This window comes from Cygnus olor, chromosome 1 (genome assembly GCF_009769625.2).
Source record: "Cygnus olor isolate bCygOlo1 chromosome 1, bCygOlo1.pri.v2, whole genome shotgun sequence".
In the NCBI taxonomy this organism is placed as follows: domain Eukaryota; kingdom Metazoa; phylum Chordata; class Aves; order Anseriformes; family Anatidae; genus Cygnus; species Cygnus olor.
The window spans coordinates 51,989,077-52,061,165 of record NC_049169.1 but is presented as its reverse complement, the minus strand read 5'-3'; the positions used below and the strand labels follow the sequence as shown (position 1 = coordinate 52,061,165).

Below are 72,089 nucleotides of genomic sequence, written 5' to 3'. Positions count from 1 at the left end.
TTTAGAAGCTATATTGGCATGTGAACTCAGAGTTCTGCCAATCCCTGTTCCTGAGGAAGATTTGCCTTTCTGAAACTGCTGCAAATCTGAGATTCCCAAAGAAAAGGAATTGCTCATATGATGACTTATCTCTTAATACAGAACTCATGTATATCAGTAGAATGTCTATTTTTCATAATTGTGAAAATTTGTATAAGAATCAATTTAGGCAGAACAATAAGATTTAAATGTGTATGTTAACACTAATAATCTGAATCATTAATAAAAATGTGCAAGTCTCAAGATTTCAGCAACTGAGAAATAGAGTAAGTTCAAATGACAGGGTCTACAGAGTATAATTTCATTTTACACAGACAGACCTTTAACTCAAACTCCTGCAAAGTAGGAGAGTTAATTGGAAAGAGATGGAAAAGGTTCTTCATAAGTATGTTTCCCCTTCCTCTACTCTTTTTTTTTAACTGGAAACTTAGATTTGTCAAACCTAAAATCCCAAACACTGATATTTTCTACTTTAAGGAACTGAAACCTGGACGTTTTTGTCCATAATCTTTCAAAACTTGTGTGTGTGTTGGCTAAAGAGCTAGCATTCTTGCCAGACTTCTGGGTGTTAGTCAAAAGAGTTTGAGGAAACTGTGCTTTTTTTCATTTAATTGAAAACTAATTTTGTTTTTAAAAAAGGGTTGTTAGAAAAAACAACTCTAAGCACCAATGAGACAAATGTCATGTGATTTAGGTTGTTTATCCAAAGGAGCAATCATTTATGAATTTCTCAGTCATCAAACGTTTTTTTGAAAGTATTTAATGAGAGTGGTGGCCAGGACAGTAAGTTTTCATTTTCTTTGATTCCATTCTGAATTATTAAAAGTCTTGGAACCTTTCTCCGCAGCTGAAACGAAACACTTCAGGGAAAAATCTAGCTTCAAAAGGAGGGGGGGGGGAGGAAAAGCATATCCTTATAATGACATTTTTGATTGCATACAAACTTCAATTTGATGTTTTTTGTTTTCAAGTAAATACTATCTCTTTACAAAGAGATTCCTGAGTTTTTAAGGTTATGTAGTTACCTATAGTCAGTACAAGAATTTGACTTAAACCTGTATTTTGCTGCTAAAAAGTAATGATTTATTTTTGCATTTTAAATGTTTGTTTTGGAGAGAAAACAGGTTATTTTTAAAAGTACAAATATTAAATCCTATAATCAAAAAAAACTTTCCAGTTTTGACCTTTAGAAACATTTCAATGTTATGTGGTCAGATTCTTCTGATCAATGAACAGTAGTGCAAGAAATGCATTTCTGCCTTGTGGCACATTTAGTAATGGTAACTAAAGTGGAGTCCAACTGGGAGTTGTCCTGCATGAAGTGCTAAAGGTATGATTTAACATAATGAGTTGTTAATGCGATGCATTCACCCTTTCTGCATCACAGCATGAGGGCTGGGTAAGCCATCACAATGTTTGCCATACCCAGCCAACCTAACTTCAATTCCTGCCGTATTTGGGATCACCTGTGCACCAACCTCACCAGGCCAATAAAGATTAAAGATCAAAACACTTAAATAATTCATGTGTTCTCATCAGAGATTTTGACACTGCAAACCAGGCTGCAATAAACAGAATACAGAGGGCAACAGGAATTTTCTGTGGAAGTCATTGAATGCTCCAGATGTCATTGTGTAATTATAAACTTAAAAAAAAAGTAAGCATCAGTTTTATGTCCTGTAAAATAAATGGGGATCTTTCCTTTGAGCTTTGTCCCCCATACTGTGCTGCACAATGTATAGTTATGCCAGCTTCAGGTTTAAAAGGTATTCCCTTTTCAAATAGTGAAATGGTATGAAACTGAAAATCAAAAGGAAAAATAGTATTGTCAGTATATGTAGATTAAAAGTTTTATAAGACTTCAGAAATGGCGAATGAAAATGCAGTCTCAAAATTAAAAAGCAAACAAACAAAACTAGAAAACATGAATATGAGGTGAGTCTTTTTTGTCTCAGTCAAGCCAGCTTCTTTTAAAAGTGTGAAATAGAACAGAGTTAGTTCTTGTTCTCCATCTTCTTGTTTTTTCCCTTCAAACTGTTAAAAAGAAAAGAGCCAAAATATTGCCTTTAATGTTATTTTCAATATTCCATCATGATTTTTATCAGGTCTCTCCCTTCATAACAAGTCCTTTTTTCTCTTTCCATGTTGGGGCCGGTCTTAATGCAGAGCAAAACAGATCCTCATTTCTTTTTTTTTAACACAGTAAAAATGGTGAGAAGAAACATGCCAGACTGAGACTAATATGTTCCCACCCTCTTTTTTCTTTTTTTAAAATGAGATGTTAATAAAATCCTAAACTATTTCCAAGTTTTCTTTGCAGAAAAGTTAGCTATCTTAGGTATTAAGCGTAATAGGAAATTCACAAGCTGTGTTATAAACAGCTGCACAGTTTTCAGCTGTTTTCAAAAGTACTAGTCAAAGATTCTACAAAGAAAAAGTATGATCAAGAACAAGGAAAAAAACTTTGAAGGAAGCCTTCGAGCATGGGGAAAAATACAATAAAAATTTTTTAATAGGTGTGGGGGAAGCACTTGCAAGCAGTTGAGAAGAATTGGAAAATAAGAAATCACAGGGTGAAAAAGTTTAAAAGGTGAAAATAATGAAATGTAAATAAATGAAACATAAATCAGAACCAGACTAGCTAGAATAAATTAAGCAGAGTTTACAAGGGAAAGAGGAAATAAAGGGGCAGATTTATTTCAGAACTAAAGGCCTTTCAAAGGAGTCTGAAATGTAAAAGAAAGTTGACCTAAGTGAAATGATGTGTAGTTAAAACTGGAAGCATAATTAAAAATAAAGTGATTGGAAATATGAAAAAAAAAAAACTAAAGGCTTAAATAAAGAGAACTAAGGAACAAAAATTAATTCTGGTGACTGAAATATAAAACCTCAAGTAATAAAATTAGAATTTGATTCAGGATGAAAAAAAAATATAACATGAAAAGCTGCAAAAGCCTTGTGTTCATTTCTAAAAGCAGCTCCAGTGGAAGACTTCTGACTTTCATTATAAATATAAAAATTGAAATGGAAAACAGTCTTTTTCATAGGCAAAAAACCAAGCTGTCATTTTTTTCATTTGTAATAGTGTTTTTGTTTTTCGTTTAAGGTTTTCCAACATAAAAGTTGAAGAAAGCCATGCTGAAAAGATTTCTTTTCTTATTGTTCCTGGCATTTCAATGGAAAATACATACCCTGAGACACCCCAAGATATTACTCTTTCAGGCCTAATTTGTTTAGAAAGTATCCTCTTCCCTAATAGCTTGTAATATGAGGCCCTTTAATTTTAAAGTCCTTAATTTCCAGCTATTCAGGACAGCCTCCTGTATCTTCCCAGGTGCACCTACCCCTCAAGGGTGTCAGAACCACCAGCACAGTTTGTTCATATAGGAGCTGATGTTTCCTTTGTATGTCTTTGTATACCAAAAGACAAAATTATGATCATTAAGTGTAAGGAGAAGTGAGGAAAAATTAAGGTTTTGGCAGCTTTTCTGAAGTCCTATGAAAGCTGCTATTTAAACAGTCAGTTCCCTAACCGACCAAATAGGCAAAATCAAGTTTATCTTTATTACATGTGATTCCTTAGGCTATCAGAGGTAGGAGCACATTCATTTTTTGTCACTCAGTTAATTCATGGAAAGCTCTGACGATTGCACATTTTTCTGTAGGTTCCTTTGAGGAAAGATTATAAATAATTCAAAATCAAAGACTTGGAGATACGAATCTGGGCTTAAATGCCTTTTTCTTTTCACTTAAACTGTTTAGTAACTTCAAAATGAAATAGGTGAAAAACAAGGAACTGTGCAGCATGTCTGCTGAAACGAGACTGCCAGAGTGTATTTCAGCTATTTTTACTTATTCTGTTCTTAAAGCTTTCAATTGACCAATAACTGTTTTTATTTATAGTATTTCCCTGAATGTACTGTCTATACCATCTCAACAATGAATAGATTCAATTCTTATTTCAGTGCCATTTTCAGGTTATATCATACAGATCAGAACTAAGGAAAAGCAACAGTTCCAAAATTAAAATACCGTGCAACGTTCATTTCCTAAAATATCTTTAAGAATAGAGTATGAAGTTATTCTGATCCACATTTACAGTAAGTATATGTGTCAGAAAGAGACTTTTCAATACAGAAAATCTTATTAACAAGTATTGTATTTCCTACTATTGGAATAATATGCCATTCTCTTTTTAAATATAATAGACTATTTTATTTCAAAGAGTAGTAACTTTGGTTAAAGTTATAGAAGCAACCCCAAAGGTTTTTTAGACCCTTTTAAAACTTTCTGATGACAATAACAGTGAACATGTGTTTCCTTTGAAAACTCTGAAATGTATGGAACAAGCAGTTACTTGAGTAGATATCCTTAAATAGGAAAAATTACCTAGTCCAACGTGGAACAGATGATAACTATTCTCCATACTATGGAAACATTTTCTAACTTCATATAAACAAAATGGAAAGGACGTTGTCCTTTATGATTGTATCCTTAAGTGTATAGTGTCTTATTCCAGGCTTGCACTGAGAAAGAGAATATTAGGGAGGTGAACACTGCCTGATGATTTAGCTAACGTTTTCATACTGACAGACGACAACTTTTCTATTTTCTATAATTCAGTTGACAAAAAGACTCATAATGGAGAAAAGTATTATTTTTTCATTTTGTTGGAAAAGGGAAATTGAAAGGATATTTTACACTGGGTCTGTAAATCCATCATGAGTCATAGGACTGACAGAATCACAGAATGGCTGAGGTTGGAAGGGAATTCCAGAAACCACCTTGTCCAACCCCTCTGCTCAAGCAGGGTCACCTAGAGCATGTTACACAGGACCGCATCCAGGCAGATTTTGAGTATCTCCTAAGAAGACTCCACAACCTCTCTGGGCAGCCTGTTCTAGCACGCTATCACCTGAACTGTAAAGTTCTTCATATAGTGATGAAACCTCCCATGGTTCAATTACCCCTTCACCCATTACCCAGTGTCCTATCACTGGACACCCATAAAGGACCATAGGGTTATCACACCTATAAAAGTATTGGCATGGCAGATATAGTCTTAGAACGAGGGAAAGGAAGCAAAGATAGACAACTATCAATGCAGAATTTTTCAGCTGTATTACTCAACATAACTGGGGGTTACTAGATGAAATCCTACAGACTATAATCCATAAGAGAGTGGAGTGTGCAAGTGTAGGTCTCATGATTTCCTACTGCCTTTCTCTGCATGGCATTTGTGAAATCATTATTTGAAGGTGATGTCCACATCTGGTGTTTCTTCAAGAGAAAAGTAAAAATGATTTTATTACATTCTGTAGGTAAGTGGGTGAATAAATTTCGGAAGTAGAAGTGTCTTTAATCTAATAGGAAGAAATTTCACAGTATATGGTAGGTGGAGGCTAATGTAAGAAATTCAGACAAATATTGAGGAATACTTTTTTTATACAGTAGCTAAACATTGAAATAGTTTTCCTGGTGATGCAATGGATTCTGTATCATCTGCATTCTTTAAATAAAGCTAGACCATTTTCTACAAAATGCTGTTGCTCAGGCGATAGAGGCTGGATACATTGCTTATCAGCTTAAAGTATACAGTCTCTGCAAGCAGGTCAAGCTACAACGATTCCTTGTAGACTTGAAATCTGTTCTAATTCTCAAGAGAGTTATTAAGTGGGATGGATAGGTTGAAAAAGCAAATGCCAAGAAGACTAAGAACTAGGCACAAATTTACAGTGAGGTGTTTGCAAAGGTGAAAAAAAACAAATACAAATTTGTTTTATAAGCACAGATGTCTACAGCCAAACAAAGTGTGGATTCTGTGCATGAATAGTGATTTTCTTATGCATATTATTCTGGCCATTGTATTGTAAGGGAAAGATACACTGGAAAGACTTTGAAGAAAATCAACAAATCCAAAGGATAGTGATTTTTTGTGTTTTTTTATTATTATTATTTAATTACAATATTTGAATTTGATTATGTACATTACGTATCTGGATAGTAATTGTGAAGTAAAGGAACGTTTTAGTAAATGGTTACAAATTACAAGGGAAATGAATGCAACATAGTTTAGGGTACTCATCAACCCATTCTGTATAATTACCTCCCATACCAACCTGCTGTAAAAACAGGTTAACTAGAACTTCAGCATGTCCAGTGTTGTGTCTGGTAGATTCCCAATATCTTCAATTTTCATAATTCATTTGAAATTAGTGGAGAAACGGATCCAAAAAAGGGTGAAGTCACATCCTTATCACCAACCATATTGCACATACAGTCCCATATCACTTGTTATGAGTGTAGATAGTCATGTACCTAGATTTAGGCTGAAAGTTTCCCTGATTTTTGGAGATATTTACAGGACATTTTGAGTAGCTATGGAAGAAATCAATCATAAGTGTGTGCAGCTCTGAATAACTAGCACAATTTTTCCCTGACCTTTTAGTCAATAAGAAGTTGACTTTTACACAGTTGCTAACAGCATCAGTAGAAACCAGCAAAAAAGATGCCTGCCATTAAACCTGAAGCAAATTTAAATTAAACAAATAGCTCTAACAGACTGTTGTGGCTGGCACCATACAAATGGTTTCCCACTTTCCAGACTACATCTTCCATCAGAGTAAGCATATGCTCTTTTTATATTAATAAAAATGCTCTGCTTCAGAAAGTAAGACTGATTAATGATTAGCCATTGTTCCATATGCTACCATGTGGATCCTACTGTGCTTCAATTTAAATGCAGGCTTTACTGACAACAACTTTGTTCTACTTCCCACAAAGCTTGCTTTTGCACAGTAGGAATAGCAAGGAAAACTGCCAGAGGAAAGCCAAACTTTGTCACGTAGCACCTGTGCACACAAGAGCTGCACATCACAGGTCTGGGCACAGAGCAAACCAAGTTGATCAGTGCAGTTCACCATTTCTTTTAAGGACAGTGTGTCTCACGGAAGATCAGTGTCCTGAAGTTTTACTGGATCTTTCTCAACTTCCTGCTATGTAGTTGTTAGTCTTTAAAGAATGAGTATAATCAGCCATCAACAAATAAGTGAGAGTTTTTCACAGTTCATATTAGAGCTGTTCAGATTTCAGAGTCGTCTGTATTGTGTGTTAGTTGATATTGTCTATTCTCAACCTACTTGGTCTAGCCAACTGAAATCTCACGTTTCTGGATGGCGTTTATAAGCAGTTTATTTGTTGTCTCCATGCTGGAGTGGAGGTTGGTTCTTCTCTCTCCAGAATTGAGGACGATAGCTCAAATGTTCATAAAGCCTTTGTTAAATGGATTTGGATGGTCTCGTAAGATAGGCAAAGCTGAATACTGATCAGGATGTCTTGTATAAAAATACGGAGAAGTGAATTGGCTTACTTCAAATTATTTGTTATTTGTCTCCTGTTATACATGAGGATAAAAAGTCCTTTCCAAATATGAAAACAGAACATTTTTATATCAAATCATTCATCTTCCTCCACAAAAACAAAAAGCTATTCTGCTTTCCTAGAAAAGGTGCAAACAGACCTTGCAGTCAATTTAGGAAAAATTGAGTTTTGCTCATAGCAGTGTATGACCAGCTGCTAAGTATACATTCTCTGCTGCAGCAGAGAGAACAAAATCTCTTTCCATTTTATGCTCTGCTATTGAAATAAATGGCTGCAAAGTTCTCAAGCTTCTTTTTCACCTTTAGAAATATGTCTCCTTTCATATGTTAAAATGAAATTCATTTTCTGTATATAGAGAAAAGATATTGAAGATACATTGATAACTGGCTTTTTCTGCATTTTGAGAGGTTCCTCTAGGCCCTTGTTACTTGACAGAATGACTACAGCGCTGAATGTAATTTTTTTCCTCTTTAACTTATCGGGTTAGCAGTACTGTAAATTTTCAGCAACTACATGACTATGCTGTTGTCTCTTTGTGTCCATGAGTACAATGTTTCCACAGCTCAGAAGTCTGATTTAAAGAAACTTAAAATGCATAGACAGCAGAAAAGACAATCTGCAATATCTTCTGTGGTTCATGGTGAATTTGAGCCACAACTTTCTGACTCCCCTTATTTTGCGTGGGTGGTCATTTGACAAGTTATCTGCAGGGATATTACTAATACACTGAAACTTTTATTTGAAGTCCAAGCCTATCAGGTAGAATGAAATCATTTCCAAGAACAAACACATTTTATGATGACAGGGAAAACTTACTTTCAAATGAAATTAGCCTCATGAAATCCACAGCTCTGGCAAATGTCTTGGATTGGCTGACCTACCCATCACTGGACAGTTTTTGCAGCGGGTTGAGAGAAAAACTATCAACAAAAACACCTCGTTCCCATGAGCATCAAAACATCACAGTTGCCAAAAATAACCTTGTGTTTATGACTTTAGAACCTGCCAGAGTCTAAATATGACTATTAGCCACAATACTGTGAGAAAACAACTGCTTTGATTTGGTGAAGAGCTGAATACACACAATTCCCCATGATGTGATAGTCCGATTAAGAAAATCAAGCCTGATACAGCCTGTGATTACCTGAGAAGAGCTACTCTAACAGAGGTTCCAACATCTGCACATGCAGTAACTGTGGGGATGCTATTTCACTGAATAAAAAGTATTATGCTGGCCATCAGTCTACATGTGGTAGAATTTTTCTAAGAAAGAGAATATATCTTCCCATTACAAATAGAATCAGACCTTAGTATGAGGTTACAAAATATGATGTTCTCACCCCTGTCTTCTGGAATGGTTTTACCAGAAATGGCTGGGGGGAAAAAAGTTGTGTATTGTGTGTTATATATATATAGATATATATATATATATATATATTCTCCTGAAAATTTCAGTACCAAATGAGCATTTTTCTTCCACAAAAATTCTAAACTACCAACTTTAGCTTGTCTTTCTTTTTTTTCTTTTTTTTCAGAATGTTTACAAAATCCCAAATCCTTCTTGAAATCATCAACATTTATTTTTGTTCTGTAGTCTTCTGGAACTTCCCCTGCATTCCCCTCACTCCTGCGCTTATGTAACGTTGACTGAATCAGACCTAGAGTAAGACTGCCAAATTATGGTGTAAACTGCTTGAGAAGAACTTCAGCTAATGCCCCCGGTGGATGTTTTTCAAGTTCCCTTTCTGTATGGGGCACCATTATGCATTGTACTGTCCAATCCACTTTACACTTGATTACCTCAAGCCTGTTTTCCACAAAACTGAAATATTATGCATCAGTCTGTATTGAATGGGTGGGATGCACGCTTACACTTCAGAAAGAAATGGGTATACATGCTGCCCAGAATATAGTGCTCCCATACTACCATAATGGAGAAAATGAATCAGTCATAGACAACTCAAGCATTTCTGTCATTGAGAGAGGTAGTTTTCATAGGGATTGACTGACCTGTCAGTGTACTACCTATCTGTTCTGTCTTCATCGATCTATTGCCGAAGAGGTGTGTTTCATAGATTGAAAACAGTGTTCTTAGCAGCAAATCTTTAGACCAGAAGCACTTTAACAGTATTTGGTGAGGGAGGAAAACTAAAACATTTTGTCCTTTAATAAACTAATTTACAAGAAATGAAAAGGTACTTTTGTTAACAAATCTATTAATCTCAGCTTTTATTTTACTATACGGTTTTGAATTTATGAGCAAGCTTTTGATTGAAATCTTAAAATTTATGTTAATTTCCTTCTGCCTATGAAGGGGAATAATATATTCTGCAGAGCAAATCATTATTACTGTTGTTGCAATGACAGGATTCTATCCTGACTACCACAGCCTAATTAACAAAATGTTAAAAGAAATATATACACAATTGCAGAAAAACAAAGCTAGTTTCCTTCAGAGACAGAGATCATATATTCAGCTATTCACGTGGCCTACCACGTATCTAGCTTAAGATATAAGTACCCTGAGTATTACCTGAGATCCCAGGCTTCAAAAAGTCTGTGTTATCCTAAATTAGACAGTGGTGAATGTTGGCCAGGGAAAGTGAAAGTCAAAGTTATCTCTGTTGCCCGTGGACCCCTACAAATCTAACAGTGGCTGTAAGAGATGTAGCACTTTATCTCTGCTGATAATGACAACATAACTTTCCTCCACTCAAGTGCAGCTGGACTCCCTTACCCATTACTGAGAAGAATTTAAAGCTAAAAATAGAAAACGTTTATTAAATAGAATAAGAATGCTCATTATCCTATCCTGTTTTCGATGTGTCAGTAAAAAAATCACAGTAATGTTAAAATATGGGTTGCTATATATTTATATTTTAAGGATAAAATAACAGATATCAAGAGAGATGAATCAAAACATTTCACACAAGAAATCTGTGTCAAAGTTAGATTACAATTGGCCTAATTCTGTACTTGACATTTAAGAAATTCTTTTTCATATTGTAAAGGGAAATCTCCTGCCAGTTATTTATACCAATTGATTGTATATGCTTGTGTTGTGGTTTAACCCTGGCAGGCAGTACGTACCACACAACCACTCACTTGTTCTCACCAGGTGGAATGGGGGAGAGAATCAGAAAGATAAAAGTGTGAGAACTCACAGGTTGAGACAAGGACAATTTACTAGGTAAAGCAAAAGCCATGTATGCAGGCAAAGTAAAACAAAGAATTCATTCCCTGCTTTCCATCATCAGGCAGGTGTTCAGCCACTTTCAGGAAAGCACGTATAATGGTTTCTTGGGAAGACAAACGCCACCACTCTAAAACATCCTCTCTGTCCTCCTTCTTTAGCTGAGCTTTTATTGCTGAGCATGATGCCGTAAGGTTTGGGACATCCCTTTGGTCAGCCTGGGCCAGCTGTCCTGGCTGCGTCCTCTCCCAGCTCCTGGTACACCTTCAGCTTCCTTGCAGGCAGGGCAGCAAGAGAAGGTGAAAAGTCCTTGGCTCTGTGCAAGCACTGCTCTGTAACAACTAGAACATGAGTGTGTTATCACTACTGTTTTCATCAAAAATCCGAAACACAGCTTGTGTGAACCTCTACAAAGAAAATTAACTCCATCCCAGCTAAAACCATGACAGCTTGTTGAAAATGTGAAATAGAATTCAAGCTTTCAATTCATGCCTGCCATGGCATTTTTTTGGTGCTCAGCTGTTTGGAGGTTCATTCACCTTATGTCATAGCTCCATAGATATATCCTCTGTACAGCATCTGTTGCCACACAGTCTCATTCTCTCACAGGACAGTCAGAAGCTATACATAAGCGTGTTCCATCAGGAAGCATTAACCATACATTTGAATGTTCTACTTTTGTTCTACTTTTAAAGCAAAAAGCCCCAATTATTTTTTCCACCATAAGAGCAAATGCAGTGAGGAAAAAAAAAAAAAGATATAAAGCAATATATGTATTTTTTAATATTTTAAAAATATTTTTAAAAAAAGATATTTAAAATCTTCAATTAAACTTGGTAGTCTTGCTATTTGTTCAATAAAGCTGTGAAACAAGTACAGAATAAACCTAGAAGAAATACACAGGCCAAGGGCTGCAGTGCTAGCCAGCTCCACACTAGCCATGCGAAATTGGTACAATTTCACTATCTCATGTCTCCTAATCCCTGTAAACCATGTTTTAAAGTAAGGACATATTTCTTTCCTTGGCTTCAGAGGAAAAGTTTCTGCTCCTTACTCTCCTTTCCAATGAGTGTGGCCTGATCTTTTTGTCTAGGTCTGTCACAGATTTCATCTGTGATAATCTAGTCTCTATCTTCCCTGCAAAATGGAGATCACACATCCTGTTTCAAAAGAGCTGTGTCCAAATACAGATTTAAAGAAAATATAGGGAAAAAACTAACAAATGTGCTTCACAGAATGATCTAAACCATTCTTGATTTCTCCCAGGCTTAAGCTGTAGAAGTCTCTGGTCATAAAGACAGCATCCAAGGAAGCCATGTGTAGGTCGTGCAACCCTCTTTGTGCTGCACTGTATTTTCCAGCAGCACTCACAACTCTCATTCTGACAGGGCCTGTATCAACAGAGGAGTGGCCAGCAGGTCGAGGGAGGTGATTGTGCCCCTCCACTTGGCCCTTGTGAGGCCCCACTTGGAGTTCTGCATCCAGGTCTGGGGCCTCCAACACAAGAAGGATGTGGTGGATCTGTTAAAGTGGGTACAGAGGAGGGCCACAAAGATGATCAGAGGGCTGGAGCACCTCTCCAATGAATAAAGGCTGAGAGAGAGAGCTGGGGCTGTTCAGTCTGAAGAAGAGAAGGCTCCGGGGTGACCTTATTGCAACTTTTTAATACTTAAAGGGGTCTTATTAAAAAGATGGAGAGCAACTTTTTGCTCAGTCAGATAATAATAGGACAAGGGGGAATGGTTTTAAACTAAAAGAGGGGAGATTTAGATTAGTTGCTTGGAGGAAATTCTTCCCTCAGAGGGTGGTGAGGCCCTGGAACAGGTTGCCCAGAGGAGCTGTGGATGTCCTTCACTGGAGGTGTTCAAGACCAAGTTGGATGAAGCCCTGGGCAACCTGATCTACTGGGAGGCATCTCTGCTTATGGCAGGGGTATTGGAACTAGATGATTTTTAAGGTCCCTTCCAACCCCAGGCATTCTATGGTTCAAGACTGACAGTGTCCTACCTTCCGTAGGCTGGTACTCTACCCTTTCCAGGGGCAGTGTATTTGATGGAAAGGAGGAGCACCTCGTAGAAAATGGACGATGTTTTATGCGTTGGGAGAATCCTCACTCGTGTTTTCTTGGAGGCTTTTAAATTATTATCAAGCACGAAGGACACATAACAAAAATGAAAATCTCACAGATTTGATAACAAATCTAGGCTCTTTAGAGTCAGTTCCCAAACCTATTTTTATTCCTATCCTGTGTAAAAAGGTAGAGATGAAAAGTGAGGAAGGTGAGGAAATACCACTTATGCAACCACTTACAAATCACACTCTTCTTCCCTCCCATATAACATGTAGTTTAGGCCAACATTTTTTGTTTATTTATTTGATTTTACAAATTGAATATTTTTTCTTAATTGCACCTACCAGTGAGTAGGTACAAGAAAGGAAGAAAGAAAGCACTTGCCAACGCAGATGAATTCTTTCTAATACTGTTGATGATGCAGCTACATTAGTTCAAGACTAGGCTGTCAGCCTAAATTAGGGGCCAGAGCAGTGAAAATAAAAAAGATACTGGCACATGCTGCACAGTTTGGCACAAATATGTGGCATGTGAGCCAGGATGCATAGTACATGAAAGATTCAGAAATTAAAATCTTCATCCTTAATGGTTGCATAGGGACAACGTTTTCCAGGGTTAGGCCGCACGACACCCACTAAGTAAACAGAAGTTTAAAGCTTAAATCTCCTGTCCCACTTTCAGTACTTTCGTCGTGGAAGTGTACATAGGTGTAGATCTAAGAACATTGTATTTTCCCCTTAAGACTTTCAGTTACAAAAAGGGGTTAATTTGCTTGGTTTATTAAGTAACACTTGACTCACCTTCTTAACATCATGCAAGCAACAAAATGATGAATTTATAGATGAATTATTTTCTCAGTAGGAAGGGTTTCCTCCTGTGTTTTTTCTGTTAAAAAAAAGGAAAACATAGAAGAATATAACCAAGTGTCTTATCTGGAATCTCATTTTGTTGCTGTTGCATTTTTCTCAATTTTTCTACAATTGTAAATCATCGGGGCTTAGGGAGATGCATGTTGGGGGGGACAGAGTGTTGCTACCCTGTGAGAGTTACTTCTGACATAAAAAGAAGTGTTCAAAACTTCTGAGATGTGATTAGGTTTCTTTGGCTTTTGTTCCGTTTGCATGTAAGAGTATATCTAAGTCTCACTAAAGCTGAGCAGAGTACTCATTTCTCCTTGCTATTTTGAGGGAACAATATATATCTCGCACTCTACTTATAGCACTGTTTGCTAGGCCAGATTGTGAATGGTAAGCTACAATCCTTTATTAGAATAGGCTGTTTGAGTGTAGGGACTGGTCTTCCCTTTGTGCACGTGTGTGACATGGAGTATTTCTGGTTTTATACTGCTTTTCATAATGGAGTTCATAACATAGCTAGGGTCCTGGGACATGCCAGAAGTATGAATGCATACTTACAAAATGACCCACATTCCTGATACTCACAAAGGTTAATAACATTGGATTTTTTGTTTCCCTCTTTAATAATTAAACTAGCGCAAATATATTCGTATTTGATCCCCATTTTTCCTCTGCATTTTAATTTTCAGTTTTACCCCATTGTACACCTTTCATTTGTTGATGTTGTCCAGAATGCAAATATTTTTTGAGCACCAGTCAAGATATTGCATTATTTTGCATAATATAGCTATAGTGGGCCTATCCCATTTCATCTGAAAGTTTACATACATAATTTTTAATGTTGCTAGTGTAGGATTTCTCATTGCCTGAAGTGATCACTATATCTCAATCTCAGTGACTTTCTGGCTACTTCTGTACTTTCCAAAGAAAGCATATTACTGAGGAGCTGATTCCATCCATGATGTTAAAAGAGAAACCTTCTACTCAGTAACTGGTCCTGATGTTTCAAGTCAGGGTATGCTTAAGCCTATGTACAATATACTTAGCATTTTTTTCAAATCTTCCATGTGAAGAAACTGAGCTGTCTACCATAGCTACAAACCCTTCTGTATTTATTATTGATGTTGTGTCTTCAAGTAATATCTTCTGCACATAATATAGTATAAAAATAATTATGCATAGAGCCAGCAAGGACACTGAAATGTTACATTTTCATTATGCATCTTTCTTCATCTTCAGACACACAGTCTGAAAATCTGTTACACCACATGCTTAGTTTCTGAAGTATTTTGCCTGGACAACACTCAAAACTTTATATATGTCTGCAAATGCACTAGAAGTAAAATCTAAGATCTAACTTAGATACATTTGTATTGTCCCTGAAGAAATCATAGAATCACAGAATCACAGAATAAAGTTGGAAGGGACCCACAAGGATCAGTGAGTCCAACTCCCGGCTCCACACAGGACCACCTAAAAACCAGACCATGGGTCTGAGAGCATTGTCCAAATGCTTCTTGAGTTCCAGCAGGCTCAGTGCAGTGACCACTGCCCCGTGGAGCCTGTCCCAGTGCCGAACCACCCTCTTGGTGAAGAACCTTTGCCTAACACCCAGCCTGACCCTCCCCTGTCCCAGCTCCATGCCATTTCCTCAGATCCTGTCGCTGTCCCCAGAGAGCAGAGCTCAGCGCCTGCCCCTCCGCTCCCCTCATGAGGAAGCTGCAGGCCGCCATGAGGCCTCAGTCTTCTCTGCTCTGGGCTGAAGAAGTCTCAAAGGCACAGGAGCAGGCTGTCCCCCTGTGCCGTAAGAAAAGCCGGTGGCAAAGAAGACCAGTGTGACTGAACAGGGAACTTTTGCTGAGTCTCTGGGAGAAAAGGAGAGTTTATGTCCAGTGGAAGAAGGGACAGGCAACTCTGGAAGAGTAGAGGAAAGTTGGTAGCATGAGCAGGGAAAATATCAGAAAGGCTCAAGCTGGACATGAGCTCAACCTGGCCAACATAAAAAATGTTTTCACAAATATATTAACAAAAAGAGGAGGGCCAAGGAGAATCTCCATCCTTTACTGGATGTGGTGGGGAACGTGACTACTAAGGATAAGAAAAAGGCTGAGATTCTCAATACCTTCTTTACATCTGTCTTTAATAGTAAGACCACTTATCCTTGGGGTACTCAGCCTCCTGACCTGGAAGCCTGGGATGGAGAGCAGAAGAAACTCCACGGTTCAGTTGGAAATAGTTAGAGACCTGCTGCACCACCTGGACAAGTCCATGGGACCACATGGGATCCACCTGAGGGTGCTGTGGGAGCTGGTGGATGTGATTGCTGGGCCACTTTCCATCATCTGTCAGCAGTCATGGTCACCCGTAGAGGTCCCGGATGACTGGAGACTTGCTAATGTGACACCCCTCTCCGAGAAGGGTCGTAAGGAGGACCCAGGGAACTACAGGCCTGTCAGCCTGACCTGGGTGCCAGGAAAGGTGATGGAACAGGTCATCTTGAATGCAATCACACAGCATTTGCGGTACAACCAGGGGACCAGGCCCGGCCAGCATGGGTTCATGAAAGGCAAGTCCTGCCTGACCAACCTCATCTCCTTCTATGTCCGGGTGACCCACCTGGTGGATGAGGGAAAGCCTGTTGATGTAGTCTACCTAGACTTCAGGAAGACCTTTGATACAGTCTCCCATAGTAGTCTCCTGGAGAAGCTGGCAGCCCATGGCTTGGACAGGTACTCACTTTGCTGTGTCAAAAGCTGGCTGAACAGCTAGGCCCAGAGAGTGGTGGTAAATGGAGTGAAATCCAGCTGGCGACCGGTCACCAGTGGTGTTCCCCAGGGGTCGGTGTTGGGGCCCATCCTCTTTAATATCTTTATTGATGATTTGGATGAGGGAATTGAGTGCACCCTCAATAAGCTTGCAGATGACACCAAGCTGGGGGGAAGTGTCGATCTGCCAGAGGGTAGGAAGGCCCTGCAGAGGGACCTGGACAGGTTTGGTCAATGGGCAGAGGCCAATGGGATGAAGTTCAACATGGCTAAGTGCCAGGTCCTGCACTTTGACTATGACAACCCCATGCAACACTACAGGCCTGGGGGAGAGTGGCTCGAAAGCTGTGCAGAGGAAAAGGATCTGGGGGTGCTGACTGATGCTCGCCTGAAATGAACCAGCAATGTGCCCAGGTGGCCAAGAAGGCCAACAGCATCCTCACTTGTATCAGGAATAGTGCAGCCAGCAGGACCAGGGAAGTGATTGTCCCCTTGTATTTTGCTTTGGTGAGGCCGCACCTCAAGTACTATGATCAGTTTTGGGCCCATCACTACAAGAAGGACATTGAGGCCCTGGAGTGTGTCCAGAGGAGGGCTACAAAGCAGGTGAAGGACCTGGAACACAGGTCTTATGAGGAGTGGCTGAGGGACCTGGGGTTGTTTAGTCTGGAGAAGGGGAGGCTCAGGGGAGGCCTTATTGCTCTCTCTACCTGAAAGGAAGTTGTAGGGAGCAGGGGGTCAACCTCTTTTCACACATAACGAGCAATAAGACAAGAGGGAATGGCCTAAAGTTGCACCAGGGGAGGTTCAGGTTGGAAATTAGGAGACATTTCTTCTCAGAAAGTGATGCTAAGCATTGGAACGGTTTTCCTGGGGAGGTGGTGGAGTCATCATCCCTGGGGCTGTTTGAGGAAAGTTTGGACACGGTGTTTAGCAACATGGTTTCATGGGTTACATTGGTGGTTGGGGGATGGTTGGACCAGATGATCTTGGAGGTCTTTTCCAATCCTAATGATTCAGTATTTCTGTAATTCTAGGAAGCTAAGTGAATTCAGATCCTCTTTAAATGTCTTGCCCTCTAGACCCTCTGCCATCTTTTCAGCCTTCCTTTGAACACTCTCTAACAGTTTTATGTACTTATATTTTGTTGCCAAAAACTATTCACAATGGTTGAGATGAGGCTGCACCAGCACAGAGTAGAACAGGACAGCCACTTCCCTGTCAAGGGAAGGCTAGCAATGCTGTCCTTGAGGCACCCCAGAATACAGTTGGTCCTTTTGGCTGCCAGGGCACACTGTTGACTCTCATTCATTTTGCCATCATTTTGTTCTTTGATATCACAATATTCCCAAACAAGGTGCTTGGGCTTCAAATATTACAGGGGATGAGAATTAGATCCCAGGGTCCTTAAACCAGCTAATGCAGAGAGATGAAGCATGTATACACAGGTGTGATCCGGACCAGATTCATTCTGACCTGTACAAAAAATTCCTGGTACAAAAAAGGCTGGGATCTCCTGGAAAAAGTCCATCGGAAGGCCACAAAGATGATACAGGGCCTGGAGCATCTCCCCTATGAGGAAAAGCTGAGAGACCTGGGTCTCTTCAGCCTTGAGAAAAGAAGAATGAGAGGGGATCTTATCAATGTTTATAAATACCTGAAGTGTGGGAGACTGAGGGATATGGCCAACCTCTTTTCAGTGGTCTGTGGGGATAGGACAAGGGGCAATGGCCGTAAAATGAAGCACAGGAAGTTCCCCACAATATAAGAAAGAACTTCTTCACAGTGAGGGTGACGGAGCACTGGAACAGGCTGCCCAGGGAAGTTGTGGAGTCTCCTTGTTCTGGAGATATTCAAGACCCGTCTGGACACCTACCTGTGCAATTTGCTCTAGGGAACCTGCTTTGGCAGAGGGGTTGGACCCCATGATCTCTGGAGGTCCCTTCCAACCCCTACAATTCTGTGATTCTGTGATTCTGTTACCTGTGCAGCATTGTCTTAAGCATTTTCAGTCCAGCATAGCAGCACAGGCTTAGTTTCTCTGCATTCAGGCTTCAAAGGCAATTAAGAAATCCAGTGCAGATAGCTACAATGTAATTTGTATGTGAGTGATAAATTCTGCTATGTGTCTTCTGCAAATTCCAGATACTTTACTGAACTGTTCAGTGAGTTTTGAAGGCTGATGATTGTGCAATAGGGAAATTATAGATGTGAACAGATAGAAAAAGTTATCCTTAATAATAGAAAGCAAAGTCTGTGGAAAGAAGTATATGAATTTCAATTCAGTCCATTCTGTGGATTCTGTTTGTTTGTTTGTTGTTTTTTTTGGAAGAACTTATGATCTAATGCCACTAGTTCTTTTTTATACAGATAGGAGCACATATATCTGTACATTATGTGATGGCTAATTTTCAGCTACCTGACACCAATAAATTATGTAAAACTATTACAGAACTATGGATATTTTTGCTAATGTTTTATTGTCTATATCACAGTTTGCACAGTTGAAATTGAAATTCCATGTTTCTTTCTTCAGTGCCAGTGCAAGTTTAAGCAATTTCTTCTCTCAGCCTTTCCGTCTCCACACCACCAAATCCATTGTGCCAGCACAGCTGTTTGTGCAGTCTGTGCTAAAATGGGAACCATCTGAGAAATCCTGGGGCAGCAGAGAGGAATCAAGAAAATCAGAAGGAAGCTTATAACAATGTGAGAACTAAGTTGTATGAGCAACTAACCTCGTGTCGGGACTTCTACAGTGTATATGGAGGCCTTGTTAAACTGACCCTAGAGGATCTGAGGTCTGGGGAAGATTTTATAGTTTTCCATGAAGTTTCAAAATGTGTCTTAAGAACCCTCTTATTTCTCTAATTCAAAATCCCTCTCTTTAGTACCTTTTAGCCATTGGCCACTTGTAAGACTCTTTATGGAATAATCCATAAACTTACTTGAAAATAAATCTACTTGATGAGTAAAAATAGATCCTTAAGTGCCAATAGTTCCATCCCTCTTTTGCTGCTCTTTGAGGAAGTTAGCTGACTTGTAGCTAAATGTGTATTTTTATGCTTATGCACATATATATGTATATACACATATATATTGCTTACATTTTTGCAAGCCACTTCATTTTTGTGTCACGTAAGCAGGACTTCTATGTTTTTGCTGCCGAAGGGGGGGGGGGGTCACCATTCATGACATCTTCATTAAATGCAGCATCAGCTATTATACACTATTTTTAATTCAAAATGTATTTTTGTTGATGATCTGAACACTCAGTTTCCATAAAGACCCACAGACATAAATGTCTCAACTGTCTGATTTGGCAGTTTCTCCAGTGTGCCTCAGTTTCTCCTTTTTTGAGAACAAGGGGTTCTGTCATAGTTAAGTCCCCACAAAAAAAAAATGTTGCCCATTTATATATCTATACTTTTGGAACACTTCACTGACCAGATGCATTGCATATGGGAGACTGGGTGTCTGGTTTCCATTCCAGGGACCAGGTAGTAAAATGCGTATCATTTAGGTGCTTTAAGTTTTTGGCTAATTTCAAGTCTATGAGTAATGACTAGGACTATTCATATCCTTGACACCAGGCAAATGCTCAGGAGATTTACTACAATGTTAAATCACAGTAATGCAGCAGTCTCCAACTCAGAGCTTTTAGTCACAAACTCTCATTTTTCTTCACCTCATCTCCTCATAGAGTTTTCTGTGCTTTTAAGTATTTATTTTTCTCTGTAAACCTTAAATTTATCACACAGTTTACCTGCTATCTTACCCTGATAGTTCTGTCTTCAGTTCAGACAGCTAAAATAAAATAATTTTGGAAGCCTGCATTTCTTTAACATCTTTCCCAGACTATCTCAAAATACTTATGAAAAATAACCAAGCTTTTCATTACGTCAAAGGCACTGCTGTACTTAAAGGGAAACTGATTCTGACATAGCCCAAGTCTTTCTTCTCCTGTCCTGATTCATTCCTCCTCTCTCTCTCCTCATATGCTAACACAACTTCAAACACCTTTGATTCCTACCTCACTTCAACAACTGTACCTAACTATAGGTTGTATCTTCTAAAGATTTGATTACACTCTACTTCACGTAGACATCAAATCCTGTTTTCTTCCTGAAGTCCTTCTTTTTTTTTTTTCTTTTTTTCTTTTTTTTCCTAAAGCTCTTCATCTTTCTGGTCACCTGCTACCTATTCAATTTACACTTTGTCAGTCATTGAGCGACCCTTATTTCCACAGTATCTTTTTCATTCTTCTTTTACTCTTCTTTCTTTTAATGAGCTCCATTTCAGTTCCACCTCCTCTCACTACTCTTTTGTTTACACTTTTTCTTAATTCCTTTTTCTTTGAACTGTAAACCTGATCTTCCTTTGCACGTATTTCCTTTTTGCTCTAATCAGAAATATGAAAATCAATTAGACTTACTTTAAAGCAAATTTCTTTTTTTTTTCTTTCTGCACCATTGTTCACTAATCTGTTCTACCTTTAGTTAGAGAGTATCTCTTACCCTAGAATTTCTAGGGATGGAAAACAGTCTTATTTTTCCACCTGTTGAGATTGGATTGGATATAAGACATACAGAAGGCATCTCAAAAAAAAAAAAAAAAAAAAGAGAGGGGGGAGGAGAATGTCTACGCCTGTTTTTTTCACTAACATCTTTATGTTAACATCATTTAACACCATAATTCAAAGACATGGGCATGGGAGCTCACATTGCCATTGTGTGTGTGTCATTGGGAAAAAGTCAGCAACAAAGACATCTGCTGATGCTCATTTGAGACAAGAGTGTCTTAGTTCATACTTTTGCTCATTTACTGTAAAGTAATGATGATACAGCACGGATGAAAGACAAAGTGGTTCTGCCTTTACCAAAAGGTTTAAACAGCAGCCTGAGACATGTTTTAGCAGCAACACTACTTTTAAAACACTACTAGATGTTAGTGCTAGCTTTCTTCAGAAGCAGTTACAAGCTCAAGTGACCCCATCAGCTGTCAGCTGCTGTCCCTTGCTCCCTCTGCTTTCATCTACCACACTGCATCTTTCAGCATTTACTGTTGAAGGCAGTGAGAAGCCTAATAATATAATTGCCGGTGTTAGTAGTCTTATAGTCTGAGATTATCATATACCACTAATTAATTTGCTAAAATCAGAAATTAGAATGGCTAGTAAAAGGATGCTTCAAATAGGCGTGTTAAAAAAATTACTGATTTCCAAATATTGAATCAAGAAACTGCTTGCTCCCAGGATCTAAAGCTGTACTGCTAGACAGTGAGATATGAACAGCACATTATTGTTTTCATTAACATTAAAGATCTGTTATCTTTCTTTTCTGAATATAAATATACATATACGAGTATATATATATATATATAATATAAATATATGAAGGCAGTTGAAGGTCCAGAAGATTACTGTAGTTGTGACATTTGGTGAGAGACCATGGTCGTTCTGAAGAGTTCTCTGTTTTAGTAGAAAATAAAAATGCATCATTCTCCCCTTTTAAAAACTCCTGAACACACCATTTTGCCAGCACATATGAAATACGAGCACCATCCAGTGGCAATGGCAGTAAATCACATCTGATATGTTCCATTCCGCACCGCCCCCCACCCCCCCACACCCCATTCCACTACCCCCGGCATCCTCCACAAAATCTAACTAAGCGTTTTAAAAATTACATTAAATTTCATGCATTTTTGAAAACTGGCATGACTATATTTCTGTGAAATTATCAAAGGTATTGTTGCAGCAGTAAGAAGCTTTTTGAGTACACTGCATCTCAGCTGAACAATGCATGTTAGTCTTAGAGTGTCCAGTAGAGTCAGGTATTTTATGCGTATCTAAAAACCTTCTGCAAACACTTTTTCTTTTTTTCCCCTCATCCATTATTATCACAAATATAAATGAACCCTGCCCTCCTGCCCAGCATGATAAAATCACTCTTATGCCAGGGTGATGATTCATCAGCTCGTATCAGCTGTCAACATCAGTTAACTTGTATCAGCTGCTCCCTAAGAACAGGGTTATAATTGTTCAGATTTTTTTTTTTCTTCTCTGCATGACACTCTGTAAGGTATCAATAAAACTTTGGTACATCAGGAAAGACTAAAACTAGACAGCAAGACTGTATAATCTCTGTTCCACATTTCACCAAATTTGAGAACTTCTTGAAGAGTATGGAGGTAATGACATGGCCTTCATTTGAATCATACTGATTCTGCCTGATTTTATTATCTTCCATTGAGGAAAATCAGATCTCATAAAGCATATTTGTTTCAGAAACCTTAGACCTTTTGCAATAAATTGTATTGGTAATGTTATTTTCACTTCCCACATGGATGATTTTTTCTTAGGCTATTTCTGATTGTGTAAGACACAAATAGGAGTTTCTTTAATTTTAAGCAAGACTGCCTTTTGTAATGATCTTTTTCTTAACAAAAGGTACATTAATTGTGGTTATGATCATCGTGACACATGGACATTCTGTCTTATAAGGTGATAAATATTTGAAACCTCTCTTTCCTGCCCTCTACTTCTCTTTTACTTCTTTTTATCCATAAGGCCAACAAGTAGCAATTTGCACCCAAATTAGAAGTATGAAAGGACTGTGAATTCCTTTGGATTTAATAGCAATTGTACATACAATTTCATACCATACTTCAACATTTTTTTCATTAATATACAAGGACGTGGATGTTACATTTTATAGTGATCATTTCTAATGTTATTAAACCTCCAAATCCAGCACTTTTTGGATTGGTTCTGTTTCTTTATGGAGCAGACAGTGAATTTATTTTTAACCCATCAGACTAAACAAGATTGCAAGGAACTTCTGCGCTTCAAATTGTTCAGTCATGGTTGAGATCAAACCATGAATCAAACATCTGGCAGTAAATGGAATATATTATCATCCTAAAGACCAAAAAAAGTTGTACTTTGGTTTAGGATTTTCTTCCTAAGCATTTGTTTGTCACATTTTTTTCACATTTCCATACTCAGAATTATATATTTGAAACCCACAGCAGCAGTGTTGGTAAAGAGTATTTCCCATGTGGACAAACAGAAGGCGCTTACCTGTAGGGTCACCAGCAGTGTAGAGAGCAACCTGAATCAACCTTCACAATTTTTCTTCCCATATCAAAGGGCAAGATGTGGGCAATACATGATAAAGAGTAATCAGAGCTATGTAAGAAATCTGTTTCAGTTTTTGGCCTCTGAAACAGTTAAACTGGAGTCATGGAAAGTAGAACAGTGAGAAAGCCTTACCTGGTTATGATTCTGAGACTTGCATTTACCTCAAATGAAGTAATTTGTTTATTGGTCTGATACTGGAACAATGCAACTAAGTTCTGCTCTTTGCTTATTATAGGTAGCAGTCAGAATTTACATCTAAATTTAAAGACCTTTGAGGTACGGAATAAATTACCTTCTAGCTTTCAGAGTATCATGTCAGTTTACAGTGATACATCAACTACTGTATTCATAGTAAAGTCCTTGTCCAATAGTTAAATAAAGAGAGGACAATCTGATTTACCACTTTTGTTTTCAGATTCTTTAAGCACCTCACCTTAGTTCGTAAATATAATTCTTTCAGATAGTACACTGAGGCAAAAAAAGGCTGTGTTCTAGGAAGTGGCAAAGGAAATTACAGAGAAATATCTTGTCAATCTCTTTATTCATAGGTTAAAATGTAATGCCATACAGTTCTTAACAATTACTGACTGAAAAAAATTATCTGCATAAAACAGAAGCAAAAACAGAAGGAGAGTAATTAAAAAAAGCCATCTTGCTTTAACTTTTGAAACGATTACATACAGAATAATATACATATTTACATTACAAGTATATTATATAAATATAATATATATGTAATCTTGTAACCACAATAAATATCAAGAAGTTCATTTTTAGGCACACAGCATAGAAAAAAATGCAGAATCTGCACAATCCTTAAGATTCTTGGAGTGACTCACTCTTACATTGTTTTCACACTGAAAAAGCAAATATTTTACACAAAATATACAGACCGTTTATGCAGTCCCCAGTGAACAGGGAATCTTTCCTTACCTTCCCATAAGTCTACTCCTTGATTTTCTAATACTATTGTTCTATACAGCTATTACATAAGAAAATAGTTTGCAGGTTTGTTTTTTACTCAGCTAATAGCCTAAGTAATTATCAGTGCTAACAAAATAAGTACAACATATCTACATAGGGTATATACAAATGTGTGCACAACATGGGTTTGGTGAACTACTTCAGAGCTCACTTTTAAAACCGGGGAGTTAACTTGAAAGCAGAAACAAAACAAAACAAACAAACAAAAAAGGATTTGCAGTGATATTACCTCAGAAATATTACATCATTTGAGTGAGACTTGGGCTTCAGTGATAGAAAGCTTTAGATTTAGGAATTAATTTTAAAAACTACTTCTCAGCTATGCTGGCAGATGTAGGCTGCCATTGATTTTTCATTTATTCCCTTCAGTGCAAATGAAAACCCACAGGACTAATCCAAAAGGAGTTTTCTCAACCTGTACAGTCAGTCATGGTATCTTAAAGACTGCCACTACAGAGCACCTGAGATCGCACCCTAGTAAGTGAAGCTGACCACCTCTCTTAGGAAAGCCATGATCAGCAACAAGAAAAACAGAGAACATTTTTTCTGTAGTTACAAGTCAGACTCTGGCATATCAGGCATATCTGCCATTAGGTATCCAATACCATAGCGTCCATTTGGAGCAGTATCCAGAGTTGGTGATCCAGTCTGTTTTCGATATATGTTTTTTCCAAAATTTGGAGATGGCACTTCACTTGGACTCTTCCCATGAATCAGACTTGTATTATCTCCCTCCAGATTAACAGGCTCCTTTATTATCCGGCCTCTTTTGTAGGATACAGACGCCAAGCTACCAGAGCTGTCATCAATATGGTTGCAGCGACGCACTATGAAGACTATTGGGACTGGCAGTATGGCCAGTACCATCAGAGATATACAGACAATCATTCCCCATGTTGGATAGCTGTGGAACTCTTCTGTAGCCTAAGCAAGCCAAGAGAAAAAGACTATTAATACATCTTTACTTTAAAAAGAGCAAATCTGCAGTCCTTACCAAGGCCTGCAGTTTCCAAACACATGCTCATTTTCTTGTCATCTAGCACTCACAATGTAGGCACTACTGCAGATCTCAAAGTTGAACAATCATAGAAATAGATGATTGCTATCTTCCTGCCAGTGAGCAGGACCAAAATGCCAACCCAAAGTTTCTGAGATGCTCAGAGCACTGAAGCAGAGCCCAAATCAGGATTTTCACATCAGACCTTCAGCTACACTTGTTTGTACTTGATCCATGATCCTTTAAAACGTGTTCAGAACATATTCTAGACACAACAGAACATCACAGCAGTGCGCAGTGGCATCTGTAACTATATCTGCAAAGTATTTGTTCTGTAGGCTAACAGCTAGCTTAGGCAGGGACTGTCTCAGATCACCTTGCAGGATTGTTCTAATTTGTGTAAGCTTCATGTAAAATATAACGCATTTACTGGGACAATGGCTCTACCTCACAAGCATGCTTCTGTTGCAAGCATGAGTCTCTGGGCAACAAACTTAGTTTGTCTAATAGCTCAATTAACATTTAATTTTATACAGGGAAAGGAGCAGCCCAAGCCTGCGAGGTAGAGGCATGCTGAACTCAAGATTTGGACTGTTGGGGTATTAATTTAAGGTGATCACAGGACAGATTCAAATCCGCGTTCCAAATAAGGCACAGCAGATACTACCTGCCTCCAAGTAGGAAAAATTATGACATGGCTAATCTCAATATTTAGTTCCAACTGAAAAAAAAAATGATGGGATATCTGAAATGATTTATTCAGCATTATTACCAACTGCTTTCTGCAATGAAATAAAATTTAAAGAAAGTCAACAAAATCTCTTGTCCTTTCGAACATTTCCAACATATAACAAACTACAACTCACAAAAAAACACATAAATTCATGTCAAGCAGTTATATTTTAAAGCAAAAGAAGTACTTTAAAGTTGAAAAGACAGTTAAGCACCATGTCATTATTTATAATGATTTGAATTTGCGATCATAATTTTTTGTCTTTTCACATACTTCTGAAATACTTCATATATGATCATTGTGATGGTGATGGCATCTGTTACATACATACCATGTCTTCAATCCATGCATTGTAGCCAGGAGGACTTAATCCCATTTGGACAATGCTAGCTAACAGCAAACATAACAATACTAAAGGTGAAACATATTTCCACATGTAGTAATAATACTGACTTGGAGAAAAACCAAGCATGTCTTTCAGATCCTCCATAAATCTGTGAAGGGAATAAAAGGTTATTGTTACTCTGTACACTTAAATTTCAAGTACTATAGTTGACACAGAGCATCTAATTTGAAGGGACATGCTGACAAAATTTATGTATACAAATAGCTGCACTTCAGCTGACTTGATGGGCTGACAAATGGATCTTGTATTACCAGTTCTGAACAGATGAACAGAAGGAATTACTCCACAGTGCTGTGAGTTAGTAAACTAGCTTTGACTTCTGAAGAATCAGACTTAAATTCCAATACAATTGGAAGTAAAATACAGAGTTGTGATGCCCTTCTATTCAATAACAGTTTTGAATCCAAGTTTAATGCCCGATCCAACTTACAATGCTAGACTTCTGAAGAGAAAATGGAAACTGGAGGCATCTTGAGGTGCATTAAATGCATAATTTTAGCTCTGGATCTTCCTGGATGAGTAGAGTGAAACTGAAATATCTATAACTTTCCTGTCCAATGAGATCACATTTTCAGACATTCCCTTGAAACACAGGTTCACCGAATTTGTGAATCCAAGTGATACTATGTTACCGTTTTCTCAAGAATAATTTTTCTTGTAGATGCAATCAGCAAAGCAAAATTGGAAGACCAAGCTACTTTCTATTAGCTTCCATTAACGAGGTTGAGTGGTACAGGAAATACATAAAGATAGCTTGTATTTTATGAAAGCCTACACTGCAAAGATTCTTAACAATTGAGCCTTCTCCTCTATTCTGAATAGTGGATACTGCAACTACTTGAGGACTCTGCTAACTGTGATTACAATTCAGAAAACTGCACATATCCTTTTTATTATTGTTATTATTATTTTAAAGCAATATAGATATCAACATTATTTGAAGATACTTATTTGAAGATAAGTTAGTGATGGAAAACTCATCACATCTATCACATTCAAAGATCATTTAGAAGAGGATGATCTTGGAAGCTGCACCTCCTGTTCAATATTGTAAAGGCTGCACTCCCCTTCCATGCTGTGAGACCACAGGGCACCATTCGTATGCAGAGGGAGACTGCATAGAGATCTCCCTTCTCCCAAGAACATCTAGCCATTCCTCCCACGAGAACAGCTTGCTGCAAAAAAGATCTGAGAAATCAGTCTTCCCCACCTCCTCACCTCACAGATTGCACAAGAATCCTTGCTCTCTTTCTGCTTCTGCCCTGACACTTTTACAGAAGCTAACACAAACTTAAGCTCCTGTGCCACCTCACATGAAAGGCCTTATGCTGCAATGAGAAGACACAAGTAGTTTAGGTACTCCAGGCAGTAGAGAAAGAGTGAAATTACAGAAGCAGACCAGACCACCTACTATTGTTGATGCAGGCAGAAGTCACGGATATAGCCTATGACTGTTTTTATTTTACGTGGAGGTATAAGAAAAAGGAGACACTGACTAATTCTGAGGTAGACCAAACCTAGCCATAGCTACAATTCACCTACTCTTCCTTGGCCATACTGTCAACATGAGCACTAGAAAGCAGTAAGACTGCTCTGTTGAACATCTGCCAGGCAAGAGATGATACCAGTCCTCCTCTCCTTCTCAGAAGCAGGCCCGATGGGAGCATGTATTGGACCAAATTTAGCATGTAGGCTGCTTGCTGGACAATGCTGGAAAGATATTTAAACTCACCTCTAATTTACAGGATTCTTTTTCACATCTTCCTATATTGTCTAATGAGTTGTTCGCTAAGGTATGTGTCATCACTTTTGAGCACATATAAAAAACAGCACATATTATCAATTTTGCAGGATTAATTTTTGAACCTATATGCATGTTGCAGTGTAAAAAAAACTTTATACATAAACTCTGGTTTGCATCAAATAAGCTGCTGAAATAAAACTGCAAAGTTTTAAACCTGCCTCCTTGTTCCTCAAAATTGCAAATTATGAGCTGAACAAAACTCCTATTTTTGTATTCCTGATGGAGGAGTACATTGTTCCAGAGCCAGTAGAAAAAGGGAGAATATTTTTATAGCTAATTCTTTTGGAGTGTGCACAAGCCCTGATTCTGTTTTAACTTCCTTGTGGTCCCACTTTCTTTTGAAATTTGTGCATGGAAAATGTTCTTATAGCAATAAACATGTTTTGAAAGCAGTTACACATGTGAAGTCACTGTCAAATAAACACTCAAAAAATTTTTGAACCACATAGTTTGGGGTATTCTATCCTTTGTTTACATTGCACTGAAACATATTGTTAAAAAGAAGCTGAATTTACAAATGGTTTGTGCTCTCTATAGATAGCCTTTTCTTTCTGCTCTTTCCAGCTCTTCACCCAATGAAACATAAATTTGTTCTCTTCATTTTCAAAGTCTTTCATCATCTTCTTCACCCTAGTAATCCTCTTTCATAAGCTACCAAGCTCCTTTAACTTCACTTATTCCAGTGTTTATATCCCACTAACCTTACACTTTCTACCAAGTATCTTCAGAAGCACTGTCCCCCATCTATGGGTGATATATTCCATAAATATCTCTGGTTCCATTTCACTATTTTTATTTTCTGTGAATTTTATGCAAAATTTGATATCTGCTGCTTTGCAAGACCAGGGTTCATGATGTTAACTGATAACTATCTAACATTTTATGCCTTCCTGGCTGCAAGGATCCACACATTGCCTTTTTTCTACCCTTTGGCTGTAATCCCTTTGCATGCTTTTTTTTTTTTTTTTTCCTTTTCTTTCTTTTTTCTTTTCCTATTCGATCAGAGACTTTAATATTACATATACACAGATCTTTATCTATGAGTATCCCCCCTTGGAGCTACTACAGCTAATGACAACGTGAGGTTGTTCATTCTGGCAGTTTTTGCAAACAAGAATGCTGGGTTCATGAAGAAAAATATTCTGGAGAAATTTATACATCAGAAGAGATGAGAGGAATACTCCAGAAAAATGATCAGGTGGTCATTAGGCACAAGAAATCTGTCTGTTAGCTGTTTACTATATTCTGTCAGAACATCTGAAAATATCAAGCAACTGCCCTCTGATACAAAAACAGAGTATTACCGTATTTTAGCTACTCCTAAACACCAAGTTCATCACTGGTAAATTGGTGATTCTTGGAGTGTCTACCTCTCTGCACAGTGGAACTCTACTTGATTGGACAATAGCACCTTGATACCAAGGTGACTTGTATCATCTTTTGTCTGCATGCGTAAAAACATCTACATGGTGTTTTGTATGTGTCCAGTTATAGACTTACACACTTGGCCTTGGTAGAAATTCTTTATTAATGAGTATGTAGTCCAGACACTATTTGCATAGACCAGAAAAAATGTCTAGAAACAATATGATTAAATTTGCTTATTATAATTTTATTTCATTATAGCAAGGGACTAGTTGATTACTCAGATTGAACACATGAACAGTCAAAGAAAAAATACCCATTTATGTCACCCTTTGTATATATGAAAGAATCACCAATGTTTAAATTACTTCAACATACTAATATAGCATGCTTTATCTGTGGATGGCATGAGTTATTTTTGATACAAACACCTCTATTCCTTAAAAGTGTAGCACTTAGTGAACACATTCTGTTGATCTCTGTCAAATGGTGTAAATAAATTAGAGAGACATGATGCTCTTTACTCTTCTCTTCAGTTATCACTGATAGAAGGTTACTTTATTGCCAAATGTGCTGCTTCCATGTAAGTTTTGATCCTGTTCTTTTCTATCATTTCCTCTATTCCTTCTCTCACAACAAATGCAAAGAACAATTAACTGCTACAACACCACAAGCTAAATCTAGATAATAAATGGAAACTTTCTTATTTTACTTTGTTCTTCTCTCAGGCAAAATAGTGCAGATCTGTTCAAAATGTTCCTCCGCATCTGCTGCTTAGACCGTTGTTATTACTTCTTGAAATCCTTCTCTTGGTGTCCTTTTCATATATAGATTCCTCATACTTACCCATCCAGACTCCTTTCTACCTCTAATTTTACCTCTTTTTTGCCTTATTCTCCTTTTTGTGGTCCTGTTGTAGTTTGTTGTTTGAGTTTCGCTACACTGTCCTGATGCATTATACCTTGATCCTAAGGTTCTAACCTGTTCTTAAAGGAAGACTTGATTCAAGTCCAGATTGACACACTTTGACTCCCTTATCATACCAAGAGTAATACCTTTACAGTCGCACAAACCAGCAAGAAACAACTGCAAAGATAAATTCCTGTTTTCATCCTTAATTCCTACTGCTTTCATTTTGTTTTGCTTTCTTCCCTATCTTTGTGTAATAGTCAGTTTGCAAGGCTCTCCTTAGATTGGGATATCTTTCTATTGGCTTGAATTTATGTGTACATACAAAATAATTGGTGCTATAAAATTATAATAACAATAAATATTGTATAGAATACTGTTGATGCAGACAGGGAAATACATTTCCTTCACTTACTTTTCTATTCCATAAATTCGGGTAACTGCAATGTTCTCCAAAATGACCACAATAAGCAGGGGCAGAGTAGCTGAGTAGTCATCAAACATCGTGACAAAATAATTTCCAGAGCGCTGCACAAAGATCAGGCCAATAAAAAATGCTACCAAGCAGCAGATAACTGGAATGAAGGACAGAATTGTAAACTGTAATAATTACAATTTTCCACAGAAAAAGAGGAAATGAAGAGAGAGTTTGATATAGCAAAGTTGTACTTTAACACATTATTTCATATAATGAAAGTTGTTATCACTTTCCTTATTTTTGGTGGCAATTTTGAGAATATTAGGAATCCTACCTCCCCCTTATGAAACAGAAATGTCATGAAACCAGAAGTAATTACTGGAATTGCCATATTACAGCAGCCCCCATTAAGCAGCACAGACTAATCAAAGGACTATATCTCAATAAACATTTCACTTAGTGTGACTGCAAGGCTAAAATAAAGAAAACTGTTGAGGATCATATTATTTGGTCACTAGATCACCTACATAATCAATCTCAATATAACTTTTTTTTTCTACTAAATCCATCAAGAATAGGTTTGAATGCTGAAACAGCTATAAAATAAGTCAAATTTCAATAAATTGTGAAATAAGCTGTAGGCCGAGCACAACTGATTCTCCCACGTGAAGTGCCCTGTTTTTCTCTTCCACTGAGAACTAAGGTTAAGGATGCACCTACACAGTCTAAAATTAAGTGAGAGAAATCCGAGCAAAAGTATAAAATACCCTTATACAGAATATAGTCATTGTACAAATTCCAGCTATTTGTAATTGATTAAAATAATGAAAGGAAGACAGTGACACTTTAAAATATTGTGGTATAAGATGATCACTCTTTTCAACACAGATAAAATCTCCCCAATGTCAGTCTCATTAATTACACTGTTTTATTACTAACCCTGAGAAAAGCATTTTAGAAGAACTGCATATAAGCAAATTTAGAAATCCTTGTTATTTTTATGTTCTCCCATCACGTCTTACCACCCACCCAAAAAACATGCACCTTCAGTTGTAAACTACACTCTGGTAGGTACACTCTTCAGCACATATACATGCAGACTCCAATTTGGAATACTTGAGCACAAAATTAACTTTAAGCGTATGAGCTGGTTTCCCTGAAAACTGAAGTGGAACTATAGTGAAAAAAAGTTGCAAATGTAATGCAGTACTTCTATAAAATGAGAATTTGTGGTTTTTAATCACAAACTCTAGTGCAAGCATAATCCTTATTAAGTCCCACTGATACTATATGAAGCTTAACCCAGGCATTCCAGTATATAATTTAATTATAGAAACATTATGTTATGTTTTAATCCTTTGAGTACAACTGACTGAAGTAGTAAAAATCATGCATATATAACACAAAAATATTAGCAGAGAAAAGCAGTTCTTGTATATTTCTTTATATCTTCTTTATATCTTTTTAAGATATTTTTATTTATATCTTCATTTTATCTTTATCTTTATATATTATCTTCTTAATATATATATTTTTTGTCAAATTCCATAACAAGGAATTACTATAAAATGTTCCGTTATTCCAGAGTAATAACCATATAACATGGTATTTGCATATATACTTAGGGCAAATAGCTAATTTCTAAATGCCACATTGGTTATTCAATATGAATTTAAAAACATATTTAAAAAAAAAAAAAGTGCTCAATAGGTTCAGACTCAAGAAAAATCAGCTGGTTAATCTTTATGGATAATTTTATTCTTAGATCAAGCAAAGCAAAAAATAAAAAATAAAATTAAAAAAAAAAAAATCCATGTGTTCAGTTAATTACCTATTACCTAAGTACTCAGCAGTCAGAAAAGAGCAGGGTTCTGCTGTACCAGGGGTTAACTCTTAGAAAACATACTATTTCTGCCATAGAGCTAGAAAATATTAAAGCAGTTTATAATTTTCTATCCCTCCTGTCATAGCTATTGATAGAAAATCCAAATCTGCCATAATACACCAAGTGCCTCGCAGCTGTCCTGAAAATTTTCAGAAACCTAACTTTCATATTTTATGCTGATTTCATATTTCAAAAAGAAATTGCTACAAGACAATACGAGGTACATGAACAAGCTATACCTCACATGACTTCAGGCATTAGAAAAAGGAAAATAAAAAAATCCTTGTTCAAGACCCTTTACATATTCAACAGCAAAAAAAAAAAAAAAAATGTGGCTCTGGAGAGCAACTGGAATAACTGTACTTATTTTTAATATGATAAATATTTCATCATATTTTAAGATTCCATTTAGCTTTATTGAAATAATTTGTCATGATTTTCAATGTATTTTCAATCATTCCTTTGGCTTTGTTTCCCTGATCTGTGACACAGGCTAGAATGGAAAGTATTCTGGAAGAGCTCAGAACAGCTTAACATAAAGAAAATTCTAACAGAAATTCTATATTAAATTGAAGTTCTAGAGTATTCCCGCTCTTGTAGCATTCAGAAAAAGGATTTACTTGCAGATATTAACATGCATGTGCATGGGTGTACAGTCTACATGGATGTACAGTGATTTCCTTGTCTGTTAAATGTAAGTACTAAAAACTTTCATGTCAATATAAACAAACAAACAAACAAACAAACAAACAAAACTTCATACTCTCCAAAACAATTTTAAGCTTACTGCTCTGTTGAGAAAAGAAATGCTGTGAAACTCACCAGTAAGAATTTCTTTCCTAACTTTGAAGGTATCAACAATGGGTGTGATGATGCCTTCAATGGTTCCAAACATACTTCCTAGTCCCAAATTCACCAACATGAGAAAGAACATGACTGACCAGAAGGGAGAAGCAGGAAAGTGGGTCATTGCTTCTGTAAAGGCAATAAAAGCTAAACCAGTTCCTTGAACAGCCTGTCAGTGAGAAAAAATAAATAAATAAATAAATAAAAATCATATTATAATTCACACAGTGTATTTTTACTTTTTTTTTTTAGAGTGACAGTTTGACTTCATGTTTGTCAATTGATGAAATCTTGAAGGGAGAGTTACCTGCTATCTAACATATGATTCTTCCATCCATGCAAATTTAATTAGTACTATTTACTGACATACTGGATTTGGCTGACAATCTGTACATTGATTGATATTAACAACATATTTTTTTGCTCTTTCACTGATAATTTTGCACAGAGATATTATACTGGATGGCTACAAAATACACTCTAGTCTCTTCTGTTAGTATATAAAGGATTTCATATCTATACTTATTTGCTTCAGATTAAAAAGGTAGAAACAGTACTGAACTTTTTAATGTCTAAGTTGCCAATTTGATATTTTAGCTTCAGATGCTGATGCAACTGCACAGATGTCAGTGTTTAAAACTGGAAGTCCCTCCGAAGTGAAGGTCAAAAAATTTCTTTTCCAGATCTGGTTTATAATAAAGATTTCAAATATGATAATGTTAATTAAAAATATGTAATAAAGAATAACTTTTCCTTTCCAATAAAATCATATTTATATTTAGCAATGATATCTTGACATTGAAAGATGTCATAGCTTGAGATGTTGAATAAATATGTCTCTATTTAGACTTTGGAAAAATGCCTGTGGTGAAACAGATCTTTAAAATTTTATTGCCTCTTGAGGAGCAATGTTATGATCAAAATACACTAGAAAGCAGACCATATTAAGACATCAGACACAGAATTGCTCACCTCAGCTCGAGTGAGACCCTGCACAGAATCATGTTTTCATATCAATCTCTATAGGTACACAGTATCAATATTCTGTGTGGGTATACACCACGGTTTATTTCGGACTTGCAAATATTCCTCTATTCATAATCTTTGTAATTAATACGTACTTATCACTCTCACCTTGTCAAGTTCATCCTCAATTTGACAAGATTTCAGACCAAGAGAATCAAATTCTTCTTCCTTAACTTTCTGAATAATGTCATAAACTAAATTGTAATCTTCTGCTGTAATGCTTGAGAAATTGATATGATGTGGGATCATATCCTGGCTCAGATTGCCTGTTTTCAAAAGTTTTAAAATCTTCTCTGAATTTCTGTGAAACACAACAAAATAGAGAAATCAAACGTGATGATCTGTGTGCATTCATAAATGAAATTTGCCATTAAAGTAGTAATTAAAAATGGATATTCATACTGGATAACACATTTTTCATTTATGATATTGGCTTTGAAGCCCAGAACTGCAAACACCACCAAGGTTGCCAGCACAGAAGTGAAAAAATTGATGAAGGACACCAGTACAGCATCAAAATGGCAGTTGTTGTCTCTCTTGTTGTAGCTTGAAAAGGCAATGACTCCACCAAATCCGAGCCCTAAGGCAAAGAACACCTGAGTAGCAGCTTCTCTCCAGACCTTGGGCTCCAGCATTATTTCAAGCTGTTTGAAATCAGATACAATAGATGTCAGCTATAAAATGCATTTCTATTACATGAAAAGAACACAAAAACATGAAGACAACCTACATCATAAAATGCTAATATTCCACTACAAATACATTTTCATTGTGATAAAGCTGAATGTGACACCTAAAATTGGGTGCACTTATGGGCCAGAATTTCCATTGCTTTTATGCAATATAATCCTTAAAAAGAAACATGCTATACAGTATGTTCCAAAAAATGAGATACTAATGGATCTATATGATAATTTAACTTGCACCATGAAATCAGAGAACATCTGTTTGGGTTTGTTTTTGGTACTCTCTTTTATTACAGTACCTGTACTGATGAACATTAGAATTAAGATTTATTTTGGGATGGCCAACCCTTTTCTAAATGTAATATGTATGTTGAAAGTTGTTTTGGTGGTTGCTACCTTTTTGTTTTGTTTTGTTTTGTTTTAAAAAGTTTACTATGACATACATACACATGCTTATATGGAATTCTACTACAATTCATGCAAATATGTAAAGGAAAATGCAACATGTAAAATAAATGTTGGCCACCAGAATCTGTACAGTGCAGAAATCAAATCTCCCTTAAGCTAGATGCTTTGAATTTATCAAGTAAAATGAGTGATATATTTGAGGGACAACTAAGACTTTTATCTAAAAGCTTAAATGTTAACTCTATAAAATTGCTCATCAGATGACCAGACTTCAAGAAATATCTTTGTTTAAAGTTATGAATCATCATCTATCTATTTAAGATCTTTCTCAAGTCTTCACTGGAAAAAAGAAGTGCATGCAAGACTTCAACATTAGACTGTTGGAAGTTGATCCAGGGCCTCCATTCATCTAACAGTAAAAGACCTTACTTCTGCAAATATGACTTTTTTTCTTTTTTCTTTTTTCTTTTTTTTCTGAAACCCAAACCTTATTGAAAACAGTAAATCTAAAAAGCATGAAGATGCTAGCATCAGAAGACTGTCTCACTCTAAGAAAAAAAAGCCTGCTACTGTGATAGATAATAGACATCTTCTTTAACCTTTTACATACATAGCTAAAATACATTTGAAATAAAGAGTTTTATTACACTAAACTTTTTCCCGACATATTTATTTTTTTTTATAATTACATTGTACATGTATCTGTTACACCTACTTTAACCTGCCTGTTAACCTGCCAGTATCAAACAGTCATGTTAGAGTTTTTCCACTAGAGGGAGCTACAGGAATAGTTTTAATTTCACGAAATTGTAAATGTTTTTTAAAGAACACTTTTCACTTTCTTCAAAACCTTGTTTAGCATCATCAAAGGTATTACGCTCTCAGATAAACATTGCCTAGTGTTTCAAAGCAAAATTGTAACTGATTTGTTATTGTAAGACATTAACTATGAAATTTTCGGAGCTCTGTATTTAAGCCATACACAGCCCTATATTTTAATTGCATTAATTCACTGGTCTTTTCATGCACCTTTCTTTATTTGATTTTTTTTTTCATTAAGTCTATTATTTTGAATTTCTGCTTTGGTCAACAGCCATGCCAAAGAGAGAAATTTGCTCCTTCTTCATTAGCCCTGTGCTCTCACACCTGCACCAGTGTGTGCCAGTCCTCTGCTGTGCTGACACAACTATTTTGTGGAAATGTGTTGTGATCTATTTGCTGAACTAATAGAGGCTAAATCAAAGACCCTCTCCTATCTATCAACCTGGATTATTTTCAACCCAGATCACTTTACCAGTCCGTTTTAGTCTACCTGCCCAAATCAGCTGTTAGCACAATGGAGCAAATGGAAATGACAACAGTCTAAATTCTTTCAGGTAGTTTCCAATGAACCTAAGGTCCAAACTATTGTTCAAGTACAGAAATATTCAGAGATTATAATAAAAATACTTTTAAGGTTTATATCTACACATACTCTATGTGACTTACAGATTTCCTAACCTCAAATTTAAACCACAACTTTTTGAGAAATATAATTGAAAACCAAGGGCGGCAAGGAGGATTTCTTTCAAGATTGTTTATCTGAACATTTGAAACAATTTAACAATTTTATGATTAAACTATCAAGTGACTATAAAGTGAGCATCAACTGCAACTTATTTTAGGACTAACTCATGGAAGATGAAATAGTTGAAGGATGCGGGGTTGATATTAAAGAGGAGTTTCAGTATTGATTCCCTCTCAGTATCTAGTGGTATCTAGTGGTTCTAGTTAAAGGAAGTATTAATACTGTCATTGACAAACCATATTATAACATCAAAAAGGTCTGTATTCTATCTCTGCTATAGAATTCATCTTTGTCCATAAGCACTACATTTCTCTGTTCCTCAAATTTCCCCAAATTTGACTGAGCAGTCTACAAATTCCTGCAAAACCAGAACTCTGTAAAGCAATGATAAGCAAGTGAAGTTTATTTCTAAATAAATGAGCAACCTTTTCAAAAAGGACAAATTAATTAAGTAAATCCATGACAGCATTCAAGGTAATGCATTTCACTGTGACATCCCAGAAAAAAGCATTCAGAGAACGCTCTGAGGAGACCCCACTGCACCTTTTCATTACTTAAAGGGGGCTCATAAAAAAGATGGAGAGCAACTTTTTGTTTGGGCTGATAATGAGGGGGAACCACAAGGGGAAGTGGTTTTAAAATAAAAGAGGGGAGATTTAGATTAGATATTAGGAGGAAATTCTTCCCTCAGAGGGTTGTGAGGCACTGGAACAGGTTGCCCGGAAAAGCTGTGGATGCCCCATCCCTGAATGTGTTCAAGACCAGGTTGGATGAGGCACTGGGCAAACTGAACTGGGTGGCATACCTGTCTATGGCTGTGGGTTGGAACTAGATGATCTTTGAGGTCCCTTCCAACCCAAGCAGTTCTATGATTCTATGATTCACTTCTCTTTTAAGCATTTGACCAACTTATGGAGCTTTCTAAACATCTTAATTCCTATAAATAGCACTTTTGGTTGCTTAGCTTTGTAAAGGCAGCCAACTCTGGGAAGGTAACTTCACACACACACCCTTGGAACATTTTTGAATCTTTGGACATTATGGCTTGATATTGTGTCGCTGAGGTCAACAGCAATTACGCCAGACACAAAAATGGTCAATCTTCTATGAAGGCAATAAGCTTATCTGAGAGCATTCATAAACAGTCAAACTGGCACTGAAAGTTTAAACACACTTCAAACAGAAATTAAGAACATACCTTAGGTGTGAACATGTGACGAATTCCATCTAATGACCCATTAAGGAGCAATCCTCTGATCAGAAAGCACAGAAGTACCACATAAGGAAAAAGGGAACTAAAGTACATTATCTGAAAAACATTAAGAAGAAATTTAAAATGACACCCATGAACTTTATTTTCAACAGTTTCATTCTCTATCCTGTATCTTTTGGATATATATCTGAACTGAAAACTGTATATTCTCAGAAATATATAAAACATGTTCCATTCACCTCATCTCTTCAGAAGAGAGCAAGATTACATGACTGTACTAGAAAAAAAAAAATCATACTGTATTAAAACGCTACAGTTGCCATCGCATTGACTGATTAACAAACTATAAGCCTTCCAGAGAAGATCAGTGTGAATTCAATGAGAATATGAGAATAACAGAAGTAGGCTGGTTTAGAAATGTTTCTCTTTACACTTAGATTCAAGTACATAGTATGGTAAAGATGCAGCATGAACAGAAATTTGTTCTGTCTTCAGAAGGAGATAATAAGCAGTAATAAACAGTCAGTAGAAAATATTTAATAAATGGATTCAAACCATTAAGGAATGCTTATTGCCAAAAAAAAAAAAAAGAAGGAAGGAAGGAAGGAAGGAAGGAAGGAAGGAAGGAAGGGAGGGAGGGAGGGAGGGATGAAGGGAGGGAGGGAGGGAGGGAGGAAGGGAGGAAGGGAGGAAGGGAGGAAGAGAGAGAGAACGAGCGAGAGAGAGAAAGAAAAAGAAAGAGAAAGAAAGAAAAGAAAGAAAGAAAGAAAGAAAGAAAGAAAGAAAGAAAGAAAGAAAGAAAGAAAGAAAGAAAGAAAGAAAGAAAGGAAGAAAAAGAAAGGAAGGAAGAAAGAAAATATGGGTATATTCTCTAATGTACAGAAATGATTCAAGATCTCATAGGTTTGAAACATAAAAACAAGAAAGCAATATTGCTTTGACTACCAGACAAACAAAGAGAGGAAACAAAAAATCAATAATCAAATACGATTTTTCATTCTACATCATTGAAAAGCACATTTATCCCATGGTTTAAAGTTTATGTAAAATGATTCTCTTGCTAAAGTTGCAAGTTGTTTCTTTAACTGAAATATACTAAAAAGGCCACAGAAAGTTCCACCTCAGCTCAAAAATTCCTAATAGCAAAGAATTTTGTAGGTGTCAGGAATTAACAACAGATTAGTCTTCATCTGAAAATCCCACTGAGATCAGCAGAGCTAGCAAATCATTCACTAGCCAACCTATCTGTCAGTATGAACAGGAAAGAAGACAAAGTCTTGTACTCAGATCCAAAGGGATGGTTAGCCATTAGTCAAAAGAAAAAATCCAGAATTCTGAAAAGAAGCTGTGATAATGACAGAAGGATGAATGCCAATGACATTAACAATAAAAAGCAAATGACAGGGAATTTTGACGGCCTGGGTGCACTGCAATCACAGTGAGAGTATGGATATACATGGGTAAACTTAATTCCTTAGATATTCAGAAGCATGCAAGCTCATGCTGCATTAACAGTTCAACAATGCTGAGGTGCAGTTAATTGCAACAGTTATGTTGATGAGAACAAAAATGATTCTTCTTCACATCTCAATTCCCACTAAATTACTGTAGTTCCCATGAAAATTACTACAATTTTAATGCCTAACTACTAAGATAGTAGAGATTATACAAATACTGGGGTGACTCACAGCTTCCATCTTACTCCTACACATTTCATGAAAGAGCAGACAGAGGGTGCGGTGAACAAAAACGTAGTGAAGTAGATCTTCAATGTTTCGAAGGAAATCACTGTCATTTAGGTAAACAGCATACTCACTTTGCCAGAAGACTGAATGCCTTTGATCATGGCTAGGCATACCATGACCCAGGCAGCCAGCAAGCAGATAGTCATCTTCCAGTTTAAACCCCCACTCTCTGAAAGCGAGCTGGAAATATTCAGTGCTTCTCTGTACCAGTAATAAGTTGTTGCAGAACTTTTTTCACACTCTGGCTCCACAACTGTCAAGAGACGTTAGCAAGTAACGAATGGGTTCAGGACAGAACTATTTTACCAACACTTTTTAGCAAGGTTATATTAATTCCCAATACTTGCAATTGTCCTATCATCATTCACTTAGAAACTGAATTTACAGAGTCCTAGGATGTTCTCTAAAAGAAAAAGAAACTGCTATTGGTTGAAAGCCCTGGATATAGCTTTTTCAAACACTTTAACATATTCCTCTGCATGTGATCAATCCAAGTCCTAGGCAGAATTTATCTATGAATTAAGTACTAAATAATATGGAGAGCTAGATAAACACATTTCATTTTTTACACATAAGAATAGATTTTCGATATACAAAACTGTGACTTACATACTATGAAAACTCTCTGAATATGAAAGTTGGACTATCTTAATTTTGAAAAAAAACATTAAAAACTTTCTCAATTGTGTCTGCTTTGATATGACACTCAAATCAATTGGAACATAATTACAAATGCAAAATCAATAAAATAATGATATCAAAGTGATGAAAGGAGAAAATGGCTCCTACACAGCTATGTGCAAATGAAAGTTGCTTTCTGTTCCAAAAGTGATTTTTTTCATTATACTAAAATTCTGCCTTATTCATGTTAACAGTTTAAGAAATTTTGTGCATCTAGACATGTAGCACAAAGAAATAGAACGAAATCTTCGAAGAAAAAAATATATTTTTTTAATAATTTATCTTTATTTGACAACCAATCATATCTCTAAGCTAGGTCCTATGCCAAGGTAATTAATGAAAAGAAGGGAAAAATACAGCAATTTTAAGAAACTTAACACAGGTGTCAGATCTTCTCCAAAATAAAATGTCAAAAGTGATAGGATGTTATCAAATGTAGTGCTTTTCTGTGTTTTAGCTTAGTTTAAATGACCTCTGTTGAAGTTCAGTTGAGACTTTATGTCTTATGATTTGGGCAGGATAAGAGCATGTAATCTGACAAAAACTGTGGCTTCATTAATGGACAATAATAACTTGTGGAATACAGTCGACTTAACTGAGTAACAACATTCACAAATGTTTGTTTCAAATAACTGAATTTGTTTCAAATGACTATTTGTTTCAAATAACTGAAGGAAACAACTCTGGGAAAGACTCTTTAAATAAAAACACTGTACTGCTTTCCAAATGTCCCTGGTTAGGTTCTTCATTAAAAGGGAAAAACACAAAAGGTATTAATAAAAATTTAAGATCCAATATAAAAAGAAATGAAAAAAATAATAATAATATTTCAAGAGCAAGACAAATGCAAAGTGTGCAAATATTATGAGATAACCAAAACTAAGGCATGTGGAACTTTTCGTGCTGTTGCATAATATGTCTTATTGTTGCGACAAACCAATGATTCTATTGCTACCAGTTTACAAAGCAAACAGTGCTTTTATTACATGCATTTCACTGATGTTTACAATTTTCTATCTTCTGATTTTTTTTTTTTTTTGTAATGCAACGCCTCCTGCTTTTTCGCAAGGAAATATACTAAACTAAATGAAATGGAGATGCATACTAAATGAAATGGAGAAACACCCCTCTTGCACCTTTGTTTTTCATCAAGCAAGCCTGAAAAACAGTATCAAAATCAGAAAAAAATTTTTGAAAAACTGTATTCTTCTTCCTGCAACACACTAAGTAACACATAATTTTATTACTCTCTAAAATCTTGTTGACAGTGATGTTCCTTTCCAAATACAGGATATATCTTAGATGAGTTTGTTTCAAATTTTTCTAAATACCATAATGTAAAATCTTTTTAAAATTCAATATCAGTTTTGTATACAAAAATTTCTCTTTAGTTCTCTTCAATTATGTTAATAACAACCAGCTATGTGTGTATACAGATATATATATATATTTAAAAAGAGAGATAGTTCTGAAAGCAGACTTTTAATTCATATTTTTTTCTCCACTAAGCCTTCGTGGAAATCCAGTGAAATTCAGCAGAAAAACTTGCTTTTACTTAATGAGTAGATTTGTATTTGGATGATTTTTAAAACATTAATATATTACAGACTTACAGGTATGGGATGTATTTTTAACTAAAGGACACTGGTCCCACGGTAATGGATGCTGAAAAGACTGGGAAAAGTAAAACAGACTCCATCCAATAATGACATTGTAGTACAGGGCCACAAAGAAGCATACCTATTAAAAAAAAAAAAAAAAAAAAGACATACCAAAAAGGTTACATTTAATAACTACATTTGTAAATTCAAACAAACACCTACTGAACTTACTTTTGTACATTTCTGCTCATCAGACACTGAACCTATTTTTCATTAAAATAAGAACTTAATGGCTTTCACCATTACAGTACCTCATGTCAATTTGTTACACTTTCACTTTTCCCCATATTTATCATGAGACACCTATATTTCTACAGGCTATTTTTCTCCCAGATGTCTAAGGTGTTCCATAGTTCTTAATTTCAAAAATACAAAAATACTAGTTAACGGGTTTTACAAACATCCATATAACCATTTTAATGTGCTAATATAAGTTTTAGTATCTTCCAAAAACATTGTACATTGACCCTGAAGCCCAGCTACAGATCACTGTCCATTTCTTGTAGCAAAACAGACTTCAGATCACACAGATTGGACATAAATCACACAGTTAAGGTAAAAAACTTACTACACAGCTTGCAAATCCAATTCCTCCAAGTTTGGGGCTGATATAATTCCATACACCAATACTCCCTCGGCGGATTCTCTGCCCCACGGAAAGCTCCAAGAAAAAGAGTGGAATCCCTATGATCAGTAGCAAGATTAAGTATGGCACAAGATAGGCACCTACAAAGGGAACAAAGTAGAAATCAGAGAGAGTGTAGGAAGAGTCACAATCTAACACAACTCATATGAGACCATCTAATATCTTCAAGTTTGAGTTAGTGTCATTCATGACAAAGCTCTCTCTACTGCATGCAAAGAGTATTTTTAACTGGATCTTGGCCACAAATCTTGTAAAATAAGAAAAACACAGAGATATCTTATTTCTAAAGCACTGTAATATTTTGAGGCAAACCTTACTAAAAGTGAGTCATTACCTAATCTAGTTGTTTGCTTGCATGAAAATTTGGGCATATTCACAAATGTTTTAGGTCAAACTTTCAGGAGTTAAATCAACATTTTCTAAAGAAACTCTAAATCTGGGTTTGTAACAGACCAGCCAGACTGAATTTATAAGGGAAATACAGAGCATGCTGTGCTGTTACAACACTCTGAATTACATCCAATCTTCATCACAGTTTCAGAAGACCATAGTGTTCCTCTCTCCACGTGCACCTAAGATGCTCGGAAAGGGGATTTCCCAGTGTGCAGAATAGCGATACTATTCAGCTAAGCTAAGAACTGTATGGGCCCATTTATACCAGGCTCCAGACAAATACCAGAGACATGAGGTGGAAATGAAATGGTGTGCTGTAGATCCAGATAGCCCCCTTGCAGTACTCACAAGCTCTTCTTAAAGACATTTGAAAACGCAACTCTTACTTCATCTTTAGACATATATAAGTGAAACAAATCCTCTTTTCAATGTTGTATTCCCAGGAAGTGGTCATATACAATTCTAACTTTGGGATGAATCGCCATTTATTTCAGCAAAACTACTTCCAAGCAAAATATATCCATATGCTAAGTACACTGGCAGTTCAGAGCCAAACTTGATCCTTTCTGATGAGGAGTATTTAGGACTAGAGCTAACACAACATTTAGACATGAGCGATTAGCAATATGGCACCTAATTTTCACATGTGACAATTATGCTGCAATATAGGGAGGGTACTGTGCTGTCCACCCAGCTCAAAGGGCCTAAGTCTGTTGATCACAACCATTGTAAGGCTAAAGAGAAGCACAAGAGGTGCAGACTGTAATATGTCAAAGCAAGGCTACAAACTGATAACCCAGAGACACAGCTATGAAGTTGTCCAATCAGCCTATTCAACTCTGTGACAAGAGAGAAGCTGAGCACAGTTCAGAAGCTAATTTGGGATTTATCCACCTCCAGCTAAGTCCTACTTTAAGTTTCCTTTACTCAGTGCCACCTTTCTAGTTTTTGTTTTTTTTTCATGAATCTATCAAAATACACTGAAATTTACGTGTCCTTAGTAGGTGACTTATTCTCAGGGAATAGGCTTTATTTAAGAAAATTTAAAATTTTGTAAACTGTGCAGAGGCCTCAGATTTTCTGGTGCCATCTGCTCCTATTTAGGTCCATTTGCTATTTTGCTCTTCATGAAATATTTATGAACTGGACATCAGTTTTGCTTATAAAGATTTTATAAAGATCCTAAGCATGGAGTAACTAAAGTCTTGATACTAAGAAAAATAAGGAAAAAGAGAAGAGGAAGAAAATCTGAGAAAAACTACTGATGGACCAGACAAAGAACCTATTGATCTTGTTTACTCTAGAGTCTATACACCATTGTTAGCAATGAAGTAGCTTCTTGAGTTTTATTTGCATGACAATGCAATGATAATGCTTGATCAGCATTTGTTCAAAAACTATGTTCTGAACAAAGTACTGATTTTGAGGATACAATGCTACCTCACAGAGACAAATTCCATGTTCTACCTACCTATATCAGTACAGTATATACTGTCTACTTAAGTATGCAATTATAATTATTATTTGTCCTGCAACAGCAGCTACATTCTCAATCAGTACTCTGGCATCTCTTCTGGTTCATCTCATATGTGCACATAATGGAATGAACACAAAGGACTTCCTTTCAACAGTGCAAAAAGAGACGAGACAGATATAAATGTGATGAAAACTGAGAAACAGAGTAACAACATTCCAAAATGAGGATGACTATCTGTCTAAAAGTGTATAAGACATATAATACCATTAAGTACCCTTGATTTATCACCATCATTCCCCAAAAATGTCCGTGAGACAGAACTGTATTGTTAATTCACATTGTAAATGAAATACAGAAGCTTAGGCATCACTAGCTTTCAAAATGTGGTTGTATAATTCACTGAAAACCAACAGTTTTTTAAATAGTGTAACACTACTGTAAATGATACCTGATGCCTTAATTAGATAGGTGTTTCATGGCTAGGTAGAGAAAAGCCTAAACATCTCAAAAAAATTGGGGCCTAAATGACTTACCCAGTATCCCACTGGATGACTGCACTAGAGCAGGAACTGAACCCAGCTCTTCAGTGTCCCAGTCCACAACCTTAATCACAAGGCTGCAAAGTTAAGCACATGTTTAAAGACTGGGCTGATGCGGGTGCTTTATGGTGCAGTATCAACTTAAGTAGCAAGATTTATCAATTAGATTCAACTAATGAGTTAAATAAATGTGGTGTTATATCCACATTACATTATACATTACACAACCCTGTAATTCAATCTGGATGGCCAGCAGAGATTATCCCTATACTGCAGAGCTTGTGCAGAGGACCTGAAAAACTGGCCTTCTGATCACTCAAACCTGCTGAGCTCCCTTCTGATCTTGTGTCCCTCCCCATAAGAAGGACATAATGGACAATGGTGCACATCTGGCTTTCAATACAATGTGGTTTAGACACAGCTAGAACATACAGCTGTGTATCAAAGCTTCAGAATGCTTCTGTGACCTATAATTCATGTGAAACCACAGAATCTCTGAGCAAGTATTTTGTTTCAGCCTTCCCTTGAAGCAAGACATACTTCAATAACCTGTAAGATATCTTTACTTCATGATAAAACAGAATCACTATGGAAACAGTGCAGCATGTCTCTTATTTGCCAGTCCATGAAAATGTGTCCTTGGAGTAGCAGTATTGAATAAGGATCACTTTTATTTGAATTAGAACAATAAATTATACATGCTGGCCTTGAACAGCATACTAAAATTAGTTACATACATATTGTCTGCCACATCTGCCAAATAAACAATTTATTGTGGTTACAATTCTGTAGTACAATATCCCCACGTCTGCTTTCTACAGTTTAAAAATTCTTCTACCGTTAAGTCACTTTTTTGGCATATTTTGGCCTTAAACATTGACTTTCATAAGTATATATTATATAATATATATTTTCATCTCAATAAGAAAAAATATATAAAAATATAACTCATACTTCTTCACTAGAATTAACGGCAAAAATACAAATGATTTCTTGATTTCAGGAAATAGTGAATGTTAATACTGTGCACAACACAGCCAGTTTTCTTTTTTGTTGTTGTTGTTTTTTTGATGTTTCAACAAAATACCAAAGGTTTACACTGAATTTATTCACAATTACAAAACACTAATGGCTCTTATCAGGAAAACTCTAATAAAAGGTTTTAGGTTTTATCAGTATATTTATAGTCTATCCAGCTGATAGGATGGAGTTCCTGTCAGTAGTCCTTCACAGTTTTAATATGTTCAGGTGTGCCTACTTACAAAACTGTGCCTAAAGGATGAAAATCCTCTTGCCAATCAGCTTTAATGAATAATTAGGCTTCCAAAATAAAAATCAGACATCTTCAGTGTACTGAATAAGGTACAACTGAATTTCATGAGTCTGACACTATAGGGCAAATGAGAATTCAAAAACTAATATTGAAGATCTCAATGAATTCAAGCCACTGATTATAAATTATTGATCAACGGCTAAATAACAAAGTCACGGAGTCCATAATCAGTGTTGGAAAGACATGAGTATACTTGCTTTGCTCCCATTCCACTAAAATTAGACAACGAGACTAGCATCTAGTCACTACTTAGTCTTTAAGCATTTATATATTGTTTCCTCAGTATTTCTTAGGAATAGCTGCTTTGGTTTTTATAAGCCCACAGAACTTAACTGATCAGACGGATGATATTTCAGTGTAAAATCCAGACTACTTCTCTATAGAACATCCTAATATGATTCCACCTGTGTCAATCTTTTCAAAATGTATTAGCAAGGTAATCCTCTATAGATTTCTTCATGCTACTCACACCTTTATCTGTTTATCATTATTTACTAGTTCTTTTGTTTTCTAACATTACAGGAATATTAAAATAACCGATCTTAAAAACAATAAAATAAAATAAAAATAAGTCAATTAAGTTAATGCCCATGAAATTACAAAACAAAATATACTTCGTTTACTTCTAATATGTGAATGTAACATTTGAGTTCAACTTTTTACTTTAACCAAACAGAATAAACTTTAAATATTTCCTTTGCTTGAAGAAGGTGAAAGGTGTGCAAGCTACTCACAAGATGATTGCAATGAACAGCACGAAAATATAGGTCTACTTTGTCACTATTTGTTAACCTCATTGCATGACTGAGTAGATCTGATGTTTATTTTTAAGGCTCACTATCAATCACAGGAAACTGAGGCAGCTTTGAATCTACAGCATGCTAATATTGCTGAAGGCCAGGGTCACTTGTCCACATGAAGGCACAAGAGATATCACAGCTTAATAGACCGTTAGGAAGGGAGGAGTCATCCCGGTTTTGAGGTCAGTCGATGTATTAGAAAGTCACAAATAACAAATAAAGTACACTAGCAGAGAACAGAATAGGGATCAAAAAACAAGTGAGTGTGTTAATCAGTAGGAAAAGGTCTTCCTGCTCCCCTCTTCCAGTTTATCCTCAATGTCTTGCTTTTCTGTCGACATCCTGAACTTCAGTGATTCCTCCCTCATCCAGAACAGCCCAAATGTGATTAGGACATATTTGTGAAGATGAAATGTGGATTGAACCACTTCAGGTTCCACTGAATCCAAAGACTCTGACAAGCACCAAAACCAATGAAAGGAGGCAACAGGACTGAGTGCATGAGCAACCTGGGCGGAGTGTATGAGGAAGAACTGTCCTGTGTGGTGCTAACAGCTGTTATATCTGTTCTCCTATCTCATATAACTTCTCTCTGACTCTGTAATTAAATATTGTAAGACAAAGACTTGTATTAGTGTCTAAAAAACAATGAGTTGTTATCATACTGTGTTAATTATTGCCCTTCTATTCACACTGGCTTCAGCTCCAGATGATTTAAAGCATGGTGTGTTCTCTGAATTCACTGAAACTGCTCGTTTTCACCAGCACATCTCCAAAAAGTAAGTGGAGGAAATTTGTTTTCATGCTACAGACCAGAACTAAAAATAGAGATTGGAAAAATATCTATAGATGTTCAAATAGTGTAGCAGTGTACCAATAAAGAAGTTACACTCAAACCAAACACAGATACTTCACTGAAACAGAATATAGCTCTGAAGTCAATAGTGTTGGCACAACACAGACCATAGTCACAAATAAGCCAAATCTGTCCAGTAAGCAGGGTGGTAGACACCAAATATTCTCTCCACAAAATCCCCTAATAGTATACATCCATTCAGGCTTATTTTCCTGTGTCTGTTCTATGTTTATTTTGTTGTTTATGTTTCAGTAGTTTGAAAAAAAGGAAAAAAAAAATAAGATTACTACATGGTTAAGTTTACCTTCTTTTACTGGCTTTGGAATAGTCACTGTTAGAAGAAATTTGTGAAGGAAATTCTTTAATGAGTAACTATGTTTTTTTCTCCTTCTTTTTGTTTTAAGCTTGGAGTGTATTTATTGGTTTACCACTATTTATTAGACTCATCTTGCCTGATGGTATTTGCCAAATAGAAGTTGTTTAAAGACAGGGAAGAAAATGAAAAATGTTTGAACATGATTAAAAGTGGAGACATTACCATATACTCCACTGAAGCAGTTGTAATAAAAATCCCCATTAAGTTACATTATCCTTAGAGGCTTCAACAGTAATTTACAGTAAAGCTGTATCAGCAAAAGACTACAAAACAGTTCTGATACTGATATTTTGAATGGGTTGTATAAAAACACTAATTTTACCTAGAATGAAACGTATATAATAACATTTATTTAGCAGAACACTGGAACCTCAAGTAAATGTGTGTAGTTTTTTTACCATGTGTTTGAACTTCTCCCTCCTTCCTTCCCCCTCTTCCCTTATTCATTTACACATCTGTGAGAATTATCTGTCCATCTACATGCCCCAGTGTATATGCTTCAATGTTTTGCATCACCTTTTCTATCCTGCATTATAGTTAACTTGAAAGCCAAGAAAGTTTTCACTCAAATGATCACTTGCTTTCCACTGAAGCTTGTAAATTGCTAAAATGATGCAAAACTACTGTTAAAAGCAAAATACCTCCTTGCCCTGGCCATATGCAGAAAACATTGCATCTCCACAAACTATTCTACACAAGAAAGTTCCTGAAATCACTGTACACGTAAAATGATTGCATATTTATTTTTTCAAGTTTGATTAATGAAATACCTGACTCCCTTAAGGGTTTTTGTTGCTGTTGTTTTTTAAAATGAAAAAATATAATTACTTTTAATACATTTATATTTGACCTAAATTAAATTTGCACTCACTGTCAGAGTAACTTTAAAAGCTCCTGATAATATGAATCCAATAGTCTAAGGAACTTACCAACAGATCTTTTCCTGTTGGTTTGAAGCAGAATCCAAGGCACTTGCAAAATTAGTAACTAACTACATTAAACGCAGACTTTCAGAAAGAACACAAATATTCAAAACAAACCAATGTAATGCATTAGTCTTGAGCTACATCCTTACGCCACACTTAGAATGAAAGGATCTAGAATATAAGTATTTTAATAGCTACAACTGTAACTAGAATTAGTTTGTTTTAAAACAATTTAATAAACGGAACATTTTTTTTTTCGAGTAGTAGTGATTCATGGTCAAGTCTATAGTGTCTAGTAGACTAGAGGAGGTTGTCACTCATTGAAAATACGTTTTTGAGAAACTACATTCAACTTCTGTTTTCTCAGCTAACATCACTGTTACAGATGGAAAAAAAAATAGCTTCCACACAAACCATTAAATCAACTATTTAATGACGTTCTCTCCAGAATAAAGGAGAAACAAAAAGGAAGTTAAACGAGAGTGAAAAAATCTTACAACAACTATAAAAGAAATTAGATTTTATCCTGGAGATGGAAGATGTGAAAGTAAAACCTCAATTTCTACTGTTTAAATTGAATGAGAGAACATATAGAGAATTATACTCTTATTATACTCTAGGCTCATTTCTGTATTTCTCAGTTACATCGGTTTTGCCATTCAACCTCTGAAATCCAGCATGAATAAAATGTTATTCTTTATTTTCTGTTCTGTAACACAGATTCAGTTTTTGTATAACGAAAAGCAACAGTTTTGTTTCAAATTCAGCTAGGGAATTCTCTAGAATAGGATGAACATTAATGTAGTATAGTAGGGTACAGTACAGCATAGGATAAAACACTAAACCTGGAAGAAAGCCTCCAGCCAACTACTTCATTCTACATTCAAGACCATAGAGCTAATAAATAAAATGCTTGATTTTATTATTTTAAGTGAGAGATAACTTATTTAGGAAAATAGAACTATGTAACAGCACAAACAGATATATTTCCTTAATGTAAATTTTATTATCTAAATAACTAATTATCAGTAAAAAATCCTTTTTACTCCTACAGTATTTTGTTCTTCCATGAAGTAAACCATGAACTAATGGCCTAGGCGCTAAAGGGAATTAAAAAGCAAACTGTGAAGCTTAGTACTGCTAAATACTAAAGACTGAATACTGCTTTGCTCTTTAAAGTGGATGCATATTTAATGACTGGATTTATTGTGCAAATACGATACAGAACACTTTAGCACAACAATAACCAGGTCCTAAATAATGCAACCCTTCCAGAAAGACCTAGAATGGTTTTGCTTAACCCCTGGTTAAGTTCATATCAAGAACTGTAAGAAACTTTCTGCCCTGAATCTAAGAAGAATCTGCTACTTACTTTAGCCAATATGTCTCTCTAAATAAAAAGAATATGCTTTATTCCTTGTAGGCTCTGGCATAAATTAAAAGAAAAATCTGACAAGCCGTAGCAGGTTCTACTGTGATTATCTGTGCTAACCTTGAAATCTTAAAAGTTAGCTTCATCATTTAGCTACTGCTGTCACAAGACTTACCTCCACCATTTTTCTGACACAGATATGGGAATCGCCACACATTCCCAAGTCCCACAGAAAATCCAACTTGTGCCAGAATATATTGGAGTTTGCTGTTCCAAGCAGGTCTTTCATCTTCCACATCTGAGCCTTCTTCAACATCTACATCTTTTTCTTCCTGATCATCAACCATAAGCTCACTCTTCTTAAAGGCATCATCTGAAGAGTCTTCATTAGAGAGAAGGTCCTTAACCGACTCAATGACCTCATCATCTAGTTCTCTTTTCACTACCTTGCTGTTCTTAGGCATTTGTACTCTAAGAAAAATACAGAAGTCAAGTTCAATTGAGACAGGTGGAGAAGCACTGAAGAAAGCTCTCCCTCTGCTTGGACAAAAATCTTGAAGAAATAGATTTATGATGTAAACTGAGTCCTTGATAGTAGGAAATCAGAATAAGCACTTCTGTTCCTGATTGTTGTCCTACTGAAAGTATCTGTGGAAAAATAATAATAATAACAATAAAAGAATATTATTACACCATGCAGAAGAAAATTAAGAAATCATATGCTCTGTTTTACCTATTTCTGCTTATCTCTGATTTGAGGACAAAAAGAGAAGAAAGGAATATTAAACTACTTTAAAATTGTAAGACTTAAGTTCACTTATTGGTCTTAAATATTTGTATAAAATTCATTTCATTCACTTGCTGAGGGCTTTGTTTAGACTGATAGACTAATTTTTCATATTTCAACCTGGCAGCATAAACAGATTCTTCTTAGTAGGTACAATGGGGCATGCACCTTATATACAATTTAGGATTCCAGTTCCATTCTTTCCTGACTTAATATCTCTACTTTAGCTGTTAAGTTTATTAAAAATATATTTTAAACAAAGTAGATTAAATTTTGGGAGCCATTTCTGAAAATCATACTTGAATTAAGATGTTCATGTATCATACGAACCCAGTACTTCAAAACCAAGGGAGGCTTTTTCTCCCATATTCTTTTTCTCATAGATAGCTGAGAACTGTATATGTTACTGGACTGATAGCACAATAATTGATTATCATAATTGATCAATATCTCATAAGATCAAGCACCTCAAGGCTGCTTGAGAGTCCAGTGACAGATCACACAGAAAGAAGTTAAGGCACTGGAATGCAGCCCACACCTTATCCGGAAGATACTTCAGAAAAGCAGAACTAAAACCTTTGTCAGCAAAAGTATTATCACCAGCCTCATGGCTGACAGCACAATTACCTTTCCAATAATTTCCTAGGATTTTGAAACTAAACTTCACTCCAGTTGCATACTGCACTCCATTCTAACCTCCTCCCCATTTATTCCCTAGACTCGTATTCACTGCCTTGTGACTTTTCCTCTACTTCCCTTTACTGCCTCCTCTCACCAACTCCACCTCTGGCACACCACTTTACATCCTGGTTCTAGTCGCTGTTTCAGTAGTTGTGACTGAACTATTTAAGTAGAACCAGGATGCAAACACTAATAACGCATTAAGTTGAAGCATTTAAACAATCCTATGGAGCTTTGGGACTCTTGTACTTCAACTACTACTTCTAGTCACATTCCAACTTTCCTTCCTTTTGATCCACCAGTGTAATTACTGCAGGCTTCTCATTGCAGTATTAGTAATAAACTCTGGGATTGTCAAGTGAAAATGAAACAAGTATTTAATACAAAAGTTGCATTGGTGAACCTACATCAGTATTTGTCTGTATGGTCTGAAATCCTTTTCTAACTGTAAGAAACGGTATTTACAGTCTGAAAGACCAGCTATTTATCGAATTTATTAAAATACTTTAAAAGGTCATATCTCTAGAAATGTTTTAGATATAGTGGACTTGCAGGGCAGCAATATTATTTATCTGCTGCTCTCACAGATGAGTCACTGCATTGCTACACTTCACAATAAACTGAAATAAAAAATATCAAGCCCTAGCACAATATCATATTAATTTTCCTTTCATTACTTTCCATTAAGCAGGTTGTTGTCAATAGCATATCACAGTATAGACTGCAAATATTTGAGGAAAATGCCAGAGGCATGCTCAGCAGACTAGTGGGACCAATGCAAGTTTTTAACTGTATTGGTTTCTAATTCAGTATGTTTCATTGTCCACACTGCATCAAGATTACACTGCTAAAGTCTTTTAGGATACATCACAAATTCACAGTAGTCTCCAACTGTCAGACTTCACAATCTGTTGTTCTGTACTAGTAGAGTCTGTGCTAAACCAGATGAGAAGTCCTACCTCAGCAGACAGTACCATCAGGTGTACTTTTTCAAAACGCAGTCCCACTTGGTTTGTGCAATGGACTCTATGTTAGGAACTTCTACACAACACACCCAGGAGGCTTGCACAGAAGCCTGTTTCTTTGATCAACCCATACAGAAGGCAACAAGAAAACACTCAACTTGTGTCTGGATATGAACTGCCCTCGAGTAAAGGCTCAATAAGGAGATATCTAGTTAAGTTATTCACCAGCAGAACTGGCTAACCAGGAATCAGTGAACAAGCTTATTTGTAACATACTATTGAACATTAGCACTTCTACCTATAAAATACTATTTTAGCTTCCCACATACTTTGGCTCTAGTCAAATACAGAACTGAAGTTCTTCATTAGCATCAAGTAATAATTAGGAAATATCATGCCAAATTCTGTTAAATTGTTCATTCAGTTCCAATTCTAGCTACCTTCTACAGAGACTTCTGCAGTATACAGCATTATGTGATTGGACTGGTTCTCCTTGATGATCTCATTAATAAATGTACATAACAAACCACCACATTTACCAACCAAGTTACAGAATTTGGTAGCATAGACTCAGCCATTACTGTCATCATTTTAAGCTCCAACTCCTAATCTTGCCACATACGGTAAAATATTACTACACGATACTATTGACTACCAGCATTTTGGATTAGAAGTAAATGCCTAAAATGTAACTTAGCCTTATTAAAGCTGCTGGTTGTGTTGTTGTTGTTGTTGTGTTTGTTTTGTGTTTTGTTTTTCTATATTAGATCTGCGTTCATGGGAATTAGGCTGCACTGATTTTAATTCTGGTTTCCAGGCAGTTTTCACTCACACTTTTCATAATTACAACTTCTGTCATGTGGTCAGATGTCAAACATTGAAGGGCAATTTTTATTATCACCTATACTGGAGAATATATTTGTTTTCCTGGACTTTTCCTCACTCAAAGCAGGAAAAGAAAGATGCTATCCCTCTTCTTATGTAAAATCCTTCCAATCCAACATTTAATTCTACATTGAACCTGCACAACTTGTCTTTATTGTTTGAGGGAATTTTTAAAAGACCACAAATTGCTGAACAGTACTCACAATTCAGTTAAGATACATTTAAAAAAAAATTTCTCATTGAATTAACAGTAATCAAAATCTGAGTTAGCATGAGCAAACTTTTGGGAAAGAAGTTGCTAAATCAAATTAACTGGATTTTTAGGATGTCTTACTAGTATTGTTCTTGATATGTTAATATTCCTATTTCTTTCTGGTAGTGAAAGATAAAACAGTGAGTCTTTTCTGACACATCAAGAAACTTTCCTTCTCAGAAGACAGTGGGAATTCTGTTATTTTCTTCTGTGGGAGAAGAATCAAGCTTTAATGGATCAGCGTGCAGAAGAAAAGTAACCTGATTAGACTGCCACATTATTAGCAGATTAAGCAATAATAATCCCTTACAATATGGAATTCAGACCTAAATTAGCTCTTAGGAGATCTGGAGCTTAGCTTGCTATACAGCTTTTTACTTCAGGTTCAGGAACAAATTCTGAAATACTAGCACAGGGAGATAAGACCTGCAAAGCCTCTGCTGACCAATCTGCAGGCATTTGCAGCAGTACTCAAAGGAATTCTGTGAGCCAAAACAGTGGAAGACACATTCAGAAACATTTTGTTGCATACCCTTTTCCCTAATTTTCTTATATGTATTTCTTGTAAGGGATTTGTAATAGTTCTGTTCAACCCTGCCTGTTCCTGTTCACCTTTACACTGGTTATAGTGAGGGATTCCTTTCTGACACATCTTCATTAGACACTGTCAGATCTGCATGCCAAAATATAGACACTTAGTAGACCAACACAGTACTTTCAGTTCTCTCAATTGCGTAGTACCAATAAACAATTAAGTTATGATGCTGGAGATTTTCAAACCTGCACAGAAAAACAGGTACAAAAAAAAAAAAATCTCACTTGCTGGCAAATTTGCAAGTAGAATAAGTACAACTGCCCCATGTTCTTGCAATTACAAAACAAGCCACTATAAAAAGCCATTTTCAAAGCAATTTTGTGTAAACATCCCACAATGCCATAGTAACAACTAATATACTGATATTAAGGAACTTCTAGAGATGCTTTTCTGACAAATTAAAACATGACTATTTTTACATTTTTAAAAGGAATGCATTCTTCTCTGAAAAGCCATGTCCAATAAACCCTCCATTCTCTTCTAACATAGTGTAATTTATATTCTGGTTATCATGTTTTTACATCTAATCAAAGCATCTCAGTAGAATTATTTACATTCAGATTTTAACAAATGACATAATCCTCAAATCTTTGATCAAAAATGGTTTCAATTTTCATCTACAATTGGAAAGAAAAAAGGGAAAAGAAATAATGTGTCTGTACTATCATAAAGGAATATCAAACAGCTCAGAAAAAAAATATGTTCGAGAAGTCTTAATATGCTATGGTACCATCATAAAAAATAGGGAAAAAGGAAAGAATGGATACCTTTTTAAATTCAATGTTTGACATTAAAGGAAAAAAAAAAAGTTATTTCTTTGGAGCTCATTGATCTTCTCAGATGAAGCAGTTCAACATACGAGCCATGACTGCTGGAGGGATACCAAAAAGCAATATATCTCTCAGATTTGAGGGTAGACTGTTGCAGCACAGTGCACAAGCATTACCACAAGCTTATATATTCCTATTGACAAAAGCCTCCACCTTGACTCCAAGTGAAGAAACAGGTGATTCAGTAGAGGACACAGAACTAAAAGTCAAAACCGCTCACCATGGCAGACATTCAGAAAATATCTTGACTGACATTCATGTCAAAGGTTTCAGTCAATGAAATTACTTGTTGAGAATTACATGCCAAAGTGAAGAGGAGCTTTTGCACCTTACAGAAACCTATAAAAGCTAGGCAGTGTATTGAAACAACCAATACAGAAAATGGGAGGACTAAATTTTAGCAGAAAAAGACTGTTGTGAGTTGGCAAAAAGGAATCAGACAATTGGTGCAGCTAATGGTCATGTCTGACTACGAGAGAAAGAAAACTGCAAACCTGGTTTTGTGGGATTACTGAACTGTGAAGAATGGCTATTGCTGGGGGAATCTGTGTACAGATAGATAATTATTTCAGCAAGAGTTATATTGTGTTACACTACGCACTTAACAGACTGAATTAGTGCTGCAATGCAGCATTATGTCTTTTGGCGAAAGCAAGAATATGGACCATACTCTTTTTGCCTAGTCAAGTCCATTTTACCTACGTACTCAAGCAGCCATTATACTGCTCTTCAGTATATCAAACTACATGATATAGGACTTTGCCCTCGTCCATTTAATGCAGCCTGTTAGTTACAGATATAGATTCAAGAGGTACCTAACTTGAGCATAATGAAAGATAATTATATTTTGAGCAATGAAACTTAGCATCACTGAAGAGTGTAGATAAATGTATCTGAGACATTCTACGCCCACCACAGACACTACATGACAGTGTTTTAAAAAAAATAAATAAAAACCTGGGGGGTATGGGAAACTTGAAAACAACAACAAAAAGAATATTTTTGATTCTGGTATCTTCTATAAAGTTAAAAATATCGTTAGACTATAGCAAATACTATTTTTTGTTCTTTTCATTGCGTGTAACCTTTGAAATTATATGGGTCTTACAGTAGTTTCTCACCAGCTTTCCATAGACTTCTCAGCATTTCTTCTTGCAATCACTATATTTAAGACACAAGATTAAATTTCAGTCTTGCTGTAATGATGGGTAGTTATACAAACTTCAGTGACATTGGGTCTGCTTAATATTACCAGAAATTTGTTCTCAGGTTCCAATACAATGTCTTCCAGTCAATGCATCAAGAACCTGATGAAAATTTTAAACCTCAGACTAGTCTCCCTGAGTCTAGTTTACGGGAGAACACTCTCTACAGTTTTAAGAAAAACACAATGGTTTGATAACAAGAGTAAGATTTTCTTTCCCAGATAATGTTCATATTTCTTCAACTCAATGCTGAACAGAAATATCTGAGAGAGAAGTGTAACAACTTAGAGCTCCTGAATGGCCTTTTTTTTTTTTCTTTTCATTGCATGTAATCTTTGACTTATTTCATCTTACAGTAGTTTCTTCTCACGCTTTCATAGATTTCTCAGCATTTCTTCTCACAGTCAACTTCACTGAAATACTTCACAGACTTGGCGGGGTGTGTGCTATCATTGTACTTTCCCACTCAGATGGAGGAAACTTCTTCAAATTTAGTAGATACCTGCTCTTCCAGCTGAAGTTGTGTGAAGTAATGCTAACAATTCTGAAGATACTTCACTTTTCATGGTGAAGTAAAAAAGTCATAACTGTTGCAACATGAATAAAACCTCTATTTTCTATATTAACCATTAAACTTACCATGACCATGATTTTACTGTAAATCTATACATGCTTTTGAGATGGGAGAGAATATGAAAATATATTAAAGAATTCCTTTAAACACTGAAGTGTATTAAGTTTCAAAATGTAGTATTGAAACTAGACGTTATCAGATATATAGTTGCCCTACAGACCTTAATTTTCTCCCCTCTGGCATCTGAATGGATCAATAATAAAATCAGGTTGTCCTTGGGGAAAAAAATATATGTATATTTATGTATATATTATTGATTTCTGCTCTGTTTGTTTTCTACACATAAGCAAAAAAGATGAATTGTCACAGACGTTATCACAAATCTTGGTTCTCCTCAGATCTGTTGTTTAATTTCATGACATAAATCAGCTCTCCGTTTAAATTAGAGTAAATCCCGAATTTAAAAAGAAAGTGATTAATCCAAATTCCCTTATAGAAAATCCTATACTGGAAACTCCCTATTCCCATTTCCCATCCTTCTTCCATTTTTAGCATAAGAAGAGCATGCTGAATCATTGCACTGCAGTATGAATTTCTGGCACTTGAAATACAAAAATAATAGCATTTGCCAACAGCAGAAGTCTATTTTCCCAAGTGGAAGATAGACTACTGCCACCATGAACTAGATTCAGGGCTTTGCTGGAACATAGCATTACACAACCTTATTCTTTTCTTTCTTCAATAGCAAATATGGAAGCACAGTCTCAGAGTGAAGAAGATTATGTTACATTGCAGGCTTCTGGGTAGCTCGGATCAGTTATTACCACTCCCTTAAAACTCTTCTAACAGTTACCAATGTTATTTGCTACTTAGTATGCACTTCCCACATTTTGTGCACTCAGCTCCTTAGAAGAATAACATTCAGCTAACATTTGTCATTGTATTTTTCCTAGCATTTCCCGAGTAACAGCAAGGCTACTTTGAATTAAATTTCAAGGAAGAATGGAGTTGCTTAAGTTTGAGATGTTACCCGCTGATATGTCAAAGTTCTTCTGCAACCAATTGAGAATAAGAGATCTTTAGTCACACTGAAAAGCTGCTACTGATCATTTATTTATTTATTTATTTATTTATTACAATCTATTGGCATGCTGATATATAAAAATGAGCAAAGGACCCAAAACTGTTCTTCCAAAAACCAATAGATATTGTCTTTTCAAGCAAGAACATTATACCTTTATATGAGTGAAAAAGTCGGTGCGATGGATCATCTGGGGATGTAGGTGCACATGCACTTAAAATTGTGGACACTCTTGGCTGTGCACTAGAGATTTTCAGAAGAAAAACTATCTTCCCAAAAGATTCCTGCTGCAAATACTTCTCAAGCAATTTAATTCTATACCACTCACACAGCAACTATTCCAATAAAACATAACAATGCAATTCATACCAAAAGAATTACCTATAATTAGTAGATTGTGTGTTTCTTGTTGCTATCTCCCAAACATTTTTCTTAATAACCTGTGATTATTTTTTCTTTTTCGATAAATTCAACATTTTAAAAGTGTTGTGCATACAGGCTTTTGCAATATACAGAAGAGAAAAAAGAGTTGACAGAGTTGTTCAAACTATATGGTCCTAATCTGCACTACTACTTTTTCTTTTGCTTGCCTGTAAGAAAAAAGAAAACTGTAAAAATGACAACACACTAGAGGTCAACATGAATCAGCTCATCCCACAAAAGCAGTTTTGAGGTGTCTCAGCAGTTTGACTTCTTCAATTTCACTGTCAGTGGCAGACCTGAACAGCAATTAAATGGCTTCATTTTTCATCCACAAATCAAAACCAATGGGATTTCCTGTTCTTGAATCTGAAGTGCAAAACTGAATCCCAAGGGAATTGTTGATATGCATCAAATGTAGAATCACATTGTAATTCTAACATTATCTTAACATGTTCTATGTGTAAACCAAAATCTTGTATATTAGCCAAGACAAAATTAAGCTCTCTTTATCTATTTACTTTGTAAAGTTTCCTTTTTAATAAGATCTTGATAATGAGTATCTAGAAACCACACTGCTAAACAGAAACGAAAAAAAAAAAAAAAAAGGTATATTGAAGTAACTTTTTATCAATTGGAGAAAGCAGAAATGATAATACATCCAGTGCATATGTACATTACATCAGATAATTAAATTTTTATTTTCTTCATTTATACTTTTCTTTGGAGGGTGGAGCAGAGATTTGGATCCCAATCCTACAGTATGTGACAATAGCATATTCACAGTGACTTACTATTTGAAAATAATTAGGCTTCTCTTAGAAATCAATACTACGGCAGTGAGCGTGATATGTTAGCAATATCACACAGACAAAATAAAATGGCTGATAAGGGTGAGGTCTTGACTACATCTTTTACAAATAAAACATAGTGCAATTTGCTGAAATGGAATAAATCCTATTACAACCTCTCCTTGGCAAGACTGTGACAGTGAGGGCATATTTCAGTCATCTCATTTACTTCCACAGGAAAAGCAAAGCACCTCAAAGAAATCCCAGTTCACTCTAACACAAGCGAAATCGGAACAAAACCACCAAATGCGGGAATAGGAAACTAAAAGGAATAATAAGAAAATAGAGTAGGGAAAAAAATAATCACGGTAAGAAAACCATGGACCCGTCGCCGTGCGGATGTTGCAGTGGGCTGCAACCATTCGCATCCTGAACGGAAAACAAGCCCCAGACGCCCCGAGGTTGGGAAAAGGTCCTCATTACAATACCCACCCAAACATGGCTGACACCGTGGCGCACCAGCCCCGAGCCCGCCGGCCCCTCCAGGGATGAGGGATACGGGCGGGGACGGCGGCGGCGGAAGGCACCCGGCCTCTCCCCTCCGGGCGCCGCCTCCGCCCCTGCAGCGCCGGGCTCTGCGCCGGCCTCCGCCCAGCCTGCGGGCGCTGCCTCCGCGGCTGCGGGAGGAGGAAGGGAGCGGAACAAGGATGCAGGCGGCCGCTGCCGGCGGGACTGGCAGCACCCCCTCTCCGCGCCTGCCGGCCCTCGCCCCGTCCTTCCCCGATAGGCAAACTGCACGGTCACTACGTGCGCCACGCGAGGGAGATGAATGCGGTTGCTGTCACTCGTGGTAGGCAAAGGATGCAAATCCCTCGCCATAGTAATGAGAGAAATAAATAAATAAATAAATAAACAGCTAGCACCGCGCTCCCTTATAACCTAACCCACCGCTGCGTTAAAACCGCATGGGCGGCTTCCAGCGGGCGGTCGCTCGCTGCTGTCCTCTGAGGGGGATACCGCGCTGTACCCGGCGCACACGCGAGGGACCCGACCGGCCGCTGCCGCCTGCGCCGCCGCCTCCGCCTTACCTCCTCCGCCCGCGGGGCTCGCCGGGCGCCGGCAGCGGGAAGGGGCCGGGTGCCCCCGCGGGCGCGGGGCGGCGAGCGGGACTGCGCGGGCGCGGGGCTCAGCGGCAGGCGGGCGGCGACGGCAGGCACATGTGGCCAGCCCCGGCTGCGGCGGCGTTTAAAGACAGACATAAAAGCGGCGGGGGGAGAGGAAGGGGGAGGGCAGCGGCGGGCGGGGGAGCCGCACCTCCTGACGCAGGGAGGAGCGCGCCCCCCCACACACACACTGCCTGCAGCAGCATCTCCTCCGCTGGGTGCTGGCGGGAGGAGGGCAGAGGAGGCCGAGGGAGGAGGATGGAGACGCCCGCCGCGGGCGCTGCCGCCCCTGCGCCTCCAGCGCGGCCCCGCCGCGGAACCCCACTGCGGGAGGCGACGCCGCGGTGCCCCTTGGGCTGGGGAGCGGGACACAGGCCGGTGGGGGAGCCTCAGCACGGCAGCGGGCGTGGGTTTCCTGGGAGATAGCGGAGGTTTTCCGGAGGAAGAGTGAGGGGGCTGAGAGCGCGGGGCTGAGAAAGGACGGGAATCAGTCAGAAGGGCGGCCGCAGCGGGTCCATCTGCGTGCTGGAAAGCGGCAGGCAGCTGGGGGGATGAGGGATGTTGAGTGAAGAAGGGATGGAGAGAAAGCTTGGGGAGGACAGAAGCACCAACCATCTCCCGTGGTGGCGGCGCACAAGTCTTGCAGCTCAGGCTTTCACCGCTGCCACAAACCGCATGACAATGAGTTGGGATATTCCCTTTAATCACCCCTGAAACTTCCTGTCATTAAGCCTGTCCACTGGCTTTCTACCAGTTTTTGTTGTTGTTTGGTTTTGTTTTTGTCGTTTGTTTGGTTTTCTGTGTGTGTATGTGCATTTTTCTGGAAAAAAAAAAAAAAATATATATATATATATATATTGATTCTGGCTATAAAGGAAGGCTTGTAATAAAACCAAGAAAGTAAGCAGTTCAAAGGCATGGCAGCCGGAAAAGAAAGGGATATTTACTTTGATGGAGATAGGCATGATGAAGTGAAGACCAAACCTTTTTAATGTTGTCTGAATAATTATTGCATCAACTTCAATCTTACCACATGCTGAAAAAAAAAAAAAAAAAAAAAAAAAAAAAACCTTTCTTACAAACAAGAAGAATTTTTCAAAGAGTTAGAAATTTGGACTCGCCAGCTGATTTGCACTTCCACTTATCTTACTCAGAAAGTTGTCCTGCAAACTTATGTTCTTATTTCATCTCCATCATCAAAAGTAATTCGTCACACTATGGTGTATTTCTCCGTGTTGTTACTAGTACACTGAACTAAGAATTTCCACAGGCTGTATTTCAGTTATGTCTAAAAAATCCCGTAAGCAATATATTTTGCATCTCGTGATTTAATCTTATTTGGAACTCAGTAAAAATGAAATTACCTCGAGAAGGCTCTAATGGTGAGCTAAATTCTTTATACTAAAGGGGAGGAAATTATGTTTTCTACTGCCAGATTATAAGAATTACACTTTTTAAAGTAAATTAACCAATAAAGATAACCGTATCATATGACTGCATAGTTAATTGACACAGTAAATGTCATTCCTGGATTCTTTTAAATTCTGTGTACGGTTAACAGCGAGCTTAGATCTTTAATGATATCATCAATTATTGACTGATGACTAATTTTACCATGAGAAAGGCATCCTGCAGTTTTTAATGTTCACCAAACATATCATCAGTTATTTAGAATTTGTTTTCAGCAATTGCAGTTCTTCACATACTATTATAATTAAAGAGGCAGATATAAAACAACACAGTAGTAACCATTCAACAGCAATATTTTCATCTTCCTCAGACTTACTTTAAACTAGCAATCTACATTCTGAATAGGAAGGCTAGGGCACTTTGCAGCTCTTGTAAATTAGACGTTTTTAATGAAAATCTTGCAATAATCTTTGTAATCTTTGTATTAAGTTTATTGGAACTTTTAACAACCATCTTTAAATTCCACTTTAGTTTAATCTTCAAAAGGCAGATAGTTCCAGCTCCTATAAAGTAGAAGCACTTTTTTTCCCATGTGTAAACAATGAAATATGAAACAAAAGTAGCTTGCTATTTTTTTGCCATTTTTTAAGCACAAGAAGCCACTGATGGACATGAAGTTTGCAATGACAACTTAGTGTTGAGCTACACTGGAGGATAACTTATCATTCTGTAAGCCAAGAGCCTACACATGCAGAGAGAATGCCTCATTTGCTGGTTAGACTCTTAATGTACTGTGCTTGTGACTCAGGAGATTTGTGGACATAGAGAAACAGCCTAAGTGGAAAACAAGAAATGCCAGCATGAGAAACATCCTAAAGCAAATCTGAGATGCTCATGTATAAAAACCTCTATCTTGCCTAAACATTAGATAAAAAAATGCACAAGTGGAGAAAATGAATGTGCCCTATTTGAAGGAAAATGTTTTAGATAGCAGTTATACTAATTTTATGCTTTATTTTTCTTCTGGGTTTTACTGTCTTGTCACTTGCATAACAATTTTAAATACAACTGGTTCTTCTATAGTTTTGTTGGAAGTAAGCATTCCTGAAAAAGCTACTAAGTTAATAAAACGTATTTTTATAAATCTTCTAACTATTGAATAACTGCAGTCTTAATTAATATCAAGTATCAAGTATCTATAAAAATCACTTCTGCCCTGAACTATTTGTTCATTAGTATGATGGCATGTTGTTCTGTTATAGGTGAAAGATAGAAATAACATTCTTCAAACTAAGATGAAGTAAACAAGCACATACCAAAACAGGAATAAATATAAGTCAGTATACATAGTAAATTTGAATTGAAATAATCATAACTGACTGTCATCATTACTGGTTATAATCATCCCTAAGGTTCATTCATGGTCCAGGGCATGAACTGCCAGGACGTGAACTGTTTAGTGGTTTGAACGTGTTCAGGACTTCTCTGTAGAGTCTGTTGCATAGTGCTTCATTTAAAAAAGTTCTTGTTAAATGAACCTGTTGTATACAAGTATAGGTAAAAATCCCAGTGCATGTAAATAATGCTTTTTAACATGGTGGCTATATGAAATCAGATAATACCACATCTCACGCTTTTTGAAATTGCCAATATTGTTAGTATTCTCGCTTTATTATTCTCTCATTATTAGCTCTGATTTTTAGCTTCAGCTATTGCAATACAGAATAGTGTGTAAGCTGATTTACATCAGCAATTATCCACTATGCTAGATATTTCACCAGTCTACTACAGCTGTACAATGATGACTTAAGTCTCTGGGACACTGCTTTACACCAAAACTTTATTTTTACAGATTTAAAATAATGACTTGATGCATAGTAAGTATGCAGATGCTACACACAAAACCATCAAAAAGCCAGGTATGTTGTCAATAGGAAATCCAGTTTTGTACATGGACAACAAGTTGATTGTTCTAAGGATCATGTTCAGCCTGAATTTTGATCCTGTGCTACTTTCAGACTCTGATAGAAATCGAACAAGAAAATCTGTTGTTGTTGCTGCTGTTTAATATAATTTCTATATGCCTATTGTCAATGCCAATGTCACTTCTAGACAGCACCATTTGTTAATGTCCTGTCTAAGTCTCAACCAGTTTGAAACACTGTTTTTGGACAACTGAATAGCTTTTCAGTTTATTAAAGCATGTCCAAATATTGGTGTTCACATTTCTGATTGCATTAATGGGAACTGGTGCATAGGAGAGAAGATTCTTGGATTTTTTGCTTAACTTGGCCTATCCTTCCAAAAATAAGAAAATATCAGACAAGATTACATTCAATCTGGCCCTACAAAGCTTTTTCACCATAGAACAACCTGATGACTTAAGCAAAGTTCTTGGACAACAGCTAAGTATTTTTAGCAGATGTACAAACGTTATTGTACACTTCAGTATGATTCTTTCATGAATGATGAGCTACAAGCAAGATGTCTTGATCAGGTCAGAAGCCATGGTGTTTTAATATCTATCTAGGGAAGGAATCTGTTGAGACTTTGTCAACTAGTGGGAGCAGTGATAAACAGCTGTTGTTCCTACATGTTGCAGCAACGATTGAATTCTTAAAGTCTGTCTATACTTAAACGGCTTTTTGCATTTTCATCTCTAAATATTTGTTTTAAAATATCAACAGATACAAGAGATTTGCTCCTTTTTGCTGACCTTATCAAACACCTCTGTCCATGTTGTCAAAAATGTGGATTGTCTGCTACACTGTATAACTTAACTGCAGTATTTATCAGTCTTCTGAGAAGATGACTGAAATATTTTTACAATTACAGCCATAAATTCTAACTACTAACTTATTTTAGAGGACAAAACAGAGGAACATTCTAAAAGTTAAATCTGTCTGCAGGCTTTGTGTCTTAAATATATACTTAAGCAACTCAGGAAGCTGGGTTTGATGGTGACTTCAGTGTCCAACCAACCCAATTTAAGAAGTTGCTGCCTACCTCATTCTAGTAGAGAATAACATTAGAAATGAAGTCCTAGAAGTTTTGAGCTTTCATAGAAATCTGGCCAGATTAAGTGTGCCCTTCTGTCACCTATTGGAGAAGCAAAACATCATAAATACTTCCTAATCTGAAGCAATAGCATCCTATTAAATGATAGAATACTGGAAAGATAAACAAATTCCAGATGCTCAGAGCACCACAAGATTCATTACAGATAAAAGATATATTAAGCTAGCATCCAAACCAAGCAGAAGACTCTATAAAATCATGTTTCAGTTATACCTAACAAAGAGTATTACGCTACTTGTGAAAATGTGGAAAATGAAGATAAAAATTCTAATAATGGAGACATTCTCTGTACCTTTGACAGTGTAGAAAGATATCATCAAAACTAGGTTGATGGCAGCAACATAAAAAGCTAGCAGCTACTTAGCCAAATCTTCTGTTCTTGAAGATATAACAACAGATATAAATACAAGAATTTATATCACAGTATACAAATGAAATTTCTAGACATTAAACTTAAAAATAATGTGGTTGAGTGGGTTGAGGGTAAGTCCAAGGAGTTAATAAATCACCCAGCAAGTGCAGAGCAAGTAGAAAAATAAAATAGGTTATGCTAAACATTAGCCACAGTTGTAAAACACTGAAATAGATCCTAGACAAAGAAAAAATATGAACTTTTTAACGTATATATAATAACTACAGTTTTCAAGGGTCTGTCTTTTTTTTCCATGTTTTTCAAAAAGCCTCATGATCCAGTGATTGTAAATCACATCTGAAACTTTTTACTTTGTTGTTGTTGTTTTGTTTGTTTTAAATGTAAGCCTGTTTGGTTAACTACTGGTGATCTACAGGTGATTCATGGAATTAATAATATGCCTTGTCTCCAATGGTAGCAAAAGGGTTACAGACATGACACAGTGCAAGTATTTTATGTAAGTTGCCTGTTTTCATTGATTTTGTGGTAATGGACCTGTTGAGGAACTTTTGCTCGGAAAGTAAATATACAGAACCCCTGACAAGTCCTCAGGACTTCTTATCGCAGAATTCAGCTAGCTGTTCTTAGGAGGCATCTCATTCACTAGGAGGTGGCATCTCATTGGGATTTGAAGGAAATTTTCATGCCTTGGGACATGAATTATCTCTTTGGACAGAGTGAGCCTAGGTCTGCTTACTGTGCCCTTGCATTTGTGTTCTGAAAATATTTAGGAAGGCACTTCACTCCCAGTCTGGGGCAAGTCAAAATGCATTGCGAAGCTTGGGTGGGTATAGAGATTAAAGTACTCATTTCCAAGAACACTACAAGTTGAGGGTTTGACTACTTAGTTTTCAAAATCTGTATTTAAAATTTAATTTTCTCTTAACTTGAAGGTGTAGGTATAATAGATGGAACGTTATATTGACTGTCATTTCTCCAGTAGAATAAATTTTAAAAGTACCTCATTTCATTCACAAAAGAAACAAATAGCATTCAAAGTATTGTTCAGCTAGATACAAAGCATCAGTAAATTGTAAGCATAGCTATAACTTCTGAATTTTGGTTTTGGAAATACAGAAATTACTGCTGACTAAGGAAAGACTCGGTGTATTATGCTCATTTGCATAAGACACTGAGAATCTCAGAAATTATATTAAATCACACCAGTAGGTTTACTATAAAATCATAAAATCATGCCAATAAAATCATACCATAGGGAAATACTTTCTGATTCCCAAAATTCATTGAGACTAGAGGTAAAAAAAATGAAACAGATAAAAATTGTATGTGAGTTCAAAGAAGTTTCATTTCATGATATGTTATATTCAAGATGCGACATTTTCCAGAAAACTGTTGGGTATGTATTTTTAAATAAACTGGTACTTTGATAATACAGTGTAACAGGTAGAGACTATTATTTCAATTAAGGTAATTCAGAATTACATGTAAATAACTGAACAAATTTCAAATGTATTTAGGCAAGTTTATGTACATTTCTACAGAGTGTTCTAACATGGCCACTCAGGACATGGAGAAAAAAATAATTCTGCTGCAAAAGACAGAAAAGATGTCACTGTCATGGATGCTATTGATAGGTCCAACTTAAGACAACAATTACTTTGAAAAAGAAGAGGCCAGCATTTTACGGAATTACACAATTCTGACCAGCAGTCTATGCAGGTTTGTGTTGCAACACTGCATTCATAATATTAAATGTCTAAATAAAAGTCTAATGCTTTCACCTTGTCATATCCTCAGTTTTAACACATCTAAAATGAAGCTAATAAAAATATTATCATTATCTTTTAGGCCCACATATATAAGCATCACATCACATAAAATATATAGCAAAGCATAAAGAGATCTGTTCATGATATATGATAACTCTTGAAGGAAGTGATAAAATAGCATTAAGTGATTTTGTTTGTTTGTTTGCTTGTTTGTTTAATGCTTGCAGGATAACCCTCCAAAGAAAGTTATTTTTGCTTGTAGAGTAACAATATATTCCACATTTTGAGTATTGTACTGCCGACTCAGTTCTGAATGGTATTCTTGCTCAATTCTTGCCTGAAACAGTACACGATACTCAGAATTCTTCCTTATGTTTCGTCCAGATAGTCTATTTTAAACATATACCTTCACTGTGTTTTACTATGTTTTTTCATCTTATAAGATGAGCCAGAATGAAATTCTAGCCCCACCAAAATGTATTCTAAAATTTATGGATCTAGGATTTAGCATGGGCTAAACCCATGTTAATCTGTACATTGCTTGAAGAAAAGCATGTTTTAAAGAGAAGTTGCAAAATGTCTGTGGCTATGTGTTGCATGTCTGAGTGAGGGGCTTCAGGACAAATCAGTCTGAACAAATTTTAACATATGACCCCAAGTCACAAGCTGGTGGGCTGAGAAAATCCAAACACATTTCTTGATCTCAGGATTGGCAAGGCCAAATGTATGTCTTCACTCATTTCTGCAATTCTGCAATCCATTACTGGCCACAGAATCTACCACTTGCAGCAAAACAACTGGGGAGTAAATATGAAATCTGCATTAGATTTTCCCCATGCCTTACACATGCCACTTTATTTGTTAATGGTTAAGGATGGAAATTACTTTTTAACTCCTTGAAAATCTGTGGTATAAGGGGCTGTTTTTTGCAGACTGGTGTACTCCATATTCCTTAAGCAGAATACCTTAAGAATCAAGCACCTCTTGATCATCCTGTCAAAAGCCACAAGCAATTCATTTCAAATCATTTCATTTGAAATCATTACAGTCATAAATCTGAGGAAAAGTAATCTTACAGGATATTCACAGAATTAGAATTTAGTTATTGGCCCAGAAGCTAAGGTCAGGGAGTGGGGACCAAGATATTCTGTTTCGTTCACAGAAGTAAGGAACTAGAGAGGAGGACTTGCATTATCAAATCCAGTTCCATTATATCATCATCAACTTACCTTCATAAGCACATCCCCAAGTTTATCATGTTTAGTCTTAAAACTACTTAGATTTCATGACCACATCTTACTGAAAGCTGGTCCCGAACTTCTCTCCTGAGATGGTTAGAGGCTTTCTTTGAATATCTAGTCACAGTCTATTCATTGTCATTTGTTCTTGTGCCAAAAAGTTTTTAAACAGTTTTCTGTCTCTGTATTTCATGTGTCATTATGTATTTATGGAGAGCAATGCTATCCCTTTCTCCCTTTGTTTTGGCAGAGTATATAAAGTAGTCTTGTAGAGCAATGAAATATATAGAAAAATGTTCATGCATCATGTGCACTCATTAGTCATGCACAGAGTGAAGAGATTTTAGCATGGGTCTTAAAGCAGCAGGCATTGTGATAGCTTACTACAATATTGTAATAGCAAAGTGTTATACCTGAGCTAATTTATTACGTCTCCGTTAAAGGCTAAGTAGCTCATGCACAAAGCAACACAGATGTAGCATTTGTTGTTCCTAGTTATATAAGGGACTTGGACATAGGCCCACCTGAAGAGTGTCTGTCTCCGTAGTAGTAAATAGAAGATTTTTACAGAAGGGTGTAAGTACAATGCATGTATGATTCCATATTATGAGAAATACTTAGCAAATTTCAGAAAATAGTTCCTGTAGTTAAAGAAAATACTATTTTATCAGATGAATATGTGAAACTAATGTGCAGGAATTATCCTTAGTAAACCCATAAGGATCTTACTGATTTTTATTTCTTTCTTTTGACTACCTTTTCTTCCAAATTTGTTTGAAAATCTGCATACAATTGAAGTGAAATGAGTAGTCTCACTGTTTATCTTATTTGCAGACATATTTGCAAACCTTGAGTTTATATATATTTATTTAATTGCTAAGAAGATTCTTTAAAACATTTACTAAAATGTGTTTAAAATCATGCATAGTACTTTAGATATTCTGAGATGGAATAATGTGGCTTTTTCCTCCCTCAGCTGCCTTCAGCTACACAGAAATTGAACATTTAATGTAGAGGTATTTTTCCATTTTAATCACTCTCATTAGCAAAGCTCTCTTTGCCACCAGGAGTTTCACCATCAATTTTCTTGAAAGCTCAGGCAAGCTTTCGTAGTTCTTGTATAATTTTACTGAAAGAGATTTTGTACTTCCTCGTTGTATGTCTACAAGCTTTCCTAATAACTTTCCCTAAATTCTTACCCTTGGGTCCTCTAAGACCAATATAGTTAGTCACAGAATTACTTAACCGTTCTGATTAGTCCAGTGCACTAGTTAATGATGACTCAACATGTAATTTTCCGTTAACTTTCTTTAACTGATTTTTTCCCTTACAACTTCACTGTTCCCCAAAAAAAGTAAATCACTTATTTTTGCTTCATTAATTACTTGTCAATAAGGAAATCTATCATATGTCCTGCTCAGAAACTATTGCTATCGGATATCGAATAATAATAACTCTACAAATTATCCATGTTTTCTATCTGTATGCACAGTCTGCTCTAATATTTCTTGCCACTAATATTAATTTCTTCATATCAGTGTCCCATTTTGAGGGCTCATAGTAGAACTGTGACATTACAAATGAAAAAACCGCCACCCCTCCCTCAAAAAAAAAAATCTGATTTCTTCTCTAGAGTTGATTTTAACCAAATATATTTTATTTATGTTCAGTTCTCATTTAATCAAGGATTTCAACAGCAGCTTCCAGAATACTACACATAATCTTTAACTTGATCTCTGTTCCATATCTTACACTAGCTGTTCTAAGTCTCTCATTTTACTTTCAGAGGTCTTTGCATTAATGTAAGGATATGTTATTTTCTCTGAGGTTCATCCAATTTCCTAGCTAAATTAAGCAATCTCCTCTAACAGTCTTGCATCCCTGACTTCTGCTCTTGCTACCGTTGTATTCTTATCACTGCTCATATTTTCTTTCTCCTAGAATACTATTCTTTGTCTTCTGTATTCGTTACCACTCTGTTTATCATTTTTTTCTTCTTCTTCTTTACTAAATGTAAGCAGATTGATTATCTGAGACTCTCCCACCCCATTCTCTGAGGAATTGGCTTTGATCTTGGATACCTGGGCTTACTTGCAGACTCAGAATCAACTTCATCTGTTGGGAACAGTCCTTTCCCTGAAAATTCGTCCCAGCAGTTGGGCATCTCCTTTAAATCTTCTGTTCAGCCTCATTAACTATATTTGGATTTCCAAAAACTGCTGCCTGCAAGCTCTGCATCTGCAGGGTTTATAACCCCAATACCAATGTAAGCTCAAAGCAAGGCTTTGCTCTCACTCCATGGTGCTAAAACTCCATTTGTGATCAGATCCCTGCTATGAGAACTGCTGGCCTGGCAGAACTCTCGTGTTCATTGACTTTCCACTTCTATGATATTGCCTGTCTGCTACTTATCCATGCTTTTCAGAAGAAATCAGGAAGCTGTTTGGCCAGACATGAAGAACACTCAGTAATTTTTTCTCCATTTGAGTTCTT

General features: G+C 36.5%; 1 protein-coding gene across 1 annotated transcript; it reads right to left on the bottom strand.

Moving 5' to 3' along the window:
- Positions 1-23,979: 23,979 nt before the first annotated feature.
- On the bottom strand, positions 23,980-61,732 carry SLC6A15 (solute carrier family 6 member 15). Its single transcript, XM_040558329.1, has 12 exons — positions 61,654-61,732; positions 51,674-52,146; positions 43,349-43,506; positions 42,733-42,859; positions 40,510-40,691; positions 38,679-38,789; positions 35,222-35,463; positions 34,928-35,120; positions 33,770-33,962; positions 31,060-31,219; positions 26,492-26,654; positions 23,980-25,354 (listed from the first exon to the last, which is right to left on the bottom strand). Exons 2-12 carry the CDS (start codon positions 51,960-51,962, stop codon positions 24,983-24,985), a joined length of 2,190 nt encoding a protein of 729 aa, XP_040414263.1. The 5' UTR covers positions 51,963-52,146; positions 61,654-61,732; the 3' UTR covers positions 23,980-24,982.
- Between the last annotated feature and the right edge of the window lie 10,357 nt (positions 61,733-72,089).

Excerpts from the sequence above, each read along its gene's own strand:
- SLC6A15 (XM_040558329.1), bottom strand. The coding sequence starts at position 51,962 with ATGCCTAAGAACAGCAAGGTAGTGAAAAGAGAACTAGATGATGAGGTC. Across the intron at positions 38,790-40,509 it reads GCATTCAGTCTTCTGGCAAA|ATAATGTACTTTAGTTCCCT; the intron begins GTGAGTATGCTG and ends AATGTTTTTCAG. Across the intron at positions 25,355-26,491 it reads ATGCATGGATTGAAGACATG|GCTACAGAAGAGTTCCACAG; the intron begins GTATGTATGTAA and ends TGGCTTGCTTAG.